The sequence below is a fragment of the Varroa jacobsoni genome, unplaced genomic scaffold, assembly GCF_002532875.2.
Source record: "Varroa jacobsoni isolate VJ856 unplaced genomic scaffold, vjacob_1.0 scaffold_663, whole genome shotgun sequence".
NCBI lineage: Eukaryota > Metazoa > Arthropoda > Arachnida > Mesostigmata > Varroidae > Varroa > Varroa jacobsoni.
Genome location: NW_019213565.1, coordinates 1 through 69,403, shown reverse-complemented (window position 1 = coordinate 69,403; position 69,403 = coordinate 1). Strand labels below are relative to the sequence as shown.

General features: G+C 40.0%; 9 protein-coding genes across 21 annotated transcripts in view; 5 read left to right on the top strand and 4 right to left on the bottom strand.

The window, feature by feature from the left end:
* LOC111262442 (glycogen [starch] synthase, muscle) overlaps positions 1-10,187 on the bottom strand; it is an 11,042-nt gene extending 855 nt beyond the window's left edge. Inside the window, exons 1-8 of the mRNA XM_022836708.2 lie at positions 6,689-10,187; positions 5,601-5,735; positions 4,468-4,683; positions 3,832-3,914; positions 2,297-2,421; positions 1,217-1,397; positions 431-650; positions 1-32 (exon numbers count right to left, since the gene is read on the bottom strand). The exon at positions 1-32 is cut by the window's left edge and continues 855 nt beyond it. Coding sequence (XP_022692443.1) covers positions 1-32; positions 431-650; positions 1,217-1,397; positions 2,297-2,421; positions 3,832-3,914; positions 4,468-4,683; positions 5,601-5,735; positions 6,689-7,563 — 1,867 coding nt within the window. The 5' untranslated portion in view covers positions 7,564-10,187. The remainder of the gene's footprint in view (positions 33-430; positions 651-1,216; positions 1,398-2,296; positions 2,422-3,831; positions 3,915-4,467; positions 4,684-5,600; positions 5,736-6,688) is intronic.
* A 2,507-nt stretch (positions 10,188-12,694) lies between these two features.
* Positions 12,695-32,953, bottom strand: LOC111262444 (uncharacterized). 9 transcript variants are annotated; one of them, XM_022836713.2, is made up of 6 exons: positions 32,040-32,953; positions 20,479-20,556; positions 19,386-19,474; positions 18,691-19,025; positions 18,107-18,266; positions 12,695-16,189 (listed from the first exon to the last, which is right to left on the bottom strand). In XM_022836713.2, the coding sequence occupies exons 2-6, from the start codon at positions 20,480-20,482 to the stop codon at positions 15,671-15,673; spliced, it is 1,107 nt and encodes a 368-aa protein (XP_022692448.1). In that variant the 5' UTR covers positions 20,483-20,556; positions 32,040-32,953; the 3' UTR covers positions 12,695-15,670. The 9 variants fall into 9 exon arrangements, with proteins under 9 accessions (XP_022692448.1, XP_022692449.1, XP_086825246.1 ...); XM_022836714.2 differs by lacking the exon at positions 32,040-32,953 and adding an exon at positions 30,162-30,437; XM_086969120.1 differs by lacking the exon at positions 32,040-32,953 and adding an exon at positions 23,751-24,532.
* A 1,642-nt stretch (positions 32,954-34,595) lies between these two features.
* Positions 34,596-36,541, top strand: Ufm1 (Ubiquitin-fold modifier 1). The gene is made up of 2 exons (XM_022836724.2): positions 34,596-34,908; positions 36,318-36,541. Exons 1-2 carry the CDS (start codon positions 34,786-34,788, stop codon positions 36,465-36,467), a joined length of 273 nt encoding a protein of 90 aa, XP_022692459.1. The 5' UTR covers positions 34,596-34,785; the 3' UTR covers positions 36,468-36,541.
* Positions 36,542-36,980: 439 nt separating this feature from the next.
* On the bottom strand, positions 36,981-47,159 carry pea (ATP-dependent RNA helicase pea). Of its 2 annotated transcripts, none has more exons than XM_022836706.2 (17): positions 46,630-47,159; positions 45,739-45,889; positions 45,340-45,497; positions 44,652-45,174; positions 43,631-43,851; positions 43,075-43,360; positions 42,723-42,846; positions 42,260-42,439; positions 41,837-41,934; positions 41,189-41,423; positions 40,814-40,953; positions 40,278-40,451; positions 39,441-39,967; positions 38,944-39,216; positions 38,366-38,549; positions 38,015-38,113; positions 36,981-37,739 (listed from the first exon to the last, which is right to left on the bottom strand). In XM_022836706.2, the coding sequence occupies exons 1-17, from the start codon at positions 46,758-46,760 to the stop codon at positions 37,566-37,568; spliced, it is 3,678 nt and encodes a 1,225-aa protein (XP_022692441.1). In that variant the 5' UTR covers positions 46,761-47,159; the 3' UTR covers positions 36,981-37,565. The 2 variants fall into 2 exon arrangements, with proteins under 2 accessions (XP_022692441.1, XP_022692442.1); XM_022836707.2 differs by having other exon boundaries at positions 39,441-39,790.
* A 94-nt stretch (positions 47,160-47,253) lies between these two features.
* On the top strand, positions 47,254-49,849 carry LOC111262447 (RCC1 and BTB domain-containing protein 2-like). 2 transcript variants are annotated; one of them, XM_022836723.2, is made up of 3 exons: positions 47,254-47,547; positions 47,833-47,972; positions 48,307-49,849. In XM_022836723.2, exons 1-3 carry the CDS (start codon positions 47,424-47,426, stop codon positions 49,084-49,086), a joined length of 1,044 nt encoding a protein of 347 aa, XP_022692458.1. In that variant the 5' UTR covers positions 47,254-47,423; the 3' UTR covers positions 49,087-49,849. The 2 variants fall into 2 exon arrangements, with proteins under 2 accessions (XP_022692458.1, XP_022692456.1); XM_022836721.2 differs by having other exon boundaries at positions 47,254-47,583.
* Positions 49,850-50,558: 709 nt separating this feature from the next.
* Positions 50,559-54,546, bottom strand: Rpn7 (regulatory particle non-ATPase 7). Its single transcript, XM_022836719.2, has 6 exons — positions 54,145-54,546; positions 53,182-53,379; positions 52,668-52,867; positions 52,067-52,349; positions 51,634-51,802; positions 50,559-51,115 (listed from the first exon to the last, which is right to left on the bottom strand). Exons 1-6 carry the CDS (start codon positions 54,284-54,286, stop codon positions 50,941-50,943), a joined length of 1,167 nt encoding a protein of 388 aa, XP_022692454.1. The 5' UTR covers positions 54,287-54,546; the 3' UTR covers positions 50,559-50,940.
* A 100-nt stretch (positions 54,547-54,646) lies between these two features.
* Positions 54,647-59,501, top strand: Ada2a (Transcriptional adapter 2A). Of its 2 annotated transcripts, XM_022836710.1 has the most exons (3): positions 54,647-54,939; positions 55,781-56,069; positions 57,387-59,501. In XM_022836710.1, exon 3 carries the CDS (start codon positions 57,392-57,394, stop codon positions 58,826-58,828), a length of 1,437 nt encoding a protein of 478 aa, XP_022692445.1. In that variant the 5' UTR covers positions 54,647-54,939; positions 55,781-56,069; positions 57,387-57,391; the 3' UTR covers positions 58,829-59,501. The 2 variants fall into 2 exon arrangements, with proteins under 2 accessions (XP_022692445.1, XP_022692446.1); XM_022836711.1 differs by lacking the exon at positions 55,781-56,069.
* Positions 59,502-60,773: 1,272 nt separating this feature from the next.
* Positions 60,774-62,325, top strand: BthD (BthD selenoprotein). The gene is made up of 2 exons (XM_086969127.1): positions 60,774-61,012; positions 62,085-62,325. Exons 1-2 carry the CDS (start codon positions 60,774-60,776, stop codon positions 62,323-62,325), a joined length of 480 nt encoding a protein of 159 aa, XP_086825253.1.
* A 2,975-nt stretch (positions 62,326-65,300) lies between these two features.
* On the top strand, positions 65,301-68,617 carry LOC111262459 (uncharacterized). 2 transcript variants are annotated; one of them, XM_086969129.1, is made up of 3 exons: positions 65,301-65,523; positions 66,316-66,524; positions 68,099-68,617. In XM_086969129.1, the coding sequence occupies exons 1-2, from the start codon at positions 65,317-65,319 to the stop codon at positions 66,370-66,372; spliced, it is 264 nt and encodes an 87-aa protein (XP_086825255.1). In that variant the 5' UTR covers positions 65,301-65,316; the 3' UTR covers positions 66,373-66,524; positions 68,099-68,617. The 2 variants fall into 2 exon arrangements, with proteins under 2 accessions (XP_086825255.1, XP_086825254.1); XM_086969128.1 differs by having other exon boundaries at positions 65,309-65,705.
* The last annotated feature ends 786 nt before the right edge of the window (positions 68,618-69,403 follow it).

The following is a 69,403-nucleotide window of genomic DNA, read 5'->3' as shown; positions in this document are numbered from 1 at the left end:
GGACCTTTAGAAGTGCTTCGCGTCTGGCAAACCTGTTAAACAGAGAGTAAATTATTTCTAAACCGGGAGGATTTGAATTAGTTTAGTTGTCTAGCTGGCCAAGGCATCGCTCCAAAGAACCAGTTAGAAACCAGACCCGTTATCGTACAGCGTCGCTTGCCGGTCGACGTGATTGATGGTTACAACTTCCATCATGAAAAACGTTTTACCAATAGACTCTGTGTATGTGTGTGTGTGTTCAATAATAGACCCTACTAATAATATAGATAATTCAATAATAGAAGACATGCAATTTCGACAATTTTACGAATAACCCGTTTATACTCCAATTGTACAGTCACTTGAGAGTGCTGCATAATAATAAATCGACTGGACGACATTATCTTTACCTTAACAAACGGATAATATCAGCTCGAAGCAAGACACTCACGAATAATACTGTGCCAGGTTCTTCCAATCAAGTAACTCTGACAGGCGTTCAGTACGGTTCCTTTGGATGATCCTCTGGCGTCTGGTCAGATTGCAGAAGTCCAAAAGGAACTGCGCAAGTTGCTCGACGCTTTCGTCAACGCCTTTAAATTTACGCTCAACAATATAAATCCCATACGACATGGGATCATCGACATGTTCGTTGATGAAACACCCAAAACCTGCGGGAAAAAGGCAGATACGGTACGCATTACGTTGGCACTGTGCACGCAATCCAGGTGCCACGGAACGATCGAACTACTAACAAGTGAAGGTCGTGAAGGTCGTAGAAATCAGAAACGATGGCTCAAATACTATGAGAATTAGGAAATGAAAGGCTTCTTCTTTGTAATTTTCCGCCGAATTCTTAACAAAGTATCTATTTCCCGAAAGAAAATCTCATAGGATAATAGCAGAAGTAACCACTAAACTAACGTAACTATCAAGTAATTATTAACCACTCAAAGCAGTAAGGCGTAACCACGACGTATTATAGATCGACACACACATGCCGTACGTGCACGCGCCCAGGCGAATTCGAACCAACGACGACCCATGCTTAGCATCCAGATATCGTTTCTTGAAGATCCGGAAAAAGCACGAGTAGAATAAAAAACAAAAAATATGTGCAATAATAAAATTTAATAGCGCTATAAAAACAAAAAACCTAGTGGGTATGCGCTGATGGTCTAATAACCCAGACCCATTTAGACATCCGAATTACCTGCGAGGCACGCAGAATTCTCACCTGACAAGTTTGTGGTCACCGATGGAATTCCCATCAGGGTGCATTCGGCAGGTGTGTAACCCCAAGGTTCGTAATACGACGGAAACACGCCCAGGTGGCACCCACGGACGAACTCCTCATAATCCATGGGTAGCAGGGGTGATGTCAAGGAGAGGAATTCCGGATGGAATATCACTTTTACCTGAAATCGAAACGTCGTACATGACCATTATGATCAGTTTAGTATACGCTAGTGACAATACAACGAAGAAATCGATAGTACCGAACATAATCGTTTTCTGTTCATTTGCGATAAATGAATAAAATTAATTTGTTTATCAATAGGCTAGCTAACAAATATTCCGACAAGCGTTCATGCCAACCGGAACAGTAGTACCTAGATAAACGTATCGAGCTTTACATTCAGTACGACGATTAGGATCGCTTCAAACGTTTCTACCGAACCATTGCAGGGAAATCATTGTCGGTCAAAGCACATATACGACGCCTTGCACTCGGAAGAGCTTACATTAACCGGCATTGACTGAGAAGCTAACTAATAATGCGTATTTGAAAAGAATCTGGCCCAACAAGATATTATTGTTATTATATTATATTAAAGACAATAATGTTGATAAATTTGTCAACAGCTTCGTTATTCGAAAACATTGGATAACGTACAGAAGCGCATACAGGAGCGTCGTTTTACGTGCAGTTTTTATGACTCACATTAGTGCATAGAACAAATAGTTAACGCTTCCATGATCGCATTGAGGCTGATATGTAAAAGATTGAAAGATGAAGACACAACATAGTTCTGTTCTTGATCTACCCCTTATGGTTTTGTTTTGATCCCTCGCAGCTTCCAAGTGGGTTTGCGACCAAGTCCCTTCGCCGACCACTTTAGAAATCATGAGGTCAATTCGCGGAGGTTCGAAGCAACATTAACCCTAAAAGATGTCTATCTTCGACACTATTGTCACACACGTTATAAGTCTTCACCGTGGAGACATCTTCTGTGTCAAACTAAAAACTGAAGAAGAGCACCGGACAACCTTCAATATGTCACTTTTCTGCCCGTTGGATGAAATGAAGCCTAACCTTATCATGTCGATTGTTAAACAGTTGGCAACGTCGAAACGAAGACAGTACAGGGTCCATGCCATCATCGATCATATTATGGGTACAGATTGGGGGAAGTGACGATTTTTGAGTTGAGTAGATTCCTGTAACAGGAGAAAAACGATAGTGATCACTTCAATTAGACGCTCTAATCTATCTGCTTATTATGGTGCTGTATTATATATATATATATGTAGGTAAATTGTGGTGCAGACTTCATTAGTACTAATTCTATATGTAACAAACTGCTCGCCGAAATTGATCGATCGATGGAAAAAGGTTGTCTCAACCACTAGGTTTCAGCTCCCTATTATTAATTTCAGTCAGAATCTACGTCAGCCTAGCGCACATTGACGATTGTGTAAAAAAATATTATCGATTGTTGATTTATTCCAAAATAAACCTGTTGCTAATCATCTAACGATCCCTTTTATTCGGTGAGCGTTGCGCGATTGTTTCGCATACAAGTTACATCCGCATAAAGATGGAGCTGAGTGCGTGGCCAGTCTTATTGTCGTAAGCCCAGCTAGCTAGCTAGCTAGCTAGCTGGCCAGCCAGCCAGCCAGCTGAGAACTGGTCTAGTGATGAAAAAAAGCCCCTCATACTATAATCTACGATCGGTCAAACAGCTGATATCTGTTAGGCGCCAACAGGGAGCATGGATATTTTCGAAACCTACTCAGGTCCCCAGCCTCTTGTTTTGTTCAGTTGTTCTCATCTATTCCCTTGTCATATTTCAATTGGTGTTCGAAAGGCGCTTCCAAGATTGCAATAGATAGCAGTCCTAACTTTAAGATGGCAGCTCTCAACTCGATTTAGAGTGCTTCCGGGCACAATATCCCGTAAAGTCTGGAAGCGGTCGTCAGCTGTTATCTTCATTAAATACGTGGGCGTATCTGCGATGTAAAGTATTTCACGTCTATAATGCGAAGTCGTTTATTACTGTAACCCTTTTGGAAACATTTAAAATTCAATTATCGTGACTACATACACCGTGTGAACGAAAAAACAATATCCAAAGGCTATATAGATACATATAAGGTGCTTGAGTTAACATTAAGCCGACGTAAGAAGCTTGTTACATCGCTTAGCGAAAGCACAAGCTATCGCGATGGTAATTTACGAAAGGGTCCAAATGTCTTTCGTAACCTAGTTGGCTTTCATTGCACTATAGGACCCAACACGTGGTCTTTCCTCGCTGGCTGTAGGCAGACTGAGGGGAAAAGGTTAGGCAAGGAGAACTAAGGAATAGACAAACCGAGCAGGCTATAACAGTACTGCTCGCTTTACACTGACACAACCGAAGCATCCAAACGCTGAAAGTAGATTACTTTCTTCCTATAGGACAATAGTCCAATGCAGAACGATCCTCCAACTAGGACCTTGTAGCAAAAGCTTCTAACGAAATTTCAAAAAAAAATTGAGCATTGTACAAACCGGACTTCACACAAACAAAAAGATTCCCTATATCATTGAGTAACAGATCTAAGCATGCATCTAATTATGAATCTTACCCCGTTTAAGCATCACTAGATCCTGTGGGGTAAACAGTTCCTTAGTGTCAGGAATACGGCCGCTTAATGCTGTCTCGTATAATCTGAAGGCGCAATACATAGACAAGCGAGTTAGTCCTGTTACCATATTTATGTTGGCCATGACCAGAAGCTCTTTTTTAGCCATGAAAATCATTTTCTTCTGCAGCTATAGCTCTTGCATTCGAAGGACAACAATAACAGTTTGAAGGCGTCGATAGAATTGTCCGTTTCAAAGGTTTTGTTTTTAACAATGAAATAACTTGCAAACAATCGTATCTACCAAGACGCATGGCTAATGACTAAAAATGGCAACGGAATTCGATTAGGTAGTTGGCTTTGTAAATTTTCACAATCAGTCTAACTACTATAGTTAAAAGTCACAGGAGAAAACAACAAAAAAGCCTCATGGGGTAAAGGGCTATATTCTTGTGAGTTATTCGAAGATCTAATCGATGAAGATTCGAGCTTGTACGGGTGACAATAGAAAAGTCTTCAAATTCTCATTGGGACCCAGCAGAACAGCACCTACAATAACAGCAGTACTCATACCTAAGGTTTTCCATAAGGTTGTAGCAATTAAAAGAAGCTTCTGAAAAATTGAAAAACTTCACTGACCGATCTCCTATTCGCCGCTGTATTTGATCGCAGGTCTCCTTCAGCTGTTTAGCAACGGCTTGTCCCCTGAGCGATTCTACGTTAAAGTTGTGAGTTTTTGCCGGGAAGATAAAAAACACCACAACCGTGTGTTCACAGTTCGTAGCTTTCATTCGATGATTTAGCCGGGCCAACGATTCAATAAACAAATCCGCCCCTTTATTGCTGAACTCATACCTTTACGATATTTTTCCGATAGTGTCACGTCATGAAAGAACCACATGAGATTAGTGAAAAATAATTTTCTATTGTTATTTTTTTTTCTTCGACACTCTGAATCACAGTGTCGTCATCGTCGTCCGCACTTCATGCGTATCAGAATAACAGTGCGTAAGTAGTTCGGTCACTGAATTCGGGAGGCATTGTCAGTAAACAACGCCTAGCGATATGGTGCACAGGTAAAATAAAATTAATTTGTTATTAACTCAATGCAATTTAGCAATATAGATTGCTAGATTTTGTTATTTCAGCTGTAGGAGAGCCTAGTTGTTTGCTGGTAAACTGTCTCTTATCTATTTCGTATCTATCTCGTCGCAGTCATTTATTTTAATTCGATCCATGCCCTTACGACTCACGTGAAAACAGTCGAGTGTATTGAGCGCCATCACTTACGTAAGCAACGACAAGGTAGAGTGTCTCGAGTAGAGACTGTGGAGTATTCAATTTAATGCCACTAGATAGGTCACGGTCACAGCTACGACCATGTATCACCTAGAGAACTATGGGCCAACTCGTTTGTATAACGTGGCGAAAGGTTTCGTTTAAACAGCGGGCTATGTCGTACAATGCCGTTTCTACAGGGGGGCTCGTGGCACGGGCAACGATCTGTAAGGTTCACTTACGAATTGGTCTAGATGTGTCTCAGTGCAGCTCATGCAACACGCATTCTACTTAGCTGCATAACACTTTCTCTTAAGGGTTTCATTGTGAAGAAACAAGCCGTCTGCTCGTTGCGTGAGGCTCAACTGAAGACTCATTCCAAAGCTTGTTAATTCCATTTGGGCGATGTTCGCGACATCATCTAAAACAAGTTACCCATAGGAATATAGTAGTGACTTTACTAGCGTACTACTTTTGCCAACATAACAGCTTACCTGCCAGCAATGAAGAAGTACAGCGTTTTATCGAGATCAAAATCATAATGTCCGTGAAAATGGCCTCGCACAAAGTTGTGTATCTTTTCTTTTGCCATGGCGTGTTTGTTCTGGAAATCGTGATGCGCCTCGTATCTGTAAGAGAATATGCACTCTGTTGTAGGTATTTATAAAAACAGAATTATCATTTCAGCGACAAACATCAAGAAGGATTTCTTCCCATTCCTTCACCTTTACGAACGAACAATAAGGATTCGTAGAATATCATAAAATATTCGCTAGCGTTGGTATATTTAAGCCCTAATATAGTTAACGCTATTGCTGGCCATAAATCTGTTCAGAACAGTGACCTTATGGAAGCTAAAGCATTTGCGTCTCCTGTATGCATGACAGCGCGTATCGTGGAACCTGGGCACAGAGACACTGACTCTAAAATCCTTATAACTAAATAACTGTGAAACAGATTCGCGTCTGCTATAATCGAGAATTACTATATCTATTAACCTGATTTATAAACTATTCTGACCTGAGCCGTAAGTAGCCTAGATTGCAAGGTTGACTAGAGTAGCCCGATGATTTCTTTAGCGTCGCTTGGTCAACATCTAGCCACATAAGCCGCTTTTTAACCCCCCACCTTGAAAGATCGCCGGAGATATCTTCAGTCAATTATTTTATTGATAAATATGATCGCTGTGGTCGACAGCAGTCGTTCATTATCAACGAGATTTGGCTTCTGCCGTCATTTTACCTCGTAAATCAATAACGTAGCGTTTCCTATAGCATTATTGCCTAGCGCCTAGATTAAGCGTCAACAACGACAACAGTCAAACAACAACAAGACTCACGGAAATGACTTTCGCAGCATTTCGGTACGAGAATTATTATAGAATAGCATTTTGGGCATTATTACTTGTTTGGTCGTGATTCTCCGTTTGTTTAGATAGATTGTGTGGAAGTGGACACGGAGAAAGATAAGAAATCAAAACAAAATCTGGCAAAATAACCACTTTGCCAATTTGAGGCAGCGATAGAATTATAATGATTCTGTCCTTACGCCTTATTTTCTGGTTGACCCTCGGGTTACTCACCTTTTTACGTTGAGCCCATTCGGCGTAATTACTTCGGCCTTTCGACGTAACAGGAACTGCGCCTCAAGGGCGGTGATTTCGGAAACAGTCGTGAAGATGTGCGCGGTATGGGTGGCGGCTCGTTCTATGCAATAACGGTGGTAAATACCACGATCGCCTGCTTCACGGTCCAAATCAAAATCGGCGAGGTGATTATAAAAGTCCACATTACCGGCGCATAGATAACGGCCCAATAGTGTGGCGTGCGTCGTGAACACGGTGGCGACATCGAGGTGCTTTATGCGACACTGCTGAAGGCCAATTCCGGTCATCCACTCGTGGAAATGTGCTGTGATGTAAGGGGTACCTTCGGAACGAGCTGCGTTCACGAACTCCTCGAGGAACCATGCCGTAAGGTAGCCAAACAAAACAGCATCGTTTGATTCGATATCTTCATAAGGTATTCCGATGCCAGACTTCTCGTACACGTCTTGTCGCCAGGCAGTAAGACGATCAGAGACTGATCCAACGTCAACAAGTAAAATCTGGGGATAACCGTCTATGAGCCACCGGCCATACACAAAATTGACTTTTTGGTCGTGGAACGATGTCAGTGCCCTTTCAAACAACTTTGGTGGTTCTGTAATTTCGACCTCCGTCTTAACGGCGTTCTGCTTCAGTGGACCGATAAGGCAGTATTGGTCGCCCAACTCCATGGTCGATGCTTCGGCTTTTGTCTTAATTACGGTGTAGATTCCACCCACTTTGTTGGCCGCTTCCCAAGATACCTCAAAAACCCAAGCATTTTGCCGTGCAGCCTCAGCACCCCGGTCATAGTAAGGCGGCATTTGATTGACCCCACCTTCGGCGTACAAACGCTTGGAAACACGGGACATAGTTCCTATTCCAAACCGGAGCTTGTGAGGAATATTATTAACTTCACGTTTCAAGTACGTGCGCGGTAATTTAGACAGGTTCGACAAAATACGTAGACTGTCCACTCCGAAGACACGCAAACACTCCTCTTTAGTGGTACTTCATACACGCTTTGAATATGACAACTATATACACGTCCCAGTTACGAACTGGCGCTTATTGAAGGAGTACCGTAATTTAGTGTTGGCTCGGACACTGACTAGAAAAGCAATGAATGCGCCAGAACCGATTGCTCTGAAAACGTGATTCCTAGAGCGCAAGATGCCACCTCAGTATGTCGCGACTTGTCTGTACTTCTTGCTTTGCGCCACCGGAAGTTTGCCCACGTACAGCCACAGGGAAGGCAGGGTGAAATTAATGCCGGCGGAGATTACATTGGCAGAGTCACACCAAGACAGCTAACGATGAGAAAATCACGAGTGAAAAAAAACGATGGGTGAGGGTCATACAAGCCGTGAGGGGGCCTCGAGAGATGATGCCGCAACCGGCGTCACTGCTACTGATACCACTAGGGCATGGCTCAACGAGATCGCCACTTTCATTTATTCACAGCACGACCGCCAGAAAACAACACTGTTTGCTGCTATTGAGGCTACGACAGCGACACTGCCTTATTACCAGTTAGTCAAGCAGCTCCACAATGTCGACCCTTCTCTCCACCAGAAACGCGATGTTCCCGTACGATGTCGTTCCCGGACAGCCCCTGGCGTGGCCAAATAACAGGATTCGATTCGACACCGGCGGAATCAATGACAGTCACCAGCAGTCGCCTATAGCCACGCAACAGTAACAGCCATACAAGGAACGCGGACAGCGACGCTGGTAGACCGTTGCCGGAGTTGTAGGCCGAGAAAAGTGAAGACGAAAACGAGAGCTTTGCAAAGCGGCAAACAATTGCTCGGTCCAGCAAGCTCGCCTGAAAGAGTGAGAACTGCTAAGAAACGCCAGGTATCACACAACCAAGACGCCATGTGCGCGATGTGGTGACACGGTTCTATCTTTTGCTTTGTTTTCTATGTTCCGTCCGACCCCCCTCGACGAACTCGTAGCGACTAAGCATGCGCCGACGGCGCTCGCACCTGCGAACAACAACATAGCACATGCGACTACCTCCTCGGAGAGCGGGTCGTAAGTAATGTTGAAAGAACCATTTGCGTTCAAGGTAGTACGATACCGACGGTCAACAGCGCTGCGACAGGTGAACGTGTTTCTAGAGGTCAAAAAAAAACGTGTTCTTTGTGCCACGATTGATTTTTCAAGTTCATCTTGATGACGTCTACGAATAGTATTAGAAAAGCGGCTGGCCCCAGGGAATACTCGGTGCAATATCCAAGGTCATTCGTTGTTGGATAAGTATATCGGAGGGCCGAAAAAAAGACGAACCCTCGTTTAACCTCACGTCCTATCCTATCCCTATACGGTTTGAAAATATGAGTAAGTCACCTTGTTTCAAACAGTCACTTACATAGGGCATACGTAACAAAAGGTATCTGATTTTTGCCTCGCATCCGACATACGGCCTTTGCCCGTTTGCAAATCCGCATTCATTATACATACTGCTATTTCAAGAGGAAACATTCTAGAAAACAATCGTCGGTCTGTGCTACGATAAGAAGACGAACTCTGAACGACTGGCTAAATTTGTTTCTATTTCAAGAACTGCTCCAGCAAAGCGTATTTACATGCTACTGATAGTGGAATATGAAAATAAATCAAGTTTTTTGTGGGGTACACATCGACTTGAATAGGTGCCAGCTGCAACCGATACTCACGTGGCTCCGTTTGGAAACTCAAAACATTAACTGATATCGGACGCCTTCGCGTAGTCAGATAGTAGAGACAACCACAAAAGACTCGGGTAGACCTAACGGTGAACATAAAAATTGTATTTTTTTTTTTCCGTAAATGTTAAATACTGAACTGTTGTCAACATTCAAGGGATCAACCACTGCCAGTTTTTCATAAGACATTTGCCATCTGCCGAATAAATTAATATCTCACAGATTTTATAATGCTGAATTGTCCGCTAGTCTTTTTTTTGTTAAAATTGTTGCGGCTATTTTGGAAAAACGATGTATTATGTTATGTTGTCTACAACCCCCTAAGACCAGTAAGTTCTATTGCAAGTTTTATTCAAGAATTGATATTTCCAAATTTCCAAATTTATAAGCACAGTAGTTTCCTCAGTCCTCTCCGGTAGGGATATGTTATACATCGCTGTGCTTGTAATGAGATAATAGGAAAAATTTAGGACGGAGTTGCTACTCGGAAACTAATGTTCCCGAAAAGGGTTGAACTGAATTTAGTTTGGTCGAAAGAGTGCCTTCGACAGGGCCTCTGGCGGATAGGCCGGTAAGTCGCATATTGAAGTGATTACTTAACTAACCGGGGGCTTCAGGTTAGATCAAAAAGGGGCTTCAAAAGATGAGAATATTGCAAGGTTGTCAACAGCCGAGTGTTTAACTGTGAAGGGTGAAGCTCTGACGTACACTGAGGACAGGAGGCACACACGTCTTGATAGAGCGAGATTTTTATATAAAAAAGACATGTAATAAAGGACGAGCATTTCTTTTATTAACAGGACCGAAGACTTTTTTTTGTTCCAAACCCACGATGCTATCGTCTAGTCTATTTCTCAGTGAATATATATATATGCTTCTTGCTAGACCCTGTATACTAGCTATCAAATCCACGACTTTATTTATCGACGCCATGTTTGTATTCTGTCGTCAAAGGAGCTCTTTCCTACGTAGGAGCCTTATTTCGAAATCCGAAAAAGAATATTGTCGGAAGTGTACAGGTAAATACCTGCAAAAGTCCCGATAGCGATGTTCGTTAAATACTGATATTATGTAGTTGTCTTCCTTACTTTACTGTGGAAAGAGATCAGGTGCTCGAGCTTTGTACCAAAAACAAACCTAACTATATAATAGTGTCCTGAGTTCAGACCAGACAATACGATGCTCTACAATAGTCACTGCAAGAACTGCTCACGTTAACATGGGAAGTGAAAAGGTGCACCTATAAGCATGGTCACCTCCGAACATACATATAATTATGTTCTCATATCATAAACAATTTCAACTCTGATGTATATGCGGCATTTGTGTAAATATAGGCGCTTCTTAATTTAGGTAATACGGTCGTTTCACCTATAGAATATATATGGTCCTAGCCTATAAGTGTATTCGACTTAATGAGCATGTTTCCATGCTCATTAAGTCGAACTACTGCATCATTATAAAAGTGTGCATTGCAAAGGCGACATTATAGCGAAACAATCTGTAACTTATAGTGGAAGACCAATTTTAGAAAGGACACGTCTTGTCTGAACTAATTCTTCTGAAATAATAATACTATTAATAAGAACATTACTTTATATGTTTTTATTAATAGTATTAGTAATAGACACTTAATATACTCGAGTTATTATATGTTATCACAATGAGCTAATTTAATGTAAGAAAATAGTTTTCTTCCTGCTTTGTTACTTACTGGCCATGCCATTACCATTCTAAGTCCGACTATCAATAGGAGGTCAAACGATGCTCTAAGATCTTAACAAATTCACTGATGAAATAAAAACACGTGATGTTTTTTTTTAAATAAGTTACATAGTTTAATGAGTAGAACATTATAGTAATACTCTACACGATTAAACACTTTTCCTTTTCATCCTGTTAATGTCTTTGCCGTTCTTTCGTTTCTCATTTTATCTTGAATGTCCTTTCTTGGCGGTGGCATGCCTCTTTCCTTTTCTTTTTTTGTTTCCCTTAGCTTTGACCACTTCAATTTGAAGTGACTAACGGCGAGTTTCGTATAATTTTTCTTTTCGATATAATTTTTCCTTCCTCGGTCAACATAATAACAATTAATAGTACATCAATCCCATTACGGCAAGCAACTCTCGACATCTGTTGACAACATCCTGCTTGACTTTCGATACAATCAAAGGAGTGTTTTCCTGCGCCTGCAGATTGAATAAACCCAATGGCAGCATATTTCCACTGGTCCAACTTTATCCTACTATAATAATTAGACCTTCTTTCTTAACATATGCTTTAGCATTTTACATCTACCAGAGAGTTCAGGTTTTATGATGAGCAGTACGAAGTTTTTCTAAAACTATTTCACCCCGCAAACGTAATGCTGAATGACACTCGGATAGTCGTTCCCGGGTATTCTGGTATTCATCCGTTTAAATCACACTGTTACGTCAGTGGTACAATTTCCCATTCAGTATTTCACTACGTCTGCTTGCTTACTGGTCCTACGATTAAAACCCACATCATACGAAGTGTGCCCATTATAAAGGAGCTTCTTTATGACTTTGCCCAGTATTGTAATTCAGCAGGTAACTACACACCTACAAACATCACACATAAACACGCACACGAAGCCATTCACGCAGTCACCAAGCTGAAAATACCATCAGCATATATATATATATGTGTGTGTGTGTGTGTAGGAGCTGTTTGCAATAATTCAGTCTTTGCACGTTCTTATTTTACTAGAGACACCTAAACGGCTTGTAGAGCGTTGTCATAGACGATAGTAGAAATATTCGATTAGGAGGGGTATCAATGTGTACAAAGTTTGTAACAAAAATAATCATGCCTCAAAACCCAATCCTCAATCCAAACGATCGACTAAAGTAAAAGCAAGTCATAGTAACATATCTCACGTTACGTACAGATCAAAACTTCAATAATAGTCCTATTACAAACCTCTCTTGAAATCTGTGATTATTATCGTAAACCTATTCTCACAATGTTGACTCTATATTACCTGCGGAGTTAATGCACCTCAGAACTTTGGCACGGACTTAAACTAATAACTAATTATAATTATCGTAATTTTCTCTCAGTTTATACGATTTTGTAGGGCAAGTTTGTCTCGACTTCGCTCAACATGTGCGGATCCTGAAATTTTCACACTCGGCGTACTACACCCGCAGTTAGTACGTGTAGTAAACGTTAGTTCCGTGACACCGCTGACAATTCAACTTTACGAAAACACAAATTTTGCATTCGATGTATGCCTGGCCGTACATTAGAGTGTTAGACCTAACATGCAAAGAAAGACAAGCCATTCAGTCTCATACAGATCAAAACTATATTAGATAAACACTCAGTCAATCGTATGCCCGTAGAAAATAATTTATTCACAAAGCGGCCTATCGGTAAGAACAAAACGCGTGTCCTAATTCCAGTTATGGTTCCTTGGTATTGTTCTCCCTTATTCAATGTTATTCTGTCGACGCTTCTGTGTTTTTGCCATACAACACAGGGTGTTCTGACACTGGGATGATACCATGGTTACATATCGTGTAATCACATAATAACTCGAGATTTATGTTTTCATATGTTATTACCTAAATACGTTTGTCGACCAATAGTGTTGTACCCCTAGGATATAATCGATATATTGAGATTCAGCGGAAATCCTCGTACGTAATTATGGTTCGGCGCCGCGAGCCACGTAATATGTTGTCAATAGAGAAAGAGAGTGATTTGGAATTACTAAAACTGCGGAAAACTAATATAGGTATCAATAACCTGCAAATCGTTGCTGGTCTCAACATCGTATTGCTCGTTTTTTGCCGAAGACCAAGCAAAGCGATCATTATATGCCTTCTTTGATTCACAATAGTTGGAAGTTGACATACACACTTGAACGTTCCCCGAGAAGCGTACCTCGAAATATTCAACGAACAAAAAGTGGGTATAGATCTAACACAAGGGTAACAATGAAAGAATCATGCAATTATATGTACCATATATGTACCAATGTTTGCCAATATTAAACCCTGCCGTCATTGTATCGTTTACTCGTTTTTAAAAAATTGTACAACGTTGAATTGTTGGCCGATCGCCATTCGGTGGTCCTTATCGCCGCCAGTGTTCATTAAATTTACTCACGACGCTCCGGCTTTCGCTTAAGCTTCCTGCGATATATAGCATTACCCAAAATCCTGCTCATCAATGGTTTTGCGCAGTGTAGAGTTTGGATTTTTTTTTATTAATCAAGAATTGCCGTAGACGCCAATCAGCTGCGCTAAACGTGTGAGTGTTCCGCGTATCTGTTTTATCGTTCCGATCACTGTTTAGTCACACCTGTCAATGGGTCGCAGGAAAGAGATGTCACCCACCATTGAACACTACTGGACATCATAACTTCGTCTGAACAACTATGCCAGCACGAATGTACCATTTGCTGTATCTTCAATGACCTCACCATTCTACCCTCTCTCCACCACTGCCCATGTCGATATGGCTTTCGCTGTTTTCAGATAAACAACAGAATTCTCTCTCCGTTTAGATGTATATACATATAGTGACGGAGATGTCAATTTTTAGAACACGATCCTCAGTGTCCGCCCTCACCGTTATCTTACACTAGTTGTAATGAAATGTTTGCTACTAGTACTATTAGTTCATTTCTAAGCAAGAGATCCATGCTCCCTGGCAGTGCATGATACTTTCTACGAACCCTTCCTCCCCCCTACGACACTGATGTTACTTCATTTTGCACGAAACCGTTATCAACGCCTAACCCCTATCAGATTCCACAGCTTGATCCCCCTCCAACGGCACCTTTCCGTTGTTCTGTTTATTGAACGCACCTGACTACATTATGACGTGTAGTATCACTTCTGTATTTCTTCTCACTATTAAACGTTGGCCAGAGACAATTAAAACAATTACGTTTACATATCATAATAATCATGAACAACTGCAATACAATGTCTAATATAATGATATTGTAGTAACCATTTGCTGATCACTGTAGGCAGATAGACTGCACAGTCTTTTTACTGAAAGAGAGAGAGAGAGAGAGAGAGAGAATGACGTTTCGATGATAACTGATGTTTAATTAGAGTAATAATGATTATAATAAGAAGCACCTCACACACACACACACACACGCGCGCGCTATATTTAAAAATGAGTCTATTCACATCGGTTGTGTCGTATGTGCCGTCAGCGGGTCCTCAAGCAGCGACTTTCCAAATTTTTCTTTCCAGCGTAGGCTTGGCTGTCTAAGCGTACGCTAATATATTTGAAAGAAAGCTTGTGCAGCATACGATTCAAATAATTTCGCGCGTGATGTCTCTCGTCGATAATGATTTTATATAGCCAGTCTTCGTTGTTTCTGCTGTTGACGATGCTCGAAGTTAGACTTGCTCGACCAGTTCACTGCCACTTATCTTTTAGGCTGTCTACCAGCTCTGCTTCTTGCCACCCTTCTTTCTTTCGTGAAAATTTAAGTTAACTGCATTATATTACTCCTAAATACTACATATATTAATCACAAACAAAGGATATCAAGTGCGAAACGTGCAGATAAACACAACATCCACCACAGCTTGCGCTGACGCATTTCAAGATTCTGCTAATCAATGATAATAAATAAATAAATAAATCAAGTGGTGATATATATATAAGGTTACAGTTTTCCAGCCATCGGATCCAGCTCGGACATTAAAGTGCAACAACAGCAAATGAAATGAAGAATAGGACATTGATTGAATGCATTGAATAACACTGGGGGTTCTTGCGGACATAGATACACAAGCAACAATATTTAACAACGGTCTCCGTAAATATTAGCATTACAATCGTATAGAATATATGTATTCTATTCAATAGCAGCATGTTTAGTTAGTATATTGTTCCACTCTTCTGTTTTTTGCAAACACTCGTCACGAACGACTGTCTGGCAAAGTGTCGTCTTCGCCAGAAGCTCGTGTTATCAGGAGAAATTTCCATGCGACTTCCAGTTCCCCGGGGCGAAATGTGTAGCTTGGAAATTACTTAAGCGTTAATCAATTCCACCCTATAGACGGGAAAGAATTGTCCATCTTGCCGAAAAAAAGCACCTGTGCTAAACACATCTGAGCCGTTAGGTAATAATATCAGATGCGTTTACGTGAGCGATTTGTTCAGAGAGTTGGCTATTTAAAGCTGTTATCTTGCTACGTAATTTTCGTATGTGTATTAATCAAATTCGTTTCGGTAGCTTGAACTAGATTAATAATTAGTATCTTTCTAAGTTCTGCCTGGACTAGTTCGCGGTCAGCTGCAAGCTGCTTATACGGCTTGAAACTGATTCAACAATGGTGTCCACCCGCGTCATCTGCCGAGTCATCGATGCTGAGCTGTTCAACGAGTAGTCATTCAATTCGTAGGCCGATTCATCCACAATACTCGTAAGCGGGCAGAATGCAATATTATCGAGACTTTTTGAACGGACGAGTGGGGCACCAATCCCAGCAAGACTGCCATTTCCACCTCTAATATCAAGCAGTAAAGGATTGCTTTTTACGGGTGACGGCGGATTCGATTTGTTCTGTGGTCCCGCAATGGGAAGCCGTAACGTCGGTAGCTGTAGACCCGTTAAGTGCGACGATGTTGGTGAATGATGCTGATCACTGCTATTAAGCCCGACTGTTGGATGTAAATGATGAATAGGGCCTTGATTATGCGGGTGAAAACTGTACTCGGAATGGTTATCTGCGGCGGACGAAACAGGAAGTAGCGCGTAAGGCCGAGGCTGTACGTAGCCTGCTCCACGATCGTACGGCTTCAGGATCGCCGAGAATCAAACAGACAGAAGATTACGAAGTATTGTTAGGGTCCTAGGAAAATATGATAATGGCAGGTGAATAGTACGGGAGATATGCTATGGCGAATTTATAAAATTAATTATATTAAGAGATAAAAAAACGCGTGTACCTTACTGATTGTATTCCTAAGTATGCTCACGTCTGAATGCATTGTATAGGCCCTAAAACTGATTCGATTGTAAACCATGGCGGGAATTGTACATTGAATAAATCAAGATCAATTCATATATACCTAGGACTTTATGATGGCGCATATATGTTAGTTCGTTTCTCTTAATAATAGAAAAAGCGGCTCTTTTCTAGAAAAAAACAGTAACTCTCGTCATGGCAAAAAAACATTAAGTCGTTTTTCAGAGATTGAACGAAGATCAACCATTATTTAATGTGTCCACACGCGATTAACCCCCCTTAAGATTTTTTTTTTTTTTGTTGTTGTTGTTGTTCAAAATCAGCGTTTTTGTTATTTTCAGTTGTCGGTCGACTTAAGAAATTAAAAAATCAGAAGGCAAAGCGGAAGATCCACGATAAAGTTTGAATCTCGAAAAGTCGAAAGTTTTGTCAAAACGGTTGAAAATACCATTTTTGATACACCTGGATTTTTCCTATGAACACTATCCACGATATAATTTACCAGTCAAGCGCTAATCTGCGCTTTTTTCACATTTTTTGAACTAATCAACCGTTCTGAGCTCTTGCACTTTTAGCACTTCTAGCATACTATAGATCCGGAAATTAGGGACGGTGTAATTGTTTGTATGCAGCGTATTTAAGCAATACGCAGTTTCTAGACGACTGGAATACTTGCCAGTCAAATTTCGTCTGCTAACGGCGCATAGTTTAAAACTTACTCAGTTTCAAAGTTTGCCGGATCCGTTTGCAGTGGGCCAGTATTAAAAAGCTATTGCAGATTAAAAAACGAACAGTTTGAAAATTACTAGTGAGCCTTATATAGATTTTGGATTGAGGCTGTAATGACATTTCTATTGAATAACCATTACCGTCAGAAATGACAACTCCTAGCACGTGCAAGACATCTTATCTACTTCTTCTATCTATAGCCGAGAAGCGCCGTGGGATTCTTAGCGGTATGCAGACTTACGTAATATTAGTATAATAATGGTAATGCTATCAAATGCATGCCATAAGCTATATGCAGTAAATTTTAAATCTGGCACTCAACCTAAAGAAAACAACCAGATCAATACGGTCTTGAACTTGGGATTTTATCAATAATGCTGATAAGGTTTTCTGCTAAATCACGCCATATATCTTTGATATGTTCGTATTCCAAGAACCTTGCTGAAGCCAAACTAAGATCATTTTCTTCAAAGTGACTATAACTTTTGCTTTGCTAATGCTGGCCACTGTACTTGTGACATCCTAAATATTAGATACAGAGGTATGTTCCTTAGGTAAAATTCATGCCTTCGGCACAACACTTGGACTGCGCATGCGCATGTTAATGCGACTTTTCAAAATACGTAAAACCGTACACTCTCTGTTTACATTTATTTACGAAACTGCATTCTTCACAGCGTCCATGTTCTCGGAAAAATAATGAAAAAACATTGCATAAGACATTTATAACACAATAAATTATTGTAACATCGTTATTGTTTATATTAATCTAAGTTTACACCCATTTTACATAGCTACCATATCTACATTCTACTTAGATGTTTTGGAATTTCTCCCATAAATTTCTTCGCTAAGCCAAGTAAGTAAACAAGGAAAAGTAATTAAAATTTGCTAGATCCGCAACTAAACGAACTTTCAACGGCAATTGTTCCGTTGTGATTGAATTTGATTAGCTTTGCTTAATTTGTTCGCAACGGTTAAATAAAAAAAGCTATGTTTTTAATCGCGCAACTTACCATGAACAGGTGCCTTGCTCGGGAAACGGATGCCGACCGATGTGTTCTCTGAGGAAAATATTTCACGTCCTTTCGAGCTAAACTTATGAGTGGCACCGTCCTTTCTGTGTCCCACCCTTTGTATGAAGATGGTGGGACACCCAACGAGATCGATGTCAGCCTGTAACCCCGTTTAGAACCGTTACATGCATGGCTAGATGATACAAAGCATTTAGAACAGATGTGAATTATAGAATAATTCACGCCCATACTAAAGAGCGCCATCGATGAATCTTTTTCAGTTTCCGTGTACATATGAGGGAAAGAAACGTAACACATCACGAAGGATATAGATTCTTGACGTGTTTTGAATCGTTGAACTAGAAGTAAACGGGTTTCTGGACTATCACGCATTGTTCTTGTTTGAAAGATCTAAAAATGGTTTTAAATTTGGTATCCGACTCTACTCGTTAAGTTAGTGTTTAGCTAAGCCTTTAGATAGTAAAAGACATTCTACCTTAAAACAACGATTAACTTACACCGAACCTAAGTCCTCTCACATATTTTAAATTTTTGTAGCATTTCACGCGGATACCTTTACTAACCTGTGCTGTTGTTGCTGGCCCGAGTGTTGCTCTTGAGGTAAATGTCCCTGCCCTTTCAGCAATCTCCGTTTCTCGTCACGAATTAACCTGCGTAGCATCCTTCCCTGACCCAATTGTCCCCAGCTGGCGTTGTCTTGCTGGACGTTATGCGAATGTATAAGAGACGAGTTGAAGTGAAGATGGTGTACGCTGTCTTTGTTGTTTTCACGGACGCTTAATGCCTCTTGCAGGTACTCTCGACGGGCGTCCGTGACGGTGGCAAGCATACCCAGTTCGGCCAGGGCCGCGTCGAGTTGTCCGGAACCCCGGCAGCCTCCACGTCGCACGGCGAAACCCTCCATGCACCAATAAAATGTTTTCGCTTAACTAGCACATATGCGACAACCAAATCGTTTTTGGGCCGAACGTAACTAAGGCCCAAACAAAGCTCCCAACAGCGATGCTCTGGTCACCTGTTAATTCCTAGGTTATTCATTCACAACTTCTCAATTATAATTTTTCAAGCTGTAACATGTAGATATATCAACGTCATTGCCATTTCCGAACACGGTAAGGCCAGCTGAAAACAATGACGATGGCACAGAATAAAAGATTTAATTGATAACAGCTAACCTATCCTCTATGGTATCCTACAATTTGATACGAATTCAGCAATATGTTAGTTGATGTTGCAGGTACAATAGGAAGCTCGATACCCTAGTTGAGTGACGCAAAAATAGACGGTAATCGATGACAAATTTAAATAAGCTTTTTTTTTTGCTTCTTAGTGTTTGCTCCCTCGCCGCTGACGCAGACATATGTAATCATCGGCAAAGAAACAGAGAACAAAAAAGATGCAAAGACAAAACGTTACTTCAATATGTTTGCACTATAATATTCAAGATACGACAAATTTATAAGGTCACACGAATAGATATTGACTTCGAAATAAAGCAGTTGATATCAGCAGCATCTACTTTCCTCACTGGATTAGCTTATGGAGTTTAACGTTAATCTAGAGCATCGCTAGGGCCAGCAAGTTATTCAGAACAAAAAAAAAAGTACTATGACAAAAAAAGGTCAATTTTTGCATAAGCGGCAAGACCTTTTCTCTTCCAAGAACAGACAGAGATTACTATATTGCCAAAAAAATTAACTTGATCGAGTCAACTTTCGATCAAATTCGAGCTTGCATTGGACCACGCGGGTTCAATTAACGGAATCCAGACGCCTTCCACTTCGTTATTTTTAACCTCACATAATATTTTGTACGTTTCTTGGGAAACAGTGAAAACGGTGTCTTCGTCAACACAAATAGCCATATACGAAATGCGTTCTTCTATAACATTTTTCACATTATGATTCATAGCTGTATGCTTTTTAAAATCGAGAAACCGAGTTGATAATGCTTCGTGAAAGACGGATTAAGCCGCCTCCATCAGGTACAATTATCACTACGTAATGAGAGGTCAGATGGGGATGTCGGTCGGAGGTGAAGACAATGGTCTTCATTTCAATGATACACATGAACTCTATGGCATACGTTTGTTTGGCCTCAATGACCAATCATCTTCAACTAGATTCACGCTAATTAGGGACTAACATCGTGTAATTATCTCAGAAATTAATCGTAATTAACTCAGAAATCAGCACATAAATATAAAAATTAAACGGATTTAATCCCAGCTGTAAGAACTCGAGGATTAAAGCTCCACCTAGTCTTAGGAACCTGACTTAAGATACCACCACCAACTGCCTGATATATATGTAAATATGGATATTAATGCTGCATTAATATAGGGCACTTACACATTAACTGGTTTTGCGTCCAGAAAATTCGAGTCCAGTTAAGCCGCACAAATTTTGCAGAAGCCGACGCACAATCAACTAAAAAATCATCAACAAAGAACCCCACTGTCACACAGAGTCGCATGAGCAAGCCCATCTTCTATGAATGTCAATAATCTGTTTCACAATGAGGAACAATTCTGTGAAAACAGGCCCCACAAACGCAATGATGTAGATGTTTTCGTCTTCCACAGATTGTTCATACTCGTGCATACACAACATACAGACCTAGTATACAAACCTATATATAGTGGATCTATGCATTACTGTAGAAAGGCGATGGCTGTAAACTAACCCACCATCGCCACGTGCATATTTAAGGATGCCGTATCAGGACATCGTTTACGGGCTACGTAATGTGTACTTATTCCATCTATAAATCGACTTAACAGCTGTTTGCCGATTCATCCTACTGATAGCAATAATGTTTTAGGTAACGGTACTGAACACCATTAGTATAACGAAGGCCTTGCTTTGACAACCCACTCAGAAGCGTTGGCAACCAACGCTCCAACGAAATCGCTACAGACAGGTCTGCGCATGTCGACATATCGAATATTTCAGCCATTGTCAGTTTTTGGCTTTCCCAGGACCTATACTCAAGTACATATACATGGGCTGCTTACGGCTGCATACGCCGCCCAAGATGTCTGGCAGATTCTATTGTTAAAACCACTTCTAGCATTACGTCTAAGTTCGGAGAGCTTAATCGAAACGCTGTACCCCGGGACTCTGTTTGCAATAGACTTTGTTGGACTGCATAACTCATACGGTGAAATAATACCATTTAGGCATACGTAAGAGGCACGGAATAGAAATATTCGATAGTAGTAATAACAATAATAATGATAACGTAAATGAAAACAGTGCGCTTTTCGATTGGAGAATTCTATGGAATGGCAAACTGTTTTTGCCGTAATTCGTTGAAACAGTGTATGACCATCGTCTATGACAATGCTACACGTCGTAAATTAGCTGCAGTCGACCTTTAGGCCAGTTTCACATTTGCTTTCAGCTTCTAGACAGCTGGTCAAGGAATACGTGTACTCTATACGTAAAGGGTTCGGTTAAGGAGCTCTCCAGAGAACATGATACACTTTCTCGACAAGAATCCCTTTTACCGCTCCCTTCTTGCAGCACTTAATCAGGTTCCTTAAACAATATAGTAGCTCCAGGATCTCAAATATTCTTTGAGCTATTGCCACCAGGCTCACTGGCAAATGCTCTACTTTAAGTTACGGTAGACCGAAATTATTTATCAACAAATTGGTAATGACAGCGGTAGCAACCATGTTGGCTATGCTGACCCAATTCAGGATGAAGTATACATACTTCATCCTGTATTCATCATTTCCGCCAACTGTATTATTACTATTTCCCATGTTACACGAAAACTATTGATTAATCCATGAGCGGCAAAATGGCTTCGAGCGATGCAGAATGCATTATGTGATCATACCTTAGTTACGGGGTTGCACGAAACGTGTACTGAAGTGATATACATATCAAAAGGACACTCAGAGAAGGACGATATCTGCTAGCTTCTAGAGAGCCCTACAGTCGTACAGCGAACGAGGTCAAGTTCTAATACTTGACATTCGATAGACGGCCCGAAATCGTAGTTTCTTCACTCCGTAATGAGCTATTGTGTCGGCCTCTACGATTGCTCCTCGCCGTTATTTCGTCATTTGACGACCTACCTGCACGACTTTATAGCGCCCACTTGAGAAACTTTTATTTACGCAAGACGTACTGTTATAGCTAGTTCTAAGGGTTTTTGACGGGCCGAACTACACGTAACGTCTATTTTTACAAGGTGCATTTCCCTCAACTACGGAAAAAGAGTACATCAATGTTTGTTTTTTGCAAGCTCCATTTTATAAAAGGAGAAAGTGATTGTACTGGAACGATTGCTCGGCTTAGACCTGTTTTTCAAAGTCCGCACCGTGAGCTAGGGAAAAAAGGAACTTAGGTGACTTTATCTCATCGGCTGCCAACATGTAACGTTGTCGAGGCCTTATCAAGTGTCCTAAATTAATACGGAATCCGGTGGTTAAGAAGAGAAACTAAAACGCCTAAAATTAACTCTCGAGCAGTGCGTAAATAGGTCGCCTGTTGGAACGGATTTTTCTGCTAAACATGCCACCGGTAGGACCGCACCCCATAGTAGTACTGTTAATGAATTCAACTACTTGCGCACCAAAGGAGCTCGGGGATTAAGCTTGTAAGCCCAACTCGCCGACGCAACGCTACAGGACAAACAAGCCTCCAATTTCACGTGCTCGCCTGAACTATTTCAGGCACAGAACAAGATCAGCTCATCGCAGCTTGTTCGAACTACAACTACTCTAGAGACAAATCCCAGCACGACTTGTACCTTTCCCATAAAGCATTTTCGCAAGCCACTGTACTTTTGCGACGCAGCTTATTATCGAGACAGGTTGACCACTCATATGTGCGTTGAAGGGTTAGTCAGTCTAAAGAAACCTGAAGTCTAAGGACAAGGTTATGTACCATTAAACAATATGTCGAATACAGTAGAAACATACTGGCGCAAACAATATTGCGCATAAACATATAGGGTATGCTTCACTATTACCTAGTCAGCGATGTTGCTCTTAATGATCGGTTAGCGTCGGGTTCACTGGTTACGTTTCGTGAAGATTTTAAACGATCCTAACCAATACGAACTTATTGACGTTATAAAGAACTTCAGATACATGGGTTTCCACAGAACGTATTAGCATTTCACTAAGTCCGCTCATGAAGATTGGTTGAAGAAAACAAAATTCAGAAATAAAAATCTGCAAACGAAGATATGCCAGCAGCTCAGATTCAACAAGCTAAGCTGATCTGTTCTATAGACAAACTGGTAAAATGAATGTGTTCAAGACCTTTTCCTAATGAGAAGATAGGCGATAGAATCCGTTAGCAAACAGGACATTTTCTTTGACAACGCCATAGGGAACCGAAATATTTCTCGGAATTATAGAAAGAACTATCACTAGTAATTGTGATTTATTGTCTATATGAAATTGCGTGAACATTTCCAGCATTGTGCCTCTTGGATGGGAATAAACAAATGAGCGGGCTTTCAGTTCCACGCAGCGTCCACCCGTAACAAAGCAATTTTAAATAATTTATTATCTAACCTGATGCTGTTCAGTGAGTCATTTTTTTTTTATTACCATCTAGGGGAGTATTTACCATGCTTCTGCATACTGATAACTTACTATCAGCACTCCGCACATTAGAATTTTGTCTAAACAATGGTGACGAGATAACGTCGTTCTCTATGGTAGTGGTTACGTTATACAGTATTTGAAATGCATTATGCGTTCGATATCGACGTCGTCTGCGCTAAATCCTGAACTAAACAGAATACCGAACGAATTTTGCTCGAACGAATTATTTATAACCACAAGGACCATTAGTTGGCGTTTCGCTGATCAGATCAATGATAAAATAAGTACGCTTAGGGACATTTTGACATGTCAATAAGTTAAAGTAGAACCGTATTACCGCGTGTCTGTCACACTTAAAAATCCCTATAGGCACAAACCGATGCATGTGACCGGTGCATTTGGAAATGTAGCCTTATTGAAATGTGTAAACCTATTGCTTTGAATAGAAAGCAGGATGGAAGTTAAGGTTCGATGATAGGCAACCCATTTTTGCAGATACCAATATTTAAAAAACAATACAGACTACCCAAAGTCACGTAGAGAGCACTTTGAAGAGCTGCAAGGCCATGCCATTGACAGTGTTACATAATACGTAGCGGCAAAATCGACAACAAACTCAGGAGAACGGTGGAATATTACCTGGCATGAGTGACACGAGCTACCCATGTTCCGCAATACATGTAGTCTAGAATTTATTCCCATTAGATTCCAGGTCGATTTTTGCAGCACATTCGAGTATAAAGTGCTTTTAATGAAATGGACGGGCGATGTCGACACGCTAATAGAGACCATTTTATTTTTCCGAGTCGATGTGCCTGATCATCTAAAAAGTCAGGTTCGTAATAATTATTGTAAAGGTTAGTTAGAAATAAAAAGGTAGGCAGACGTAGGACTTCCTGCACCAGAAAGTCTAGGTAGTTTTTGTCCATTCTTTGTATGTATCTTCTAAATTTTTTTTCCAAGTCTCTGACGATCCGGTAGCATGTTTTGGAAGAGTGATAATATGCGCTGCATGTAAAGTTCATTAAGGAAATAGCAGTCGTAAAAAAGATTCGGTGTATTTATTAAAAAGGACGTACCGGAAAGGACGCAAACCAGTTTTATAACCTGATTTTGCAGTAGAACCTGCCAGGCTTAGACGAGCTAATCCAGCCTAACAATAGAATTCAGATACACTAGAAATTCTAACTCAAAAAAGCTAGTCAACTCCATAATATAATTTAGTACATTTTAGTACACTCTTTTGAATGTACTTCAGCCAGAGTTCATAAATCGATGCTCGATATAAATGTTATTCTTATTTTATACCTACTGTGTACAACTGCAGGCCGAGTTTTCCCGTAGTAGATGAGCAGCTAGCCCTCCCCCCGTCCTGAATACAAGTATCGTCATCTATTTCAGCAAATTGGGCACAGAAAAAGGTCATTAGATGACCTTTTTAAAAGTTACCAAAACTCTTCTCAATAAGCTACAGGAAGTTGATTTCCTACAACTATTTGTTCTTTTTCAGAGTAAATTGGCATTCAACAAACAATCCTTTTAAGACAAAAATCTGTGGTTACTTTAGTGTAGTATCTCATACTGTCTGTGAGCGAAGATGCAGCTTCATTTAGGCAGATCAAACTAACGCCTGCCAACTCATGTGTCGCTGCCATTACATTGACTACATCGAAATGCACATAACAGTTTTACGCCCCGCTCTACCGCCGTAATTGAGCATAGCTTCGCATGGTTGGCCCCTACTAGAGCAAAACAATGTTCGGCCTTCAGCACAGACCATCATGTATTCCTAGATACCACTATGCCATCACGAGAACGAAACATCGGCGTACATAGCGGCGATCCTACGAGCGACTGATTTCGAATGGCTCAAGTATTGGACGTAGAGCAGAACAAGTTAACTACGATTACCTACGCTATGAGTGCAAGCATAGAGCCAAATTATAGATTACAAGGCAGTACTAAGCAAGAAAACATAAGCTGATTGCCCATGATTCACTATCGATATATTACGTATCATTGAAAGGTATCGTCTATCGTTGTAAGGAAGCATAGTTCAACACAAATAGCAAATTCTCGAGACGAACCCGGTAAAGTTCGTTGGTGTTCTGGAAAAGATTAAGTCGGTTAACTAGCCATATTATGCGCGCAAATAGATAAACATCTCATATCCCAGGCAACAAAGTCGAGCCGAAACAAAGCCAAATAAAACAAAACTAGTTCTAAAGTAATGCCTTCGTGTCAGCAAGGATATGAAAACTCCCACCAGCGCTACCTGTATATACTTATTTTGTTTCTAGGATAGTAATCCTTCTGTAAGTATGCTTTTCACCCTTCGCTAGTGTAGTTAATTTCTATTTCTAATATTATAGTATACCATGGAGTCTCCAGGCAAGCTTTTGCAACCGGTTACCTGACACGATGGTTCATCTTTCAGTACTGTATTAGCTAACGCCACCGCCCGCCCCTTCTGCCACCTCCAGGCCGTCCCCATCGTATTCCCGCTCTGGACAGCTTCAACGTAAATACTACATGTAAGTAGCGAAGACAAAAAATGGCTGAAGAGTATCCACAGGAAGACAAACAGGTAGTATTTAGCCTTCACAAAACACCCACGCGACATACGCGAAGGTTCGGTACAGCGTGGCACGTCTGTTTATCGGACGTACATAGGCACACGCATAGGCATTAGGGCGCCTGACCGTAGGCTGATCGCAGAAAGTTGCGGAGTCGTATTCGTCGCTACGCAACCTTGTCATATCGTACGTTTTTTATTGTAGCTGACGAGGTGTATCAGACAATACTTGTTCAGTTAGACGATACTCGGAATTACAATCTTCTGGCACCTACATTTTTAGACATATGTACAAGTTGGAGCTAGGTAGTCTGTTGTATATAATATATAACGACCTAAACTGCCAAGAAACTTACCCTACTACCAATACACATTGGGTAATCGATGTAATGGTCATAGTGAGCCTAGAGCGGACTGATGATAACTGTCACTGCAGATTCTACTTTATCGAACATTATCGAAAATAATAATTTCGGTAACATATGGAGGATTCTAGGTTGAACACTTTTGCACTTATCGATCGCTGCTGCTGGTGTCCCCTTGGGTGTCTCGATACACTCTGCTTCGCTATACTGTTTATTTAAGGACAATTATTGCGAATATGGGCAAATACATATATGATAGCTGGGATTTGATTTGACACCGTCTACGACGGCAGGCCTGTTAAACAGTTAGGGGCTTAAAGTCTCTCGGCCCGTGCTGAGTCCCATGAGGAATCCGTAAACGCATGAATATTTTTCAACGTTCGTTAACGTTCACCGAACGCGTCCGAATAAGTATTCACCCAAGTCCCGAAGCCGCCGTCGGACTGCACGTTACGGCAGCCTTTCAGAGTCCTACATAGACTATGCATGAAGCTACTCGAACAATATACCCGTATTCCTAATGCTTATACTATCGATGACGCAGAAGAACAGCAGGGCAAATTCTGCGTATCTATTGCAACCAATAAAACACGAACTGTGCTCGTTATGCCTTACTTACATTGTCGCTATTGTCACATACTGGCGCAAGCCTGCCTGGCCCAATATATGTTCTATTATATCAATAAAATCTGTAACTCGAATTTGTTAATTAATCATAAAAGACACGATACAGCAACTGAACGAGGTAAAAACGGTCGTGTAGACAAGTTTGCCGTTTCCCATCAACAAAAATGTTCAATCAAAAAACGTTAATGCCTCGCGTCCATTTATTAAACACTCAATAGTCGGGAACAGTATCGTAATATTTCCTAACAGTATTTGACTGACATCATAATCCCAGTTTTATTAGGTTCGATATCTTCGCAGATCTGGTCGCGCAGGATCAATGTGAGGAGCTTTAGTTTCCGTTAGAAAGCAGAAGCTTAGCTTTATCTAACCAGTTGATTTCTTCGAAACGAGGCCATTGTCCACTTCGCTAATGATTGATCGCTAATTGCATAAGAAATCAACTAGTCCCAAGTCGCTGTTTGACTTGCCTCGGACGACCTTGCACTCAGCCTTGTATAGCCATGCTAGGCCGCGTTGAGACCGATAATGAAACAAGACATATCTGCCTGTTGTCAAGGGGTAGCCCGTAGCACACTCTACAAGAGATCCAGCGAGAAACGCAAGAACAGGGCTTGCAGCAGTGAAAATGTCATAAGTCAGTTGGGAATCGGCACAATGAAAGCGTGACAGAATGCAACGGTTTCGTTTATGTGTGCCACTATAATAATAATTATTTGTTGAGAGTATCCCACAGCGTCAAAGAAACATTACGGAGCAAGTGGATACACCCTGCCGTTGTAGGCGAAACGACATAGGTGGATTGAGTTTTGTGACAGACCCGAACATAGATAGTCCTTCAAATAGTCCTCGATCAGAGTTCCGGCGCTGCAGCAGCTGTTGCAAAATCGACCAGTACGTTCGTAGTATTGCCCCCTATTTACATCAGTGGCAAAACGACGATGGCTGTCGGAATTCAATATTTCTTTTTGTCATAGGGCGAAACAAGATTGAATAAGTTGCATTGCAGCCAATTGCACTATAAGCTGCTCGTTGGTGCTGTGTTACTGCCTTTTCCCCTTTTATCTCAATTGTACCTGTTATGCCGAGGTCGTTTACGATTCGTTAAATTTAATAACTCAGTGATGTCTTACCAAAACGTCATGGTATTCGTAGCACCTGTGTTAGAATATTTTACCGCAATTTTTTTTCTTGTTGTTTTGGTTTTACCTGTTATCATATAAGTAGATAGACTGCAATTTCACAAAAAGCGTCGCCTAACAGGAAACACATACAGGGATGTGACGACAATTATGTAGCACACGGTAAGGTCTAAAAGACCGTTACGCCGCTGCAAAAGCCCAGATCGCCAAAATTAGCCACGTAGACATAGCCAGATAGCCTGGGATGACGCCAAATTTATTTCTGGAAGTGGCTCCGCTACTAACTTTCTAGTCTTGAATGCTCGGGATGGAACAATAGGCCTTGGCTTACACGGCCCGCGCATAAATATGTGACAGTTTGATGCTGCCAATAGACGCGGTTACAAACAAGACCGATACCGCCGCTATTTTAGTACTAACGTTTTGGTGTCAACGCAAAAAACTTGAAATGCCTGTTTTGCATAAGACAGGACACATGATGATAGCAACTATAATAACGAGTAGATATATATATTTATTTATATTTGTTGTTACGCGCATTGTACAAACTACACAAACAATATAGAAAAAAAAATGCATTCATAATCATAGAAGTATTATTAAATCAAAGTAGTCATGGTTATATATCTCCCGAAAATATGCCATACACCAAGGGATAATAATAATAATAAAATTCATATTACTATTTTATTGCATTAGGCTGCTTTGACGTGGAAAGCGAAAACGTTGCCGCTTAAAGGCGTTTTCCTCGTTATACGTGCATACAACTCTAGGTCTGCCATAGCAAAAAAATAAATCGTTTCTAAATAATGAAAACCGCCACCAGTCGATCAGTCGACATTTTGTTTATGTTGATGTAATTGTTTATTCTAGTGATAAATTCAAGTGTGATTTTTTTCACGGAAGGGTGCGTATATTTAGAGGCAGAGGACCAAGACAAGTAATGTTCCGGAACACAAACGGGCAAGTATTGGTAGAGCCCTGCACAGAACGACGAGATTACTGCACCCAGTATTACCCTTACTGCTAACTGAAAGCGGCAGTAGCAGTAGCAGATTACCGATGTTCATATAAACGAGCCATGTCTCTTGATTCACACGATAGAGTACGCGAGTAATATGTGAACAAAGCTGTAAAGATTGCTTTAAGAGGGCGTAAGGACGGCTCTCATTTCACGTCTTCTAGTGCACCTTGAACGTCCACTACTCTCGGATTTGATCGGACGATAGCATGTGTCAGATCATATTCACCTGGTTCTTATAACGGGTAACTTTTTCACCAGAATTATAGTTCCTAAGCCACTAAATGGAATAGAGGATACATACTGGCACTCAGAACCTCTTAGTTTTTTCTACAATTCGTTAGATGGCTTACTCTTATAAATGGACTAGACAACTAGACAAACCCGAAGGAACGTTCAACGTTGTCCCGAACAATGGTTCCGCGTTGAGACAAGGCATATTTCTGTCCCCTCATGAAATGTAAACACGCAGTATACGAAAGAGGCAAGTCTTGAACAACGACCGCGATTACTGCCACGGGAGATTTTTAGTAGATGGTCGGTCCGGAAATAAATAACTATTGTCTAATAAGCAAACAATTGCGTTAAACAAGAAAAACCAAAACTTACCCGAAAATTCTCAGGACACATCCTTCTTTATAGTAAAATCATATACGGCGCTACTGTAGATTTTATATCCTGTTCCACCAAAGGCAGCAGAGTGACTTTTGCACTGTTAATAATCCTTACCTTTTCGTACTACGTTTAAATCCGCTGTTTCAGATGAAATTAATAGAAATCACGCATTTCGCTTTAGAGCAAAGGTGACGCACTACTAAATCGAGTAGACGTTCCACTGTGTTTATAATTTTGTGTTGCAAAACAGCTGTACGAACTTGACAGACGACAATAATGTATTGTACACAAATACAGCGAAATGGAAAGCAAATGACATTATTATTGGCCCAAATTCTACTCATGCTAGAATTATGGAAGGATCTGCTTTCTATCAGTAGAACAAATGCTAAAGGAAGACGGTTATAGAGGAATGTCTCCGGATGGACGGCCCATAAAATGTCAATGCCCAATCGTTCCTTTACTGATAAAACGTTGGTCATTTTATAGCTGGTCGCTGAAAACGATAGAAATGAGCATCGGTCAGACGCCAAACAAGTGACCCACCCAGCGTTTTTTTTTTTGTTTAATGAATGACTAACTAATAGGTGTATAGTGCAGCCCACTGAGCCAGCATCAGTCGTATCATTTCAATGGATTATACATTCAACCCCTGCTGCCCAGAAAACAAACCGGTTTATAACTTCAACTAGTGAAACATTTGGCTGGACACTCAGACGGCTAATAAAATGATTGTTTATAATGTTTCTTTAGTGCAACCTTTTCGAATTAATTTTTTAACTATATATTGTGTGAGATTTTTTATTTTGTACTCATCCATATAGTCGGCTATTAGTGAGCCGCTTGAGAGCAATACGAATCGATCGTTTGATAAATACACCTACCGGAAAACTGCTGCTTTGTTACTGTCCAAAATTTTCGACACCGTTGAATATAGTTGCTTCTCCAACGCCTACTTCAGTTACACTTGAATCTACCATTCTGTCATGCAGATTGCGATCGAGTTGAAAATAAGGTCTTCGCTTCAAACATTACCTTAATGTGAATTTCTCGAAGAATTATCTTGAATGAAACACCTGGGGTTACCAAAAATGCGTTACCACTCTCATGTAGACTTCTTCCGGCACGTTACCGAGGCCAGAAGCTACATGGCAACCTTACGCTTGGTTTTGAAGTAGCATTAAAATCAATTTCAAATTACGATTCAATGATAAAAGGCCCAGGGTTCTGAGTTCTGCAATATTAGGCATATACCTTATTGGTGGTAATACGAGGCCTGTACAAAGTATCCATCCATAATCTCCACAAAAAACCCGGCGAAAGCCAGCGATTTGGAAGGGCTCAGTAATGGTTTCAAGAGGGGACTTTTAGGTATCGTTCACACCATAATACTAGCTCTCTTTAACCTTCAGTTTCTTAATCATCGAACGAAGCTACAAATATGTTATGTGCCTGATCCACTCAACGGCAAATGGTACCTTGATAGTCAACCAGGTCTAGACTCAGGACGTTCGGAAATAGTTTCTTGCCCAGCTGTCTGTGTGGTTAATTACATAATGCTTCTGTATATGAACTCTATGAACAGAACGCATCAAGTATGTTCTTTAGCTCGTAGTAGTGTTGGAAGCTACATATGGAGAACGTTCTAACGTTCCATAGCTGCTATAGGCTATTGTTGACTTTCATTAAAAGCAGAAATAGGCAAATCGAGTAAACTACTTTGTTGCTGATATTTTTTAGTTACCTGCGTAGAAACCACAGCGATGCAATCGAACTTTTCTGTCACGCAGTGCTCCCATGCAACGCACGCACGGAAGTACACAAACAACATCACTAGTGTGAGCTTTTAGAAACACGACCATTGGGTAGTACGAACAATTTTTGACAATCACTATCATCAATATTCATGTAAGTACTACTTACCGAGTACTACTATCACTATAGTTCATACCGTAACAAACAAGAAAACGAAACGAGATTTCCTCCACTCACCGGAATAACAGTTTATCGTAGACAGAATACGATCCACTTCTCACTCAAATTTGATTACTGATCCAGAATTCGCGAACAGTCGTAGACATTAGCAAGGGATGATACCGACGCAAAATCCCCACCATTCCTATTTCTGGTGCTGCTGCACTAGACACAGACAGCTCCTATCTGCTTCTAATACCACCATCGGCCTGATCAGAAGTCGTCATCCAACCTGAAACGCCACGGTTTCTCGGGCACGATAACCACTCCCAATCCAGCTCTAACTGACTATAACTGATATCACCGTCAGCACAATTATGTCGCGTGCTGCCTCATCTCAGTTTGCTGTGGCACTCCAGTAGGAGTTTTGTTGTGCTGCCTTTCTGAGATCTCGTGCTGATAATGCCGACGACAGTTTCTACCGAAGGCTTCTTATTTTTGACCTCAGACAAACTATGGTAATGGCAATTGTGGCGACTAGCTCGGGCTAGGACGTTCTATTGCACGACTAGGAATCGTCATATTTCGTCCCATTCAGGGATAGGCACGCACCGTGACCGCGACAGACTTCTATCTAGATATATTTGTTCTGTTCTAAATGAAAGGACACTACCACACCACGCACTAGTCCGCTACTAACTCAGATTGCAAACACTCCATACGAATTATAATGGCCTACCTAACCCAGTCCCCAGTGCCGACTAATAGTATTGGCTCTACCGTTCTCGAGGTAGACACCACACCTCTCGTGTGCTTCAACTCAGACTTCTTTATCGCTGGCGCTCCGGCAGCGGCACCAGTGGTTCCAGTGAGACTAACAGCTGCGTACGAGCCATACATCAGTAGCAACGACGGCAGCCACGACGAGTCGGACTGCTTCTATTTCTATGAGCGCTGCTTGCTTCATAGTTGACGATTCTCCCGCGGTGCTGTGTTGTGGCGCTGTTGTCGGCTTTCTATTTTTCATAGTATTTTGCCTGTGGGCCGTGCTAACTGGTTCGTCGATGATGCAGGTTGAAAGACGGCCCGTGGTGGGGTTATATTGTAATTCTAGAATAGTGCGTGAGGAGAAAAGCGCGCAGCTTCTGGTGATATCTGTCCCATATAGTCTTGTGGATGAAACCGCTGGGGGACTCCTGGGTGGATTCTGTAGATCGTCTTCTGCCCATTGGTCAATTATCGACATGATACTGAGAAATATCCAGAAAAGCTCTGCGAACAACGCAAGGAAAAGAAAGAGTATCTAAGATGGACAAACATAAAAATAAAGGGTATTATTGAATGGCTTTCTGTGACTTGAGTTACAGAAACGCAATAGATTCTGTCTAAGCGAGTAGGTGTAAAGTTAAGAACAGAACTAGGATATTAGAATTACAATCAAAGTTGGAGGCGATTGAGCTCGGTAGGCAGACTAGAAAATGTGAGTTGGCGCCAGCGAAATTAGTCTACTGCTAAGTCGCTTTAGTTTCGAAACTGCTTGAAAATAGGCTAAATTTGTTAGCAGCTTTACAACGCTAGGTGTGCATTAATTTAAATGTGTAGTTTATGGGTTTGGAGCCAAATAAACATTTCGGTTTTTGCGTCTGGAACTGACGCGGTATTTTATCCTAAGATTCTCTTGCAGTACGTAATCTTTACTCTAATAGATTTAGCATTTATGTAGCCCATTTCTCAACGCTGCACTACATTGCATCTTTGTTACTTAAGTTAAACTAAATTACCTGATTCAACGGTTGCAATCGTAATATGTTTTTACAGAGAAATGAAAATGTTTATTCTATTAGAAGGCCTACGTAAAATGCTATAGCTTGTTTATAAAATACGCACTTTAGATTACGTCATGCGCTTATCTGAAGACTTCCGCATTTTGTTCAAAAATATGGTGTTTTCCATTGAGTAAAAAATGCGCGGAAACGTTTCCAACCGAATAGTACCATTCTCTTTCGAATATACATTAGATTAAATACGGTATGATATTAAGTAGTCTGAAGCAAATAGGGCACGTAGGGTGGACTAAGTTCATAACCGGAAGTCGATATACTTTGTTTCGTGCTACTGGAAGAGGCTTCCGAAGCAATGTTAGACTAATATAATACCGCAATTCATTAAAGTATGTTAATGCGTGCACAGCAAATGTCATTTTAGCACCTCGGATATAGTTAGGCGTCTGTGTTGCGCGTGATCCGTATCAACAGAGCGACAAAGTCAGCGTATTGACATAAAACCGATTCCACTGAACCAAACGTGACTCGACAACAGCTAATTAGTGACCATGTTGTTTAATGAAGCACGACATCACCAGCAAGCATGAAATATTTCGGTATGCAGTGATACTTATTTTAGGTGCTCAGACCTTCAGTCGGGACCCTTCATTAAGCTAAAAATTGAACCTAAAACTATTGTATTTGGTAAAAATAACCAAACAGTAATTAGCTACGTCAAGTAGAATAAGCACATTTCCTTAAGATCATTCCGATCAAAAACTGGTCCACAGCCCCAGACCGCCTTTATGCCCCTTACCCGCCGTTAACTGTATCATTTTTCCATCATCTGCTATCCACCTGGGTTTTAACGTCTGTCTGGGTTTCTCTGTCGGAGTGGCCACAAGTGCTGGCACACCATACGATCACACTGTTGCTATTGGCTACTCGGCGCTGAATACTTAAGCGACCATCTGTTCTAGATCGAGTTCTCGAATTCGCTTGGCCTATCAGTCGTAGCAATATCCACAGAGCGAGAAGAGTCTCGTCCAAGGGCCAATAAAATGTCTAAGGTTTCATTTAAAATTACGCTCACATCGGATCCAAAACTACCGTTTAAAGTGCTTAGTGTCCCGACACAGACGCCGTTTACAGCAGTGTTGAAGTTCGCAGCGGAAGAATTCAAAGTAAAGTATAGGCCTATTGCATGAGAAGCAAAGAAGGCCACTCGCTATAAATCATATCGCATAATACCCAATATCAGTCGATACTAACGGATATGCATGTAACGATAGTGAAATTTTGCATGTACATAGGTGTGCAACAGAAGTGACGTCTAGAAAGGACTTTTAAGCTGTTTTGGTTTACGTGTCGACAGATGTCCGTGGGAAACAGACCATACTGAAATTTGCCAAATTACATTTAATTCGATAGTATTTAGTCAGGCTAGAGTGGAGAGATGTCTTTCAATCGTTCGACAACCCCGAGAGGAATCTGTAAACGAAATTATCATTTCTATAATATAGTATGTTTCTGATAACTTCCGCTAAAATTAATGTAATTAACAAAAGTAACAAATTCATTAGTAATACAACCTAGTCCAGAATCTTAGGTCTATTCAATAATCAATATAGTCAACACCTTAGCCAATACTATCGATCGATTGTTAGACGATTGAAAATTACATTTTTTGTTAAATTGCATTCAGATGTCTAACCCTGCTATGAATTAAGGTATATTCGAACAATTTTAGGAACTGCAATTACTAGTCGTATATGTTATAACATTACTATAATGTGCTTACAGAATTCTTTCTGGATAGGCCTACAGAAAAAAAAAATTATACAGTAACAGAAATCCAAGGATATTCTAAAAAAAAAAAAAATCGTATATAGTAAATTGAAATTATATCATAAACTTTTCTGACATGATTGTAAGGCTGCTCAAATCTTTTGTACTTATGTTCAACGTCGATTTATGTCGATCAATTAGGTATTGATACAACCTAATTAGTATTAATCTCTCTGCGTCTCTCTCATTTATTGCTATTTCATAATTAAGACGTTTGTTTGAATGTTACTAATGGCTCTCAATTTTCCTTATTTTTTTGAAATGACGGTACGTTGATAATTGCTTGTTGCGTTATATAGAGCATGTGTTATCCCACCAATTTGAATTCGCATTTGTACGGATATTCGCATATGTAAACAATAGAAACAAACAAAGACACAAAGGCAAATAACCTTTTTACAACAAACCAGAAACGGGATCGAACAGTACTCAAACAATGACATCGTGAGTCGAAACGCATTCGAGCTATTGACGGCGTGCGTCAAGCACCGATTAAAATGTCAATCTTCATTTTTACCCTACGTCATCTCAAATTGAAACGTACCTTACTGAAACTAAAATTCTCCCAATTCGTTTCTCATTAGAGCGTCAATCTAATGAATGTTACAAATTTAATGTCCGCTGCTATTATCTTAGCGAAGTATTGCTTCATACGACTGGCCCTCATCAGGACACGAAGTGAGAATCAGTCAGTAAGTTTATATATACTCAATCAATTTTACTTTAATCCGTTTCCCTTTTTCAGGTTCCTCCTGCAACATCAGCGATTATCACCGATGACGGTATAGGCATTAACCCCGCGAACACTGCCGGGGACGTATTTCTCAAACACGGCTCAGAGCTTCGGCTTATCCCCAGAGACCGAGTGGGCTCGCGGAGATTGCAATTTATTTGAAGAATATAAATTTCAATTGAAAAAAAATTATTTTCTTGGTGCTTAAAATAAACGTTTAGAAGATGTTGTTTTTATATGCTCTTTATTTGTTAGTTCAGTGCTTAAAATGACTCGTTCATTTGAGTTGAAGGAGAAAGACCGAGGAGATTTGATGTCGTCAAGTAGTTAGCTGTTGGGCCGGTTGTAAATGTACATATATGGCAGAAACGCAATTTAAGATAAGGGTTAGATAGTGGAATGGTGATTTGAAATGGTTTTGATATTTAGAAATTATTGTGTGCAATAATGATAAAAATAAGAAAATAATTCTTGCGTGTAACCAACTCGTTTTGATAATGCTATGTTTTTTTCCATGCCTCCTCAAAGGTCTCTTCCCCATCGAATCACTCAAACCGCCTGCCCAGCGAATACCTATAGAGGAACATATTAGATACTAATCAATCTTCAAATTTAAAAATCTGTACCCGAAATGTCTTAAAATTCAACAAATATTTAACAATGAAAACTCCACAATTTGGCCATGATCTTTTAATTATAATTTCACTTCTATATTTACACGTCACATACAAGGTCGACACTCAATTGGTAGAGCGCGGCACGAATGACTGCACCTTTATCTACTTCCATCTGCCTGAGTCGAGGCAATAAATATTCTCTAAACAGTTAAGTTATCCTTACGCAAAAAAACTAGAAATTAACTTTATTCAGCCGTTTATTTACAGGCTCAGCGATCACCTAACCAAAGAGGGTCACAATGATCTATCACAACAATTCGATTATAGGTCACCTCCATCAATTCTTACTTAATTTAGCTTATGTGGCAAGTAGTATTGTTATCGAAAAAACCGTTTACATGCATTTACGATATGCATCTTCAAAGGAACCTTCATCATTTACATTAAAATAAACTCGACATCACAATGAAAAATGCTAGGATGTATACAAACAAGTATAGTGCACTGGATCGAACTGCTCTGTGGTGTAATCGACAATCTTGTATGCCTATAATCTTACCCACAAATACACATCTCTTTACTCTTATTTTTGTGTATTCACGCGTGTGATTGATTCCTAAGCGAACCACTGGCGACCAAGAGATTAGTTGCGCCTCCTGCGAGTTCGCGAGATCCTCCAAGCGTTTGGCTCTTCGTATTTGTTATAAAGCGGCTCGAGGCGGAGGTTCTTTTTGTGTTTCGACAGCTTTGTTGGGTCGGCAAACCGGAAGAAGGAGCTAGCAAACTCGACGAGCCATTTCGGATCAATAGTTGTTACCTGCAGAAGTTGACAAGAATGTCGTAGAATTTGATGAATACCTGTGTGGCTTGGGCGTGCATATGTTCACTCCAATGTGTATATGTGAAAAGTAAATAATTATATTAATAAAGCAGAAGCAGATTAGAACAAAATTGGGTACGCCCGAACAACGTTCCGGCGTTCACCGCTTGCGTGGAGGCTGTCTAAAGGTTCAGAAAGATCTGTTGTTAATTCGTACACAACGTGGTATTAAAAAAAGAAGTAAAACTAATATACTTCAAACCTGAACCTACCTCCCGCATGTACTCCTTGGCAGTGAGGACCACTTCATGATACACAACCCACTCGGGCTGTCGGTTGAACAAAGCGCTGCTTGGATGTATGTACACGACCTGAACGAGCAACATAATGAGAGCCCTTAATAATTGTTTACCAAATGAACGCTCGTTAAACTTTTCGTACTAACAAGAAACCGTTATCCGTAAAAGAAATCGATTCTGTTAATTCTTATTAGTTCGTTAATTATGTTTTTATATCTTATGACCTGGTTTCGAATTCGTTGCTTTAAATCTACTTCAGTAGTGCGTTTTCTACTTCCAGTCAACCCTTAGTGCACATAGTTAGTAAACAACACATCTACCAACCTGTCCGTCAACGAGCGTTCTGTATCCTTCCTGCGGATCTTTTTTGGCAGCGTTTCGGAAAAAGCCTGAACAAATAGCCCTTTGTACTCGAGCAATATTTTTGTCACAGGAAACAACATCTAACTTATGTCGATCCATGATACCCAACAGCTGTTTACGGACGTCCTGGGCTCGTTTAAGGGTTCTAGTGTCGGAAAAACAGGTAAATGAAAAAATCACTAAAATCTTTGCACAGAACAGTGTGAGCTTGGAGATGTTTTCTTGCACTAAATAAAGTACAGTTAAATACAATTATTTACTTTATTAACAACTTACAAGTATAAAACTACATCAATTTGCATGTGGAGCAGAGACTCTCTGGTTTTAAGTTCTACTCCATCCCGCGGGCATCTACAGTAATAAGAATTTGATGATTCGGACAAGAATACAGGAATAACTTACTGCTTTTGGTTCGTTCTTAGAAGAAAAAAACGGAAAATAAAATATACTGTCTCAAAATAGCTGCATCGATTAGTCGATAACATATAAGTGGAAAGCTATCTAGTTTAACCAGTACTTGGCGACGTGAGGGACCGTACCTCATCTGTACAAAGTTATCATAGCACCAGGCCGAGCTGAACTTCGAATTCTTCCATGAGTTGTACACTGCTAGCAGTGTGAGGTGATCACCTTCGGCCTGATTGAATTTGGCTTTCTTCTGGTCAGCCATATTTTGCTTGTCTTTTGGTCGGTAGAATACGTTTTGCACGGACAGCATTGAGACAATGGTCAGAATCTCGTCTGAACATGCCAAATGTACTGACATAATCAAAAGTTTACCCAGCTGCGGGCTCAGAGGGAACTCAGCCATTCTAGAATGGTAGAAGCATAAAAACAATAAGAACATATTGCCTATTGGACTCGATTAGTGTTTCAATAAAATAATTATAATAATACTTTTTAAAACCCAAATTTTACATACTGAATTAAAGTCAGACTTTATTTTCTGTACGCATTTATATATAATGAGCGAGGTTTTACCTATAATATAGCATGCAATTGAACGAAAAAGCACATAGCATAGCGTTTCATTTACCTTCGTCCAAGTCTCGTGAGCAAGCCTTCATCGTCTAAGGCTCCAAGCGAGTGAAGTTGTTCAAGCGCCATAATCAACGCCTCAGGTGGCGGGGCATCCATAAAGTCAAACGACAGGAGATCGTTGATGCCCATTGCCTTTAGTTGCAACACCGTAATGGCCAAATCCATTCGCTGAATTTCAGGTACTGGAGTGGTTAGCATTTCGTCCCGATAGGCGCGCTCCGTATAGAGTCGATAGCATTTGCCTGGTCCCGTGCGGCCTGCGCGGCCTGCCCGCTGTTTTGCTTGAGCTTGAGATATGGGCGTCACGACAAGCGAGTCCATACCAGTCTTCGGATTATAAACGTTCTGTTTAACAAAACCGGGGTCCACCACATAATAGATACCATCGATGGTTAGCGATGTCTCAGCAATATTTGTAGCGATAATGACTTTACGCGAGCCAGCAGGGGCAGGCTCGAAAATTCGAGTCTGCATTTCAGATGGCAGCGCCGAGTACACGGGCAGGATGATGAGTTCGGGGACCTGAGGGTTTATAGAAAAGAATCTAAGAAATGTTCTATAATAGGTACATTGAAAGTAGTGAAGGACAATGCCGTTCTTTATGTTAAAAGTGATGAGATAAGATATGAGTTTTGAACCTGCGTAGGCATACGAAATATCGGATGCTTGTTATGTCATCAAATTTGTTGTTATGTCGTCAACTTGTAGCCAGCTTATTTGAATTATACCAGTTTTTATTTTTCACTTGCTAGCTAAATTGTATATATAAGAATGCTTGGTTATGAACCAACAAGGTTGTAGCAAGATTTTCTTTACTGAAGAATTAAGAAACCTGAGGTCCAAGGGCCTTCATACGCTCATAAAGAATTTCGCAGGCTGTATCGATTTCTTCTTGACCAGTCAGGAATACAAGGATATCTCCGGGAGGTTCTGTCAGATGAATCTGCATCACTGTAATTAACGATGCATCCAGATAATCTGTTTCTGGCTCCTTTGTATACAACACCTATATATACTCAAAGACAGCAAACATATTAAAACAGCGAAAACTTTTAGCACTTTCTATATAAATTCGAACATATTGTATTTACATGAAAAAATCATTGTAATATGAACTAATGGATGCAAATTGCTCGTCCGCATGCTATGAAGAGAAATTAATACCAAACAGTGTTGTAGATTACCTACTCTATGATACGATTTAATTCCTGCATATACTATACGAAAGGTGTAAATAAATAAAGAAATATATTAATAATATTTCCGCTACCAAAATATTCTTTTTTATGCGAAGGGCCTACTGTATCGGTATTTATCATTTCGTCCAATTCATCCTTTTTTGCTTTCGTTCGAGCTGTCATGAATTACCTCGACAGGGAAGGTCCGTCCGGGGATGGTGAAAATAGGCGCCTCAAAGAAATACGACGAAAATTTCACAGCGTCTAGAGTGGCCGACGTGACAATCAGCTTCAGCTCAGGGCGTCTCTGTATCGCTCCTTTGAGTAAACCTATATAGAGAGTTAAGGATTGCTTACACAAGCTAATATTTCATCGTATATAGACTGCTTCTCCAATAGAGTTACGGATTTGCCTTACGTATTACAACTATATAAGAGAGTTTCGATATAGAAAAGAAACATCACATTTATAGCCTATTCTACTAATCGCTACAAAGAGCAAACAAAGTAAAAAATACCTCCGTGTGTCAGAAGAGGATTATCCAGAACTACTTAGCCAACTCACCAAACAGCACGTCCGTATGAATAGTCCGTTCATGAGCTTCGTCAAGCATAAGCAACGAATATTGGCTTAGATCGTTGTCGATGAGGCATTCACGCAATAACATACCATCTGTCATGTACTTCACTAAGGTTTCCGGTGAGGTACAGTCCTCAAAGCGGATCGTATAACCCACCTCTTGTCCGAGGCGGCAACCGAACTCTTCTGATACACGTTTTGCTACTGACATGGCAGCCACCTATTTGCAATATGAACAACGATGACAGGTAATTAATCCACATACGTTCAATATATGCGTGTGTAACATACGTGTACATAAAATTCTAAAATTTTCATTTGCAATTGTGCATTTGGTTTATTTACGAACTATTCGGTAAGGGTGTCAAAATGAATTTCCAATCACACCTTTTTCAGACGTAAAGAAGGATTCAATGCATGTTTTTATCTTTTGACCGTTTAAGTGATGACGTCGAAGCAAAAGGACCCATTTTCGCGCCTATTGTTGTGACTACCCATTAAAAAACTGCAGTTTTTTTTTGCCAAGAGTTTTTAAAAAACTATTGTACTAGAACAAACATTTTAAGGATGAACAGCCACAATAAGATAGCAGCCAGTATAAAATCCAGCTCAACTAGTATTGGGTATACTCACTCGACGTGGTTGGGTGCATCCAATTTTCCCGCGAGCAGTAAATCCCGCTTCGGCTAAATATTGCGTAATTTGGGTCGTCTTTCCCGAACCGGTTTCACCTGACACATAGACATGCAGTAAGTTGAATCGTTAACCAATTCCTAGACATCTAATACACAGGTACGCTTGTTGAAAGACGTGTGATGAGAAATACATCAACATATCGCCATTAAGACATCCCTCAGTCACTTCTAATAGACATGAATATACCTGGTAGGACAATTCGCAGCTCCTACTACCATAACATTTTACAAGGTTTTATGCTAAATATCCATGTTTTAGGCACACTATTTTTTACTGTTGGGCATAACTTGAACCTTGCTAGCTCTCTGACAAGATTCATCGATTTTCCCACCAAAGCGTACATATGTTTAGTTCACATACCAATAACAATAAGTATTTGGTTATCGGAGACGGCCTTAATGAGTTCATCCTTGAGTTTGTAGATTGGCAGTGACTGACGCTGTTCCAAAATACTCATGTTTGTTCGCTTTCCGAATGTGGCTTTACCTCCAGCAGTAACAGCTTTCTTCCATTCGGGAAGGTCCTGCGAACCGGCCGGGGCTGTCAAGGACAACATGATGTAAAAGAGAGATTTAAAAGCATCGTAATTACGATCACGTTACACGAGACACCTAACCAGCCTTTAGGATGAACTACACTTTAGGATTCGAATTCAACCATGAGTATGTTCAAGTAGCTTCGTATGTGACTGACCCGAAATTTGGCCACTTGAGTATTAATTAAGTAAAAACTAAATAGATGTCATCGACTTTAATTAATTCTAGAAAAACTACCATAAATCGCATGGTCGCTTTTGAAAATCTCAAGCCTGCCAATAATTTACCTGCTCTAGCAGCACTTGGAAGTGTTCTTTGACCACCCTCAATCTCAGGCATTGGGTCTATCCATTGTCGCTTAACGTTTTCAGGCGCAGCTTCCATTTCAGCTTCGCGGGCCTGTTGCTTTAGCTGGAGAATGCACAAGAGAAAAAGGCCGTCAACGAGATCTATGGAGTAGCAGTCATTCAATAATTTAATATACTCCTACAAAAAATAACCTAGTTGTTATTTATGTTTTCATTCCATTGACTACTTAATTGATGACTTCACAGTGGAAATTGGAGAAGAAAATATGAGTACCAATGTGAGTACAGGTTGCACTTTGTTTTCTTGTTTTAGTATAATGTTAGTACTTACCTCACGACGTTCTTTAGCCAAAGCCGTTTGCATCATGGCAGCTTGCGCCAGCGATCCATCGGGATTTTTCACAATGCGTACAGGATCGAGATCATGGAGCGATTGCCTCCCGTGTCCCGCCAAAAAAGCTGGCTCTTCTTCGACCAATTCGATCTCAATGTCCTCCCCATCGGAATCATCTTTCGGTAGCAAGCCCGTTACCTCATCGAAATCAGGCAATTGAGATTTATCGATGCAGTTTGCCGCTAGCATCTGTTGCAACTCCCAGCGTTCGGGCGATGAAATTCTACAGGGTATTAAATAACGTACCACAAGAGTTCGGTCATCGCTGCTCTCTTCAGAGACGTTTATGAATACGTTAAAACAAACCGGTTGAAAAATGTCTTAAACTTTGACTAATTAAAGGTATATAGCAACGACATTCACACCAATAGTTAACAAGTTGTATATCTACACCACGTTAGATTTATCCACCACATTGTACTGTTCAAATGTTACTTCGTCAACTGTCTACAATGAAGTCATTTTCAGCGTTGTTGAAATGAGTTCAACTAACTTGTTGAACTTCCGCTTGTTGTCGACATCCTGATCGACGTCCTCCAGACGTCCGAAGCCTTCGAAGCCCCGGCTACTTGGACCAGGACAGCTGCTGTCTGCATCCGCAGTATCCTCCACAACCCTAATTACCCGGTCGTCTACGGGGTTTAGATCTTCTCCGGTTGCTTGATCAACGTCTTTCATTGATAGCGCCGTTTTACTACCGGTCACTGACAGAACCTAAAATCGCACAAAGTAAAACCAGAATAGCAAGACAATTAGGCTGACTAAGTTGTTTGTGAAAGAAACTGCTCTATTCCAAAAGTTGCAAACAAGCCTTTTGCTTCACCAGGCAGAGTTAACTGCCACTCGCCAAGAGCAATATTAAAATAGACATTTGAACAAATAGGAACTAGTAGCTATATTTAATCGATTTTGCATTTGGTAGCATCTAATTTCTAATATCGACCTCGAAAGATTGTGACCAGGTAACCCACGGAAAATAGCTGCGTAAATTAAGCTTGCCTGCATTAGATGAAGTAATCATCTTATGATTGTGATATATCAGCTGCCGTATTTCGGCATTAAATGTTACGAAGCACACGATGATCTTACTGGAACATTCAATACCGTATTTGAAACGCTTTCTAACAGATAGCTGTAACCCATTTTGTAAAGCGGAATGGTTTAGTTTGGCAAGAAAAGCCCGTTTAAGGGTTGTACAGCTTTATCATATTTTAATCATTATTTTTCAACTTCTCGTTCTATACAACAAGGTTCTATACAAATGAACCTTAAATAATATGCAACTACGGTGCCTAAGAGCGATCTTCCTTCAAATTTTAGATACAATCTCTTTGAGAAGAAACTTCTATAAGCCCGTTTAATTTATTGATACAAAATGTACTAGATCAATCCTTACGGCAAGAAGAACTATATGTAGCCATAACAATAATTAAGATAAAAAACAAAGAAAATCATTATAGCATCTAGACGATATCAATACATTAGGAATATTTCGTAACGTTGATGTCTCGCACCTTAACTTTTACAGGCTGGCCTCGCTGTACGACTTCAGTAACCTCAGTAACTCGACCCTCCTTTCGGAGCTGCGAAATATGCACCAATCCTTCACACTTGCCCCGAACTCCATCTAGCGATACGAAACAGCCAAATTTCATTATAGACGCTACTTTTCCATTGTATATTTTATTTGGTACTGGTTTTTCATCCAACATAGGTCGCCTGTTTGGGGGTCCACTTCCTGATGGACGTTCCCTAGAATGCGACGATTCCCGTTTGTTCTCTCGAGATCGTCGACGTTCCCTAGACCGCTTTATTCGACGGTCTCTAGATCGCTCCCGAGAGCGTCCTCTCGAACGCCCCTTATCCCGAGAGCGGCTGCGATGCCGACGTATCTCTCGGGATGAATCATCTCTGGATCGCTTTTCATCGTGCTTCCGGTCAGACGATCGAGATCTGCCTCGTTTACGATCACGGGATTCATTCCGTGACCGAGATCGCTTTTTGCGCCCTTCCGACGGCCGAGATTTAGAACGGAACCTATAGTAAGAAGAAAACAGAATTAGTATTTTCAATTAGAGAAATTGACAAAAGTATTAATATTGATAATAGTATGTTCAATAGGAATAACGTACATGCTTTATATGAATATATTTTTTACAATATAAAACTGTGCTTACAAACGCTATTAGCTTGCATACGTACCCTTTCTGCTCGATTTTAATTTCTTCTGACGGCGCCAAGGCCTCGAGTTCGGCTAGGGCGTCTTGAGCGATTTTTAAATCGTTTGAATCGTTTTCCTCGAATGTTCGAGACCTAATATTATTTGGAATCGACAATCCTGGATATTTCTTGCGCTTGTCCTGCGAACGGCGTTTGCAATAGAAGAATAGGTTAGCCAGATCCAAATCAGCGTTTTTCAATTTATGCTGTGTATGTCTTAGAGCTTTCCGCTGTACACACACACGCTGAGCACAGGTAAGATGCCATGCTAGTGATTTTAGTATGCCAACCTTCTCGATCTATAGGAGAATTTGGACCTGAACAGTCCTTGTATTTTGTAACGCGCAAACACTCTAATGGTCTATTAGTCAGCATATATACCTCATCATCAAATACAGTTGCTACAGCTTCGAAGCCATCGTTTTTTGACGCTTCCTTCATTCGAGTAATTATACGATGAAGATTCTGTGTAAATGACTCGGGAAAATCGCCACCACCATTTTCACAGAGGACTCTACGGAAGTCCTTGTACCTGCGGTTCATAACATAATAGGAATCGAATTAAGGAGTTAAGGTGTGAAACATGTTATTGAATAGTCAAAATAGCATATATGTCAAGGAGAACCATTAGCTAAGTAACGTAAATGAGAAACGAAGTACTACATCGTGGGGGACAGAGAAAAGATTCGTGAACAGAATGAGCATCGATCCGCCCAATTTTACTGCGAGTTCATTAGCAAAAAACGTTGACGCTGCTGATGACTATTTATTTGGCACCCCACTCCAAAATGCCTATATTAATTAATTGCGCTGGAAAAAAGATTGCTATTTTTGGCCGCTATTTGTAATACAAACAGTTCACAACGTTAACCACCCACATACCGATCGACGAAAAGAGTATATTTGACTATAGTTTAAAGCTATGATTTCACGACTGAGGAACTTTCCACTCCGATTGAGGGTATTTCTCTTTTATTCATCCTAGTAATTGAGGCGACAAAACTGGAAAGTAGTTTAATTAAGATGTTTTGATATTTGGCAAATCCTAAGAGAACCGCTTGTCTCCTGTTGCATCATGCGATGGCGTAACATATACTGAGTATAATCCAAAGTCAATTTAGCATGAACTTTTGTTTCACTACAACCTACGACATTATAGTATAAGGCACGAACAAATAGCGCTCTTTGGCGCATAGACCAACACAGCTGGATCAACAACAATTTGCGAAATCGCCGAAGGATAAATAATTAGTTCAACTTTCATAGACTTACCCTTCGTGTTTTTCTGCCAAGTGAATGATGAACTCTGCCAGATCTTTATCGGCTAACCCCAGATGATTGTCTAATTCCGTGCAAATTTTTGACACGAGGGAAAGATGCTCGAGCTTTCTAAGTTCTTCCATTCTTTTAAACACGCTACAGTAACTGTCACCCTATGAACTGATATATAAAAATATATACAGTATAAGAAAATTATTTCATAATGGGAAACATTTTTATGTGGTTGCCGCTTGTCTTCACTGTTCACAAAATGCGCACACTTAGATTACGCCTACACCATCCAGACTAGCCTGACTGTTTTTTCATCCTTTTTGTGACCCTACAGTCAACCCAGAATTTAGTCCACTAAATAAATTAGCTTGTTGTCTATCGATGTCCAAGCACAGCGGTCCTTTAATTGTCGTTGTGAAATGAAACCCCGATAGTGAACAAGTTCGAATGTATATCTAACAAATTGGTAGAATTTGTAGCAATAGCGACTCATCGAAGTTGGTGTGTTTGTAAATCCAAACACGAAACCACTTGAGCCTGTAATTGTTGTTGGGCCTGTGTATGTTTGGAAAACTGCTGCGGTAAAGGCGCCAAAATTTGAATCCCTTAAGAATATTCGACAGCTGTACTAAAAATTAGACATTTCAAAATAGTGAAAAAGCGTCCCCCACGGTTTCTACCACTGACTTCCTTAAAATGTTTAGTATGACTGGGGCCTGTAGGTGCTCGAGGGTTGTGACTGCGTTGGAAGAGCCTGATTTTGACAACTGCCGACAGCAATACTAATTTGAACAATGTGGAAAGTGACTCAATTCCCACTTTCGTCTGAATATGGCTATATCAAAACTGATCAGGTGTTTCTTGGTTGGAAACAGATTCTTGCATACTGCAATGGCTCACTGAAAGACCTCGTGTCAGGTGCGACAAGCTGTTGCCAAAGAAGTTTCACATCAAGTGCGCGTTCGAGTTGTACCCTGAGCTTTTACACTGGCATGCTTTTCATTGTGGTCTTCTCTTCTTAAAAAAGAACATAAATCTGGCTTGTGCACTAGGACGTCTCTTTTATTTAAAATAGAGAAAGGGCACACCAAGTACATTGTCCTAAGAGAGTTTAACTCCGGAGTACTTCTTACATCAGTTCTTTCAGAAATTCCTTGTGGCCCGTATGTTGTTGATTATTTCTCATGTTATGTTTGTTTCCAGGCATCGAAATATTCAAGGGATCGCTTGATGACTGCAGTTTGTCGAGGGATTACTGTGCTTTCGTGGAGCTTGCACGATGTCGAATAATTGGGTTATATGACAAATCCGTTGTTGATGTCCCCATTAGTAACGTCCAACAGGTGAATTTAATATACATTAATATAAACTAGAAATATATATATATATATAATAAGACATAACAATATGTTATGTCTTTTCAATTCCATAGAATCTCTGTCGTACTATGTTCACCTGCATCGATCGCCCATTTGGATTGATGCGAAAAATAATCTGCTGTACCCATATTTTGTTTTCTATTTAACATACAGTTTTTACAGCAAAATCCTTGCTCTTTGAAGTCATTGTCTGGAAATTCTTCATACTCTGCTTACCAGTCTTAATGTCTTTCTACACCCTGGCAGGTCCTTCTTATTTATATCTTATGTGCTTGTTCGATTTATGAGAACCCTTTAGGTTTCGATGTTGGAACGCGATCGTGTCGCTCTGCGAACTCAGACTGATGTCGCAATCTACGATCTAAAGGCCAAGTCTATGATTAAGTCGTGGCCTTTACGTTGTTCCCAAATTTCAGCTGGATTCGACCACCTGCTAGCACTAACCAGCGACGGAGCTGTATACTGCTGGGGAGATGGTTTTCGAGGTCAACAGGGATCGGGTGAATTGGTCTCATCGGAAGACCTTGTTCCTGTAGAGGCGCTTGAGGAGGTGAACATTGTCGAAGTTGCTGCTGGGGGTTGGCATTGTTCCGCCCTTTCACAGCGCGGTTTTATGTACCAGTGGGGATGGAATCAGCATAACCAGATAGACGGGCCTTTAGAAAAAGACCACCGTTCAATACGAAGCGGCGGAAAGCAAACTGTCATTGCGTCTCCTACGCTCCAGAACACAGGTGATCAGCGAGTCATCGCTGTGGCATGCGGAAGTCGGCATTCAGTAGCACTGGATAAATGTGGACGCATTCTAACCTGGGGGTGGAACGAGTATGGCCAATGTGACTTAAACAACCTTCCGTTACAAAAAGCATCCACAGAAAAAAATATTTCAACAGACAATGACAAGACGTCTAGCTTCAGCGATGACGGGACAAATGTTGGTGTCTGCGGAGATCAAAGTCGTATGGAAAGGCGACGTGAAACTAAGTTTGTATGCAACAATGATATAGAAAGGAACGAAAATGTTCGCAAAGCCAAGCGCATCCGGGCCGCATTCTGGACAACGGCCGTTCAGTACTAAGAATTGCAATAAAACTAGTAATGGAGGATATAGCATATTGAGTGCAATAATTTGGGTGCAGATATGCATCGTAATAATGAACATATTCGTTGAAACTTCTGTAAACGCAAGACTCAGTACTTACCCTTTTTCTTAACCTAACCAGATTCCGATATTCGCATAACCTGTGAGGCATGACATGTTAATAATTGTAAATAACGTTTTTGTTTCACGATACGATTAGGGGACAATTATTTAAAATGAATGAAGACGATTGTTCATTGATGATTACTCAGGATCTTTAGCAGCTGTGAACTATTGTCTGCGGCATCTAATTGTTGCTATATCAATTTTTCCATAGAAAGTTGAAGATAAAATAAAAAAATTCAATTTCACAGTTACTTTTTTCATACGAAAAAGGTGCAATGCCTTTAGGCGTCCTCCAAATAGAAAATCTGGAAAAGTTTTATTTTCTATTTGGAGTTTTGATTACAAGCGCTCTCCGCTTTGTAAAGCTTGGACTATTGGTCTGCCTTACTACCCACTAAGCCTCGTAAACTAAATAGGCTTTTTGTACAAGGTTAGCGAAAAATTATGTGCCTATGATTATACAAACTTCACACTTTATCACCAAGTCTTGGTATATATTCAATATTATTTCAAACAACATGGTATCTAAACTATTTGAAGGCTTCTTTATATTACTGGAGGAGCGCATTGTATTCTTACAGTTGACTCTCACGTGTGAATTTTTAAATAAACGCGTGGTTTTTATTATTCTGAAGATCCAAGTTACTGATCTTAAAACTTCACTATTACGACAAGGTATTACATAGTGTGCTATAAAAGCTAGCATCCTTGTTAATAAATGCGGACCTTATCTATCATACTTACTACGGAAACATTAAACATTGCTTATAATAAGAACTTTCATGGCCATGTTTAGAAAGCGAAAGCTGATGCCACGCATTAGCCTAAATTTTATGTTGAAGAAGTACTTTTGCAAACGAATTTGGCCACGTTTTTTTTCTTTTGAGATACCATAAATTTATTCAGCAGGACCAATTTAGATTATAGAATCAGGCGCAACAAATTGTCCGGAAGTGAGCTCCTCAATAGAATACTTTAGTAAAATCATTTTAAAATTCATTTAAGAGGCACCACTTGTGTTAAACCAGCATTGTAGCGATGCTGCCTTTGCGTCAAAGGATCTGTAATTAACTTTTTAGAAAACGAGACAAACAGTGAGGTAAGACCCGTGACATACGATATTACAATAACTAAGAATATTAGCTACTTCGTAGTACAGAGTGTAAAATATTGTAATAATATCTTTAAGTATGTCAAAAACCAATTTTTAACTTGTTTAACTTTACCAAGATATGCTAACGTTTAATCAGTGCCGCACATTTTATGCCTATAACATTTTACATAAATTCTTATCAATGCGAGGGGAATTATGCATAATGGCATTGTTAAGGAATCAATCCGGATCAAAAATATTAAAAGACACAGTTTATTTCAGCAACCCGGCGTGATTATAGAGTCTCTATACTTTACCGTGTAGGCAACTTTTGACATTTTCCAAGTCAATTCACCGACGCTTTTAACTTCTAAGTCACATACTTGACAAAAACTTTCGCCGTCGATTCTTTTATTTTTGGATGCCCGAATTACATATCCGACTTTCGTGCGCGCTACAGCGCACGCTTCCGTATGCGCGCTTCTCTAAAGAAGGATCGAACTTAGGCCATCAGGGCACATCTTTTCGTGCACAAAAAACACGGGATTCTTTATCGTTCATTTTTACTTGGCAGACTTATAGTTCACGACGTCGGATCGTATCTCATCTATGAGGATGACGTAATAAACCACTTAGATATTGATCACCCGTGATAGCTTCTGTATTCTGTTGAGTAAAACGTCGCCGTGCTTAATGGTCGCCTGATACTGGTAATTCTTGCTATCAGGTCGATTGGTCTCGACGATACCGTTAACTTTGTCTATTTTACAATGGAGACGGCCTGCGGCAATAAATCGAGCCAACTCTCTGAAACATCAAAAAAGGAATAGAGAAACAATTAGAATCAAAGCGGATGCGATGAAAAAAATTTGTGACTCCAAATAATCAATAATATTTAAGCACTTTCAAAGATTAAGATTTTAAAGATTTTTTTTTGCTCTCAAGACTCTTGGAAAAAAAGCCCCGAAAGTGCACACTGAGATTCGTGGACTCGTTTTTGGCTGACTACAGTCCATTATGGATCGACCCATTTGCGACGTAAAGACGTCAAAATACAAAAGGTTAAAAACCAAGTAAAATCGTAGAGGGGAAAGAACGGCAGACTACGAGTGGTAACTAGAACGAAAAAGGCCATATTTTTATATCCGTATGTAATAAACAATCTTCCTAACAACTGATCACAATACAACACGTACACGTAATGACAAACATTACTACTGTCCTCTAGAAACTTTTCATCGAATAATCATTCTATTTGGTTATCTACCTTTTGGGTTAAAGGCAAAACGTAAGTAATATGCACTGCTCTCCCTACAGATACTTACTGATCAACAAAATTCACAGATACACCGAACGCTTGTGCCATGTATTGTAATGTCAAGGATCGATAGCTTTCAAGCAGTTGGGTATATGCAAGGATGCGCATTTCACGTGCGTAGAATCTGTAGTGAGCACTTAGAACGCGGTCACGTTTCATCATTCCTTCAACCATCGCTATACACAGAGATTAATCGAGATCAGGAAAATCAGAGTAAATTACTTTGGCGTATGCGACTTTGTTGTACTATAAACACACAGAAAAATTGATGAAATGCCTCTATCTTAGTGACTTTTCACTACTCTAATAATTAAATTCGGTTATCGATAGCTCTATATAGTATATCTATGTTGTATTACCAGCACGAATACAGGTAGGACCCCCTTTTTTTTTATTTCTGGTTGTAATTACAGCAGCAGCGGTGTATTAGAAACATTTACCAAGTCTACGGAAGAAGGTTGCATATTGACATTGATACAGCGAGAAGAGATACTCTTTGATGTCAGGCAGCCCATGTAAAACTTCCAGAATTTCTGACCCTCGAATGACTTTTTCCCGAAGCTGAGTCCGACCGAGTGCTAGTATCGTTGAAAGTACTGTGTACGTGACGAACTGCTTGTAATCCATGAGTTCGTAGCAGGTGAACGTCGACACGGTGTCTAAGAAAAGGCTAGCCGCTGTCTTGAAATCCCGGATCGCTAACGAGTAGAATGCCTGGTACACCTGTAAATATGGATCACAATTAATATGGCTAAAACTCGATCCAATTCTTGATTGCCATCAACAAAACGAAAACCACATTTAGGCCTATTTTATATCATTCCAAGGTGAAAGTAATGGGTCAGTGTTGATGTAGTAGAATAAATTTTCTGCTCATTAGTATTTGGAGGATTATCAATTTTCGACACCGGCAATTCGTTTTGCATTCTACTGTATATGATTATGTGTATTTGAACAGAACAAAACGCCCAAAAAAATCAGTATTGGAGTCGAACGAAGTCGAACAAAGTCAATGTGATCACGCAGACAAATTTTGCTTACTTTGAGTCTGTTTCGGCGATCCCAGTCGCCACCTTCCTCGATGAGGGCTTTGGCCTTGTCAATATTCCGTGTAACAAGATCGTGGTCCAAATAGAAAAGGCCAACACGGATCTGGTGGAATAGGAGGTCCAATTTATGACCAACGGAGACAGATTTCTCGAAGGTTTTGCGGAATTGTGTTAGCGTTGCCTCCTTGTCACCTGCCAACACGTGCGAAAGGATAATATCGAGAACGTCGAGTTCGACAATATTGAAAGAAATAAAGACACACTAAGTCACAAATTGAATAAACGCTCGAGCTGAAAATTATAATAAAAAAGCTATAGTGACGTAAGAGCACTACCTAGTAAGAATTAGACGAAGAATTGTTCCAGCCTCGCTGTTTAAGCATAGAAAGAGAAATAATATACCAAAATATTTAGCCCTTTTAATAGGTCAACGCTAAACTTGGAATTCACCAATAATTACTATATATGTAAATCGAACGAATATTAATAAATAAGGAGGTATTTACCAATTCGTGAAAGGTATTCAGCCTTTCGCAGATTTGCCTCACGGACTTCCATTTCACCAAGGTTCTTCTCCGCATCAGCTATGGCTCCGTCCAATTTTTCCAATTGGGCCTTGTTAGCCTGCTTTAATTTATCCATCAGCTTGTTTTCTACAGGCCAGCCTAGGTCGCGGCAACACTGCTCGTAGAACGGCGCCATGTCTAATATAATGAGAGGTAAACAAACAATATATACAAGTATTGTTGTAGTATTAATCATTATAAATGTTTTAAAAAGAACATTTCTGTTAAACGTAAACACTAAATATTAGAGGAGCGTAAATGACTGATAGTTCGTAAACGACTAAAAATACTTTTACTTAAAACACGAAAAGGCCCAGTTGTGAAAAAACTAAATTGTTCCTTTGTCTTGTTTACGATCATAATCTGTTATATTGCCGTAGCTTTTTCTCGTTTGAATATATGCACATATCTATTTCGATGTTAACTTTTTTTTTATTGACATTTACACTTGCTGTCGAAAGGCAATGCAAGATATCCACGTTCGGTAACCAAATTGTATCTTTGAATAACTAAAACAACATTAACACGGCATACCTAATTAATTTTCCAAAATTTTTAATCACTGTGCTCGCCATCGAAACTTTTGGAGCAGTACAATTAAATTTGAAACGAGAAATACAACATTCTTATACAAGCTTACGGTTGACAGCTACTTTATGTATCCACTAGCACTAGTTTCGATCGAGAAAAAAAAACTAAAACCAGCCTGAATAAACCACTATATGCAAAACAATTCACTCACAATGAAATCAGGAGGAGCTTATCAATAAGTTCAGTCAGACGTGTTATGTTACTCAGATCATTATTTTTATTGTGTCTGCCATTATTATTTCATATGAAGTCCAAGCACTGACGGCGTAATACGAAATAACCATGGTGGGAAAAGTTTTGGGTAAGTCTTACCGTCTTTGTTGATGGCGTCGAGTAGATCCTGTTTGAGTTTCTGATTCGCCGGTTCGTGATATTGCAGACTGTATTTCCATTGTGCTAAGTCCAAGTTAGGGTTCTTTTCTAACGACTCATCTTGAAGATTCTCAGCCGGCATCGTAGCTTCTCTCTTGAGATGCTCGTACGAGAGCGGTCAGCCAACTGAAGTAAATCGTCTTTGATCCGTAGTAGCAGATCGTTAAATCGCACAGAATAACACTCGCACCTGTACACGCCGAACACACGACTTTGTCCGCTAATCAAGCCACTCGCATAAGATCCCCAGTCGCTTTTTAAGCCAGCCGGTTGTATTGTATATGGGGATTCGACGGGTATTTTACACTATCATATCGACAATTCATCGATTGGTTGATAGTCGACGTGAGTTGCTAGATCGGACCAAAACAATGCTGCAGACGAGTGCGCAAAACTTGGCATATGCACACGTCGTCTGCATTCGTTAACAGAAATCTTTTCTGCTAGAAAAAATAAATGCTGTCTGCACTCTTTTAAAGAAAACTAGGATCACAGGTCACAGTGGAGCGCCAAGCCGGCTTGTGCTATTAGTATCAACACGTTCGGTGGTGCCGCGCAGTTTCAGTAATTAGAGTAATAACAAAACTTGAAGAGGGACGACAAACGGGCGAAGTATGCACTGAAAAAAGTTGTCGTTTCGTTAAGCGCTTCGTCACTGTGAAAGACAGAATAAAGTAATAATTTTCGTAGGAAGAGATCGTCAAACAGGCGGAAGAAGTCAGCAAGCAATTCTAGGTAAGTTAAACAAATTCTATTTGGTTCTGTGTTCGGCTGCAACGACTAAAGTGAGCTTTTTACTAACGAATACAGGCAAACGGTGTGGCAAATGGAATCAGGGTGTCTTTACACGCTGATTTGTGTGTCGCAATTCATCGACTTGTTGATTGTGTTCGGATATCTTAAAGTTAAGAAAGGGTTATAATCACATGTGTTTAGCTTAATGTATATAGGTTTCGCATGAAGTCTCCAGTTTAGTATTTGTTATGCACATAAATGCTAGTTGCATGATTATCTGTGAAATTAGCTACACCGCTCTTGTGGTATTGGAAAATCGAATGAATATGACTCAAACGAACATATTTGATTGGCAAGAAAGTACTTGTATTTTCAAAAAAAAAAAAAGGGAAAATATTTTTTACGCACGCGTAGACGGTTAGGAGGCTGTTTCCAGTTCCGTTTCAAAGGTTTCGCCTGCTATGCTGGACTCCAGGCAAATGTAAAATCCCCCCTAACGGATGGTTTAATCCATTCATGATGCTAACCATCATGGCTAAAGCTATGGTCTAGTAAAGAAATCGTTGTGTAACCTTACATGGAGCGATTGACCAGAAACTTCTGCCGCGCAGGTTTTGGACACTGTTTACCCCGCTTCCTATCCTTAACCTTCATAATTCTTATCATGCGCTCAAGAAGAAACCTTGAACTTGAGTTTTTTTTCGTTCACTGGTATCCTTCTGACCCTCTGTTTGTTTTTGGCTGAACTCGCTACCTTGGCAGTCTAGTGTTTTCTGCGACGAAACCATGAAGACGAAGAAGCTTTATATTCAACATTGCACTTTCTATTATTTACACGCAGGAAAAAGTACCGTGGAGACAATAAGACTTAATCGTGAAATAGAAAGGGAGGATGCCGTATTGCAACCAATTTGTCAAAACTGATTTCTACTCTTCAGAGCCGGAGATTTCGATTCAAGCGATAAGGCACACTCGGGGCGAGCACTGAAAGCGATCGATATCTAATAGCAGCGTTTACGCAATGCGACTTCAGAATAGTCAGCTAAAGAATTTTCTGTGAAGTTGGGGGTTAGCCCAAGCACTGTTTCAGATCGTCAGCATGCATTAAAGATTGGCTCCAAGAACAAAGGGTGGGTTTCCACAGGAACCCAATAGAGATACATTTAACAATCCACTTATAGCATCTTTACATATACTTCCTCATGCATGCACATATCGTTGTTTGCTTCCTAGAAACCAGCAGCATTATCATAAGTATATGGAAAATTGGATAGTTCTTTTATGTTATTAATCTAATATTATAACAATCTACAGCTGACAATATGTTGAGGAAGGCTATTTTTGTTGAGGAAGAATATTTTTATTCCCCAAAGTGAAGCTCTAGAACAATGGGCTTTATCAGCTAATCCAACGTCGATGAAAATCTTTTAGGTGCGTGTTGATTTGCCGGTTTATTTTAAATATCATTATTTACTTATATATAGAGACTTCGGTGACTTCAGAGTATCAGTTGTATGAAACACTTGCGCTTACCAAAGAAGTGGTGTTTTCATTTAGTGAAACTTAGGTAGTCAGCAACATCACTGAAGTGCGATCTTTCTTAGCGTTGCTATTTAAATCAGGCGTTATACACATGTAATGAATGCAATATACGTACATGTTCAGGGTGTTTCTTTATGTGTTTTTTAATTATCTTGCCTGCTTTTCTACGCCACATTTTTCTATTTGTTTTTTCTGTCTTCTCTCCTGTTTCTGCACAAGCCTTAATAATGACCGATAACTCTAACAAGCAACTCTACAGTGTCAACTTTATAAAATATAGAATCAAAATAGATTATCCACTATTGTAATGATGTCAACTTTTTTTTTTTTGAATTGATATTATAATCATGGTTATTCCGCCATTTTCCATCAAATAGGCTAGCTACATTCAAGATTTGATACTATAAAACGACAATTTCGAGTAACTGCACGGCTTAAATATTTAATTAAGTTTCCTCCATAATTTTTTTGCCAGTAGTCAGACGCTTCATATTCATTGGTTAACAGTACAACGTCACATAATATCGTATTGTATATCTAAATGATAAGTACACTCAGTATGCTTTCTAGAAATATTTGAACGTCGTTTCCCCAGATAGACATTCTCCAAAGCGTGTTTGATAGGTTAATGTAAATTTAGTCAACAGTGATGATGCAGAATATGCCTAGACTTGAAATATTCAAGCATATGTATATATTATTACTGACCTAAATAATCAAACGTGTCCTCTCTCTGAGGCACTTTACTCAGAAACGCTTTCCGAATGCTTAGTGGTTTATGCCTGACAGACTCATTTTTACTGGCACCTACCCCGTTTAACGTTAGCCGCTAACGTGCCACAATCCTGCACTCTTGTATCGTTCCACCTGATGCTGTCCTGGTCCTGCTTGCATCCCTCTCGCAGAATAAATGGCATCGTCTACAGCGGCATTGGTGGTTGCCTCAACTGACGAGGAGCCCGCGGCTCCCTGTGGAAGCTGTGGGGTGCGGCTTGGACTTCTCACCCCACGTCTCGCTTGTCGGGCTGACTCATGTCGGGGCGTAGTTATCTGTATTCAGTGCTTCGCCCGTGGCAGCGAATTCGGCCAACATCGAAATTACCACCCATACGCCGTTTTTGACGCCCAGTTACCACTGCTGAGCTGGGACTGGAGCGGTGCCGACGAGGTTCGCTTGCTGGAGGCGATCGAAACTTGCGGCCTGGGCAATTGGTCAGACGTGGCGAAGATTGTCGGTGGTGGTAAAACCGCAAAAGACTGTCGGGCTCACTACGCAAGGTACTACATATATGGAAATTATCTAACTGCTACAATCGCATGCAACTTGAAGACGAATCGAGTCTTTAAATTAGACGAGATTAATACAGGAGAGAATGTTGCTGACAGCTACTTAGGTACATCAAGTGTGACCTATACGAGTACAATTGGCAGAGCACCCCGACCAGAACTCGGCAGCGTTGGACAGTCAGAAGATTTCGCTGGCTATTTTCCGGCTCGCGGTGACTTCTTCGACGAAATTGATCCACAAGCGGAAGCGTTGTTGGCGTCTGTATCATTCAGGGCCGATGACAGTAAGGGTGAGGGGTTGGACGATATCGATCACGAAGCTCAGATGGCGCTGGTTGAAGGGTACCGGCGCCGAATCATTGCAAGAGAGCGTGTTAAGGATGTTGTCGCTCAGCATGGCCTCTTAAGCAGAGCCCAAAACACTGAATGGGAGTCAAGGTATTTTAGAGATCTTGGTGAGATCACGGTTCGTTCACTGCTCCCCATGGTAAATATTCTATCGCCTGATGACATGCTCGCATTTTTTGAATCACTAGCTCTGGCCGAACAGCTGAAGCGACGTGTCTGTAGGCTTCACGATGCCCGTTCAAATGGCCTCAAGACCCAGCGTGAAATCACCCAATTTGAGCGATTGAATCAGTTACGTCAACGCAGCTATACGAAGCCTTCGCAATGCAAAGAAGTCCTACGTAGCAGCAAGGACGCAAACAGCCTGCGGAGACTTTTACTACGGCGGCAGCGTGATACCGCTGTTGAGGCCAGTGCCAGCATGATTGGTATGGGGAAAACTAATCGGCGCCCCAAGAAGCCACCTCCCAGTCCTCTAACGATTGAACATCTGCAAGGATTCTTCAAGCTGAGTCAGGCTGAAAGGGAATTTTGCTCGAATTCAAGGCTGTTTCCATCGACTTATCTCGGGCTCAAATCTCAGTTGGTTTCTGAATGCCAGCGAAACGATGGGCTGCGTTTGTCTCGAGCTCGAACTTTGTGCAACATCGACGTGAATAAAACGAAAAGATTATATCATTTCCTGCTTTCCCAAGAACTTATACACGAATAGGATATTAATGCCTTTGCTAATAGTACTTGTTGTCATGTAACAAACAAGAATGCCAATGTCAATTTGTTTTGCTATATGTCTTACATATGTATATATATATATATATATATATTACTGTATAAATAAACATTGGTATTGCAAATTATATTGGAGGGCGGCATTTATGTGAAGGAGCCAAATATTTGTCAGCATGTCCGGTATTAAACGTAAGGTTTGTGTCCTGTGAAATCTTCAAGTGTGGAAAAAGACCAAATCTATGTCGGCAGTTTTGATGCCATACGGATCAGCTGAAAAGGTCAGCTTGTCGCACTGCACCTAAGTAGCAAAGCTAGGGTAGGAAATAGAATACGAGTTTATATAGCAAAACGGAAAGTTGGTTAAATGTAAAGAAAATATGGTACAAACAAGAACTATTCAATGCCCGACATTTCTATACGCGCCTTGGGGGCTAAATGGGACGTGGAGATAATTGTCATTGGCTGGATTGTTGGCAAAGACTTTAAATACCAGCTTGACACCATTATGACAGTTTTTTAACAGCTCAGGGGCTATCGATACATGTAAATAGTATGTAAGCACATAAGATTACACGCTCGCAGAACTTTTCACTTTTCTTTCAGTGTAGAGATTAATAAGAAGAAGTTTAATAAAATGGTCATTATTTATTAACAAACAGGAATGTGTTTTAAATTTTTATTGAGGTTTTGACACAACTATTTTACATTCAGCTCATTAAAGGCATTCATAAAAGTATACGGTAGATATTTACTTTTATGAATAAGTAGGCCGAATATGTCATTTCGGGTTAGAGTACATCGTTACTGCTTTATAAGAGAGGTTTGTTAGGCATCTACTAAGCAGACCTTAAACGACCTATTAAGGATCCATTATGACATTCCTCTACTTTGTATCTAAAATTTTGTAAAATCTATGTGGTACAACTGAGAACGAATTGCTTGCTTTTTCGTACGAATTCAACTCCGTTTAATTATTTGGAAAGCAATTTTAAAAAAGATAATATCGTTTTCAATAAATGATGTTTGAGGCGTTTATTTATTAAACATATATATGTAGAAGTGTTATAAAAAATCCATGAAATAGCCCGAGTAATTGCTAGCATTTCCGTTTCACAGTTGTTATTATCTAATTTAAAAATACCCATATTTTTATAGCTACAAGATATAGGAAATTAACCGTCACATATTCTGCACTCAAGTTTTACTATTGGGAAAGAAATACCTCATACTCGAAGAACTGTGCATGTTTGATATTTTCGGTTCCTGATATTTTGGGATAGGTAGAAGCATTCATGAAATTCTGTACTCGTTTAATACGACATCAAAGCGCATGAATGTATGCCGATTAGTCATACAGATGTTGGGTCGACAGATTATGTGTCTTTATAAAAAATAGTCTACATCTTTGCATATAAGAGCCCGTACCTCAATGTAGAACTCAGTGCCTAGTATCTAAATTGGTGTTCTGCTTTTTACAATCGATCTTTAGTGCCTTAAATCAGTGTCGGTTTTCGAGATGGTTGCCGGCCCATTCCGGCAGCACGAAATAGACCTTGCCGCTAAGTGCCTCTAAGTTCAATATGCAAAGACATTATCACTGCCTTCTCACTGAGAGATAAAGGTTTTAATAAAGCTTACAAGAATGGTGCTCCTAGCAATATTGCACATAGAGTAATTTAAATATTATAGATGAGCAATCTTTGTTATTGTTTGTATAGTTTGATATATACCCTTCCAATTATCTCTCCTTTTACATTGTACTTAAATGTTGGTTATCAGCTACTTAGTACCTATCGTGTGTTGCTGTTATTTTTGAGAATTTCTCCTAATAGCTGAAAGCCTTAGCGAGTACATCTTGTCCGCATTTAAATTCAGTTTTCTTATATATTGTCTTATATATGCGCACTTTTGTGATTCGTTTCTTTAGCATGGGTCGTCCTCGAAAAAAGGAGCCGAAAGGTGGTGGAGAAAAGCCATTAGTTGAAGCTAATACCCGCCAATTGAAAGCCAACGCGGCTAACATTAGAAAGCGAACTGGTCGTTCCAGAGCAGCGGCGTCAGCCGCCGCTGCCTCAGAACTTTCCAACCATTCAGAAGAGATTAAAACTGAGCCGAAGTTTAGTGCCGCCGCGTCTCATGGAGGTGTCCGCGTCATTATTGAACACTGGTGCGTTGCATACATTTGTTTTGTTACTCACTATTTTCCGTGTTTCAATTTTCTGCACCTAGTTACACATATAGTTTTTGTTGACGGTGAGATTGGATCTACTAACCCTTGACCTTTCAACCGGAGATTTAGCTATTTAAACTATAAGAAGAGAACTCTGATGATACACACAATGATACTGGACTGCTCAGCAGGAAATTGTAAGCTTTATCCATTGCTTCGCCTCTCTAATTTTTCCCGCGCTGATGACCGACTGCTATACGCGATCGGACAGTTTTTTTTTCTGCAGCGCTAGGCCGTTACTATCGAAATGGTGAAGAAGAAATGACATTTTTTTGCCGATGCCAAAGAGAGAGAGAGAAGTAAGCCAAGCCAGTAAATTGACTCCGCAGACCTCTTCAAACCTGAAAAGTTTAATGAATTCCGTTTTCTAAGAAGAAGATACCATAAGCATAACAAGTCACTTCCCAGTTGTGTTCTTGGCTATAGAGTCATCATTGTATACACCACACCTAGCCAGATTTTGACTTCTTACTGCCAACGGTATGCAACACTCAACCGTCAGCAAACAAAGAACAAGTAAAGCAAGGAAGAAAACACCGTTAGTTTTTGAATAACTCAATATATTGTATTTGAAGCGCGAACGATTCAACAGAGCTGCATGAGACTATATGAGTTACTGGCGTAATTAAAGAAGGTATTATCTAGAGTGTTTTGCCACAAGGCATGAAGTCTAATAATGCCGCCCAAACAAAAGCTTTTATATGTGAATGTAGCTGCGGGAAAGATCTAATCAGATGGCCTTAAACATTCTCCTTCAGTTAAAATATCCCTACCTGCTAATCATGGCCGCAGACTTTAACATTTCATTGATTAGTTTCAAAATGTCATTTATCGATATGTTATTTTCGAATTGTACGATGCATCATTTTGTTTCGTTTAGGATTTGTACAAATCGGTATCGGTTGTGATGCATCAATGTTATCGAGCATCCTTTAATATGTTTCTTTATATTACTAGCCATTTCTTTTTTTCTTGGCTTCTATTCTAGTCGTTCCTGACAGGTCTACAGGCGCCACGCCATGGCGCTCAAGGAAGCCTTGATTGCGGCGTTTCCCAACGAGTTATCGGAAGAGAGCTTTACGATCAACGCTGAGAAGCCACGCACGAAAAGTTTCGAGTTTACTCTTGTTTGTGCTGACGGATCTGAAGAGGTTGTGTGGAGTGGCCTTAAACTTGGCCCGCCCCGATCTTTGAAGTTCCCGAGCAAGGAACAGATTGTGGAGATATTCACAAATAAGATTGGAAAGTAGGCTGGATATTTAGCTGATTGGTATGTTTTAGGGCTCTGTGAATGGATTTCCATTAGCAAGCATCAACTCTTCTTAATCCTTTTCATTTGTAATTTTCTTTTTTAGCTAGAAATACTGCGTGTGATATGGCTTCACTTGATTTACTGATATTTTAGTTAGGCTAACTAATACTAGCGCATTACGTGGAAACAGATTCGTCTTAGCCATTAGTGCCCTTGGACAAAGTGGTAGGCAGAATATTTTCCAGCCGGGCATAGAAATAGGACCGTGCAGGCTTCGTCACGTTTAAAAAATTTGAAGCATTTTTATGCAAAAATAACGTGTCTCATAAGCGTTCACGGTTATATTATTCATTATAAATAGTATTATTCAACTCACATGACTAATTCCTGCTCGTATAAACATGGCGGTATTGCATAGCGCAAGCTGACCTCAGTTTATATAAAGTACAGCGTCCTTATGAAATATCTCATTCAACAGCACGAGATCTCTTCCCGCTTTGGTCGTAATTTGATTTCTAGAATAATTCAACTTAACTAAAATACATAAACACACAATAGCGTATATTTTTATTCCATTTGGTATTCTTTAGATTGGATATTGACACGTAAATATGTCGAAAAGAGAAACAAGAGGTAATGTTTCGTAATGCATTTACGGGCTCAAAAATATTTTTTTTACTATAGTATCAAGTGACCACATATAACACCTTTAAAATGTAATGATGGTCGTGGTCCTCTTATTTAATTATTAATATTAATTATATAGGTGTCATCGTGCTGCGAGCGAGTTCCCTTTGGAGTAGGCATGAAGGACGTTGGCCGTACGATTTTCAGTGAAGGAAAATCTCTCAGCGAACCGATCAGAAGGAACTTTTTCCAAAAGTCGAAGCGGTTTATGACGAGACTGAGGTAAACCTGTCATAAAGGGCCTCAGTCTTTGATGACCCCCCGCAACGATCAGCGGACTTAGATTCCGTCAAAAACCTTGCCACCCTTCATGTTAGCTAGCACCCTAAAAGCAAACATTTACTGATAAGATACACACTACATTCTTTTCTTAACCGCTATATATCACATTCACCATGCAGCTTTACGAAAAGATGACAGCTATTCACTGAGCTTTGATTATAAGCCATCACACAAACGACGTATCAACCCTGCCCCTAAGATAAAGCAATGTCGGCCTAAATAGAATCACCTAGATATACCAGCGATCGAGTATCGAATCATAGCTACTAATGAACGATCCCCCTACTAGATTATTCGCCTATGTTATTTCGTTTTAATGTTTTGTAAAACAATTTGAAAAATATGCATAATAAATGAAAGCTTTTGTTTCTTTGCGCGACACGTCCAGTGTTTAGTAATCGGATTAGTTGTCTTTATTGACGAATGATTGAAGGCTCTAGAAAAATTTCAGGGACACTGATTGATAAATGATAAGCGAAAATAACGTCACTTGACATAGGGAAATAATAAAAATAACATATGAACGCGTGCTATACTAGTGGTTGTACGGACCTAACGAACTACCTTCAATCGATTGTAGTGAGTTTTGACGATAATACTTAGAAAAGAGTATTAGTTTGTAGTAGAAACAATAGCAATATTTAATATTTTTTCCATTTCCTAGAAAATATAGTAACCAGTCCCAGACGACGCTTAGATCTAAGCGCACCAGAAGTTCTATCTATACAAGCACTATTCTCTAGTTTGGCCTCTGACAGGACTTTTCTACCAACGCAGTCCGGCTATTCCAGATGATACCGAGATGTGTATAATTAGTGTCAATGCGGCTGTTGGTGTATTTCGTGACGTGATCAAGGCCCTCGACTATCCTGATCATGCGTGTATTGTCTAGCGCTTGTTCGCCCTTAGATCTTTTGCCGGTAGTTGTTCCTAGTTTTCGAGTAATTTACCCGCTAAACTTATCGGAGTCAACATTTCGGGAGTTATATTTGTCCTTGGGCAACCTTTGAAAAGCGTCAGGCAGCTTCAATCCTAGATCCTGCTTCATATTTTTTAATAATCTCTTTTTCGTGACGAACCCCTGCATCTCTAACGGAATCTTTCACTAATGACACCGTAATATTAAACACTGTTACCAATAATTTAGCCCTGACATAGTGTCATTTCTCCACTATACTCAATGTCTACAGCTCCTTCCAATATTTCCAAAGGTGTAACAGTTTTGCTTAAGCAATTAAGTTCCTCGCAATCCTTACTCAGTCAGTTTAATCTGGCGATACCGGTTCCCTAATTAGTCTCGTCTAACACTGCAGTTTCTCTTGACAGTCCTATATTATTCACTGTCTTACTAAATAGCTCCATTTTATTTATCCCACTCTCCCCCTCCCCCCACAGACTTTTTCGGCCAAAATACCAATGTTGAACACTAAAATGACCAACTTACGATAATTTGTGATTTTTCCTCCAATTTTCTTAAAAGAAAAAACTCATTACTATACCATATATATATGTAATCAACTATCTCCTTGACGTGTACTCGTGCCATTGGTTACCCTCACTTATAATATACTTATATAGGAACCTACAGTAAGTAACGTCCCCTTTTCCTACTTTCTAGCTAATTAGTAATGCTATTGTTATGATTTCCATTAATTTAATAATTATGTTTCTCAATCAAAAGCCACTAAATATTAGACATTTTAGACCGGGAGCTTCGCGTATTTGACCTACTCACGTCATTAATAAAGGAAGGTCTAAAGTCTATCGAATCCGTCTTTGATGCTGAAACGATAGCTCGTCCTGAGTAGCGTGCAAACACATGGCAATAACAGTGAAGACAGGAGTTTCGTCTTTGGAAGATATATTTTTTAATATTATACTTTTTAAAATGAATAAAGTCTTATCATAATTTTCCGTTGTTACCCAAAACCCACACTACCCAGAGCATTCAGATTCAAACTTGTTTTTAATGGCGGCGCGCTGTTTCACAAATGCGTTCATTCAATACCAGTTTCTCCAGATGAAAACTCCTTTTGAAAGTGATGTAAACAACCTTACAACCATGGCGAAAAAAAATACTCCATCACCGGAGCATGAGCGAAGATTAGCTATTCTTCAGTGTCTCCATGCTGGACGAACTCCGGCTGCAATTATAAACTTTCTTGGTTACCCGCAATCGACGGTATATCGCATCGCATCGAAGTATTGGGCTGCAAAAGATGAAAAAGTAGGTATGAGCACAGCACAGAGGAAAGCCCACGACAGACAAAAAACAGCCAGGACTCCAGAGTTAATCGATGCGGTTCAAAAATGCATTTCTAATGATCGGTCTATTTCGATCAGGGCGTTAGCGAAAAAATTTGAAGTAAGTGGGCGTACCATGGCACGGATTGTTCACGAAGACCTCAGGTAAAAGACAGCAGTTCTGTGGCAAATCATACATAAATGCGTTCGCGGACTCTCTCAGTTGGTTATTGCACTGAAGCGAATCGTGAGAAGAAAACTAATGAAATAAGCGATCGTTTATTAACTAAAACGAAGGTTTTTTAATTTTATAAATTTTTGATCAAATGATGTTTTAGCTAGGATGTTTGTTTGAGGCCGCTCAAACTATTAATATCAATAGCATAATATAATTACTATTTAGTGTTTATGTGAGCATTATATTTCTGAAGTGCCCTTTAAAATTAGAAGTTTTATTTTTGTTTTTATCATACATACTTTTGCTCCACAGGAGGAATTTGCTAGTCGTCTGGCGAATTAATATTACGTCGTAATACCTTCTCTGCTTTTTGTTCGAATTTAAAGTACAACAACGAATGTATCAACGATTTTTAAATACTTTGTCGACTTATTTCCTGTACCGCGCTGCCCCAACTGGATTAATTCGGTTACCTAGAGAGCTTATTTTTTTCGAAAGAACTATGGGTAGTTGTGAGCAGAGTTCGCCTCTACTTACATTTAATTTTCTAACGAGTTTTCCTAAATGCGCGCGTTTTTCTCGTTTGCTTCTTTTCAGGGAGCAAAGTATTCAAGCGAAGGCGTCTGGAACCACCAAGAAAGTGCCATTAGTTGAAGCCAAGGGTGGCCACCTTGAGACCAGAGTGGCTAAAACTAAGAGTGAAAAAGGCCGTGAAAACACAGCGGATTGAAACGCTGTTTTAAAAGTTCGTTGTAAAACCGCAGGGTTGGTCGAGGAAGATTTGACTTCATCCTCTATGGCATATGGTGCGTTTCATCTAGCATACAGAAATTAGATTGAAATGAAAATTCCTATGCTGTGAAAATGTTCCCTTACTTCTAATATACCGTTCGAAAGCGCTCCTCTTATTTTAACAGCGTATTGTGACGGACGTTGTGAGAACGAACTCGAATGAACTCTTCAAAAATGGATGTCTAAGGTACAAAAAACTGTATCGTTGACATTTCCTGCACTATGTATTTCGTCGAGGCCAAAACAATGGTAACGATAAAATGAACTGTAGTCACACGACTGTCATTAAACGCCTGAAGTCCCATAGGTCGGCACGAAAACTTGGAGATTGAGTACCTCACGAACCCAACAGGGCTCAAAGCGATTTTTCGTTCCGCATAGAGCATCGCGCTAGCGATATAACCGTCTTTTGCACAGAATTGTCACCGGCAGTTAGAAGTGGACATTAACCTGTGATACCGGGAAATAACGTTCTGGAAAAGAAAGCCCAGAGTCCAATCAAATTTTTATCAAAAAAAAAAACTTAACGCTTTACATTTGATACGCTTTACATTTGATACGACCTGCAAGGTTCGGATTTACTAAAAATTGTTCTCTACGAACCAAACAGTTGATCTGCGTTTATTGGGCCCAGCTACATCGGGTGAACCAGGCCATTTGGAAGACAAAACCCGACAAATACGGTTAGATTGTTTTACTTCATTAGAATGAGTGGTCACACACGGTAAACATTGTCAAAGTTACCCTGTAGTTCCAATGGAAGGTGTTGTTGAACCCTCAATATTTTCCGAATTTAGCGCCGACATTTGCTTTTAACAAGGGCAATCACCTTTGTAGACCTTCAAATACAAGGTAAACTCTCTAAACACTTCCCTTAAAATGAACAAAAAAAAACACTCAAAATTTTACCTTCTTTTTGCGAATATTCTGCAATCTTTTTAAGGATCATCAGCTACCACGGTTTTTTGACTCTTCTAATTAGTCATAATCTTTTTGTGGCCAGAATAATTCGGTTTGTAGCTTCACGAGAATGAACAAATAGTTCCTACAATCTTTAATGTACAGATGAAGAGCACATTCTGATGGCGTTTCTAGCATTTTCAGCGCACATAAGTTTAAGGTTGTGAGAGCCTTGCTACCAGTTATGTTGAAAGACATAGTTCCCAGTGGCAACACGTTTGGCTATTAGCGGACAGGAAATGGAAATGGTCTAAATACTCTGATCCTCCATTAAAGATCTTTAAAGCAGTTGGAAAAGCCAATAACGTAATAATTCGTTCTTTCTCTCGGTCGCTCTTAATTGACTGTATTTAACTCTATGATACTCGGGGGTTTGTATAGATAGAGAAATGTATTGTGCAGCGCAAATAAACTTCAGATCTATAAAACATAGTTTAGTAGAATATATTGTTCAGAGCCACAGAACACTATCCGCTTAATAACCTTACCTAATTAATGTCAGGTTTTCACATACAACACTTTTCAAATATAATAGTGGATATGGCCATTGCATTTCATCAATTATGTAGGTGTCGATTTGGACTAGGCACAAAGATGTTAACTTCATTGTCTCCTCCAATCATTTCAGAGCATCATGACTTCTCAGCGAACAAGTCAGACGAAGCTGTTTTCCAAAGGACCAGACGACAGGATTAAGGCAAATCTCTTTGGTTTGATAATTGTTTTAAACGACAATTTAGATTGAGTTCCAAACCACACAGCTTCCCGAGGCCATTGACTTGTCAAAGGCAATCAGTAACTTAGAGCGTACAAACCGAACATTAACTTTGTGATTCTTATCGACGATGTATCATATCTACTGCGCAGTCTCACATCTCGTGACAGCTGCGTATCGACTTCATCATTGGAACCCTGTATCACAGATAGCATTCGTTGTTCACGGTCTTTCTGAGGGTATAGTATTTGTTCTATATTTGTAGATGTATGAGTAGTTGAGAAAATAAGTTATTCTATGTGTATCGTACCAATTTTATTTATTAATAAGCGATCTCGCGGGTTGTGCAAATGATAACGACATCTGCAATACGATGTGTACCGTTGTATTTTGTAACGAAATGTAACAAAGATGTATATTGAGTGAACTTAACTTCTTTTCTTAAATACCACTGTAAGTTAGTTCATCATTTCATCACGAACGCATTAAACCTGAATAGCCATAGGAATAGGATAGTTGGGATTCTCAGAGACACATTGATTGGATAAGAAATTTTCACAAATAACGTGGAACCAGAAGTTCTTTTCTTGTCGGGCGATCTAGGATGTACACCTTATCGGTAATTCTATGGATCTAGCAGAATGTAATTAGGACAAGTTTCTATAATAATACTTACACATAATCTTTAATGAATACCCTTTGAATTTTTATAATATGGCATAAGAGACTGAACCCCAAATTATAACTCTTTAGGTATACTGATAATAAAATTAAGCGATCATAGAGCCAAACGTTTTAGTGAGGGTTTTTAGGTAAACAGTTATAATGGTGTTTTCCAAGTGTGTTTGCTACCGAAATGACTCACAGCGTTTGACGAAGCTCAACGCATGTGTAGGTGTAGTGTGATAATTCTGCTAGAAGAAAAAAGCTAAACATCATCGTCAATAAATGACCGTCTGACGGTCCATTTTCCCGTGATGCTACCCTAATAGATCGAAATGGAATGGTTCATTTTTAGTCCAAAATGCCATGCTCTTGCCGTACCCACACATCTCTATTTAGATTTAGATTTATTCTCTATTCAGCTGTCTGACGGAACGCCTAACGGCAGAATCGGACGTAAAACTCAAACCATTTATGCTTCGTTTATTTATGTATATATATATATATATATATATATATATTATATATATATATATATACATAAATAAACGAAGC

What these genes read in the sequence shown, in the direction of transcription:
- LOC111262444 (XM_022836713.2), bottom strand. An exon ending in GGCCAGCAACAACAGCACAG is followed by an intron (nt 18,267 to 18,690) that starts GTTAGTAAAGGT and finishes ACGGGGTTACAG; the next exon opens with GCTGACATCGATCTCGTTGG. An exon ending in GAGCAAGGCACCTGTTCATG is followed by an intron (nt 16,190 to 18,106) that starts GTAAGTTGCGCG and finishes GCGATCCTGAAG; the next exon opens with CCGTACGATCGTGGAGCAGG.
- Ufm1 (XM_022836724.2), top strand. Translation starts at nt 34,786, where the DNA reads ATGTCTAAGGTTTCATTTAAAATTACGCTCACATCGGATCCAAAACTA. An exon ending in TCGCAGCGGAAGAATTCAAA is followed by an intron (nt 34,909 to 36,317) that starts GTAAAGTATAGG and finishes TCCCTTTTTCAG; the next exon opens with GTTCCTCCTGCAACATCAGC.
- pea (XM_022836706.2), bottom strand. Translation starts at nt 46,760, where the DNA reads ATGGAAGAACTTAGAAAGCTCGAGCATCTTTCCCTCGTGTCAAAAATT. An exon ending in TTGGCAGAAAAACACGAAGG is followed by an intron (nt 45,890 to 46,629) that starts GTAAGTCTATGA and finishes TATGAACCGCAG; the next exon opens with GTACAAGGACTTCCGTAGAG. An exon ending in CCAAATACTTATTGTTATTG is followed by an intron (nt 41,935 to 42,259) that starts GTATGTGAACTA and finishes TCTATGTGTCAG; the next exon opens with GTGAAACCGGTTCGGGAAAG.
- LOC111262447 (XM_022836721.2), top strand. Translation starts at nt 47,424, where the DNA reads ATGTGGAAAGTGACTCAATTCCCACTTTCGTCTGAATATGGCTATATC. An exon ending in CCAAAGAAGTTTCACATCAA is followed by an intron (nt 47,584 to 47,832) that starts GTGCGCGTTCGA and finishes GTTTGTTTCCAG; the next exon opens with GCATCGAAATATTCAAGGGA. An exon ending in CCATTAGTAACGTCCAACAG is followed by an intron (nt 47,973 to 48,306) that starts GTGAATTTAATA and finishes AGAACCCTTTAG; the next exon opens with GTTTCGATGTTGGAACGCGA.
- Rpn7 (XM_022836719.2), bottom strand. Translation starts at nt 54,286, where the DNA reads ATGCCGGCTGAGAATCTTCAAGATGAGTCGTTAGAAAAGAACCCTAAC. An exon ending in CGACGCCATCAACAAAGACG is followed by an intron (nt 53,380 to 54,144) that starts GTAAGACTTACC and finishes TCATTATATTAG; the next exon opens with ACATGGCGCCGTTCTACGAG. An exon ending in ATCGCCGAAACAGACTCAAA is followed by an intron (nt 52,350 to 52,667) that starts GTAAGCAAAATT and finishes CCATATTTACAG; the next exon opens with GTGTACCAGGCATTCTACTC.
- Ada2a (XM_022836711.1), top strand. Translation starts at nt 57,392, where the DNA reads ATGGCATCGTCTACAGCGGCATTGGTGGTTGCCTCAACTGACGAGGAG.
- BthD (XM_086969127.1), top strand. Translation starts at nt 60,774, where the DNA reads ATGGGTCGTCCTCGAAAAAAGGAGCCGAAAGGTGGTGGAGAAAAGCCA. An exon ending in CGCGTCATTATTGAACACTG is followed by an intron (nt 61,013 to 62,084) that starts GTGCGTTGCATA and finishes ACAGGTCTACAG; the next exon opens with GCGCCACGCCATGGCGCTCA.
- LOC111262459 (XM_086969128.1), top strand. Translation starts at nt 65,317, where the DNA reads ATGAAAACTCCTTTTGAAAGTGATGTAAACAACCTTACAACCATGGCG. An exon ending in ATTGTTCACGAAGACCTCAG is followed by an intron (nt 65,706 to 66,315) that starts GTAAAAGACAGC and finishes GCTTCTTTTCAG; the next exon opens with GGAGCAAAGTATTCAAGCGA.